A 71,468-nucleotide genomic window follows, 5' to 3' on the forward strand; every position below is an offset into this window, starting at 1 on the left:
CATTTTAAAAGTCGATGTTGGCAGTGCTGCTGATTCGTGCCCTTTCAGAGCGCGGCCACAGTGCGAGCGACATGAGCGATTGGCTTTGTCAGTCCTGACGAACAGCCCGTGTCATTGTGTATGCAGACCGCTCTGAGGTCACAGACCCTGTCCGCTCGCAGCACAATGTGCCCATTTTCAGGCCAGAGGAGGTTTCTGTGGTCATGAACGGCCTCCTCTGCAGTCATTCTGATGACATAAACAACAGTAACGCACGCTTAGCTCAGCTCAGAGGTGGGAGAATATTCAAAACTGGTAGGGTTTTGAATAAGAGGGTGGCACGAATATCCGTCTGATAATATTTCAAACCAATTCAATACCAAACCACAGCTTTAGCACATTACAGTCATTTAAGACGAGCGCCATAAGTTTCAGTAGGGCAGCAGGTGTGAAAAGGACACTGAGAAAAAATGAATATTTTTTAGATTTACAGAAAAAATTCTCCAATATTCTCTGAAGTTCTTATGGAAGAAACCCTGAATAACTTTAAGCTTATGAAGTCAAATAATTAATAGGAAGAAAAACCGTTTGTTTAAGTGAAGACAAAAAGTCTCCCTGTTATTGCTGCAAGCAATCATGAAATGAAAAATGAAAAACTGGGGAAGTTATCAGGTCGATTCCTGCTCTATGCTCAAAAAGGATGAAATTCTCCTTCCAGCTGTTTCCTGTAGGGGTCGCCACTACGTGCCTCTACCTAGTGTCCTCTTCTGCCACAGCAAACCTCTGCATGTCCTCCGCTCTGCATCCATGAATCACCTTTGTGGTTTTCCTGTTTTCCTCCTGACTGGCAGCTCCATCTTCAGTATCCTTCCTTCAGCATGTGCACTCTCCCTCCTCTGCACATTTTAACATCCACGCTGTCTCCAAACCACTCCACAGTGAGCTTTCCCTTCGGATGCACTCATTTTCTTTCTTTCAAAGTCTTTTACACCTCCTGCGTGACCTCCTGTCTTTTGGTTAGTGCCGTCGTTTCCAAACCACAAATCACAGCAGCTCTCACACTGTCTTGTAAAACTTCTCTTTCACTCTTGCTGCTATTCATCTGCCACAAATCAGCCCCGACATTCATTTTCAATTACCAGAAATTAATGTTACCAAAAAAGTAACAACATTAAATCGATGTAACACTTCCTATTTAAAATAAATACACCAGTTCCTTTCTTAGCCAAACTCATCCCTGTGTACACAAGAAGCTAATGGGCTAACCGCTCAGCTTAGCTTAGCAAAAAGGAGCTAACCTTGTTTCACACAAAGCTCCTTGCAGCCTCCTGTAAGCTGTGCTTCAGTTTTTATGCAGATTAAAAGTATTGATTATCCAAAACTGTGTTATTCTGGAGGGTTTGGAGTAAGTAAGGCTAAACTGGACAGCTGCTGGTTTTAGCTCCATGTCATTTTTGACCGATATGCAAATCAGTATTTTAGCTTATACCACGATGAGGCATTCAGCTGTCTATGCACAATTCATAAGAATCTTTAATCTTCTTAGAAGTGCTGTCAGAATTTACCTTTCACATGAGGATCACGTAATGGGGGCTCAGTGCTCAAAGTCAAGGTCACGTGTGTTTTTCCAAGCAGTGAGAACTGTGAGGGATCATTAGTCAAATGAGATACGTCATCGGCATTCTTGTTTCCAAAATGCTGAATTTTCCACCTCTGCAATCAAAAAGATCTTTTTGATAAAATATTAAGTTTCATTTTGATTTTTTATGCAAATCGAGTTTCCCCTTGACAGCGCCCGAAAAGACAAGGCCAGTGTGTTAAGGTTAATTAGTCAAAGTGGTGTTGCTAATGCTGAGAACAAATTTTAGAGCTCAAGAAACACTAACGTGACAAACCGGAGATTTTGAAGTGTGAGGAAATTCCGCTTTCAGAGGAGTTTCACTTATTTTCTAAAAATAAAACAGGGCTTGAAAAAAAGTAGTATGCCAGTATTTTGGGGCTTAATGAGAACCTGAATGACTTACGGTGTATGTTAGGTGGTGAGCACAGAATTTCCCCTTCAGCATAATTGCTGCTTTCTCTGTCCCTCTGGTCATTTTGACAAGCTGGGAAATGATATATGTGGACACCTAAAACTGCAAACTAGCAAACAAGCTAGGAAAGAAAAGCCTGTTGGTGCATGAAGCTCCATTTGGTGGTGGCTTACATATCACAGCGCATCATTACAGTGGTGCCATGATGAGACGGCTCATCTCTAATTCTCAGAAAGTGAAGTGAATTCACTCCACAGCCAGAGCCACACAAGGCATCCTCACACAGCACCCACGCTGGGAGACAGTACCACCCACCGACAGGCTGTGCAGCCCCGTACACAGTCATAGCACACTGATCATTCATTATGCTCATAATTCAACAGAGACAGGGCAGATTTTTAAATTGTTTGTTTCCGATGTGAGTTAGGCTGCAAGATGAATATTTTTGTTAGGAATATTGATGTTGTTGCGAGCCTGAAGGTTGATCCATATCAGCGCTTGTCCAACCTGCTGTAAACAAACTAGCTCCTAGCTCATTTGATCTATTATTTATTTATGTGCTTCTGTATCTCCGTACGCATACATTTCAAATCTCAGTTCAGCCTGGGGACCTTTTTATTTTAGCTGTAAAAGGCTGATGGGGCACTGTGGGCACGGTGGGATGGTTGTGTGGACATCCGATAACTTGAGAAAGAGGTCAGGTTTTCAAACATAGTCGTATCTAGTCCTCGGAATTTGTTGCTGAGGAGTTTCGGTCCACTCTTCCTTATAAAACTGCTTCTGTTCTCTGAGGTTTGTGTACATTTGTCTAAGCACAGCTTTCTCAAGGTCCCACCACAGCATCAGGCTGAGGTCTGAATTTTGTATCACCTTGACTCTTTTCTTTTTCAGCCATTCTGTTGTAGACTCGCTGCTATGCTTGAGATCATTGCATAAGAAATAAGAACCACCGGGGAACATGATATAAAAGTGTGTTATGTTGCATCAGCCATGAACCTCTCTGTTCTTTTTGTCTTTGGAAAGTGTGTCTAATCCAACCAAGCGGGGCACGTTGGCATTTGCTTGCCCTTTTTGTCATTAGCCCCCAATGAAAGGAAACAAAAGGCTTTTCATCTTTAAAAACCTCAAAATCTGATAAGTTTGCAAATATACTTACATTCGGTTTCAAAAACACTCAGCTCAAGGCTACATAATGGGACCTCCCTAATGAGGGGGTGACATCATGGCTAAATCTTTTATTCCATCTGTGGCGATTGTCGAAAAATCGAACCCTCAACCTAAAAGCAGAGTTGCACTAACTTCTCTTAAAAAAGGAAATGTAAATTAAAAATGTAATTCATTATATGTTGTTGTTGTTGTTATACATACACGCATGTGTCTGTGTGTGTTATATGTACATAGTGTATGTAATACTTACAAAGGTGCTGTTACACAAGCACACCAGGACAAATCTCAGGTTTTAAGTTAAATTCCCATCAGTGCAGTTTGCAGTTGCAGCACCAGACTCTGGAATAATCTTCAGAGTCAGTTCAGTCTTTTAAATCACGTCTTAAAACTCACTTTTTTACGCTGACTTAATTCAAGCTCAGTTTGAGTACCATCAGACCTGTTTTTTAATGTTAATTCATTCTGTGTTTGTTTTTCTACTTTTGTTCTTAACTGATTGTGACGCACTTTGGTCAACTCTGTTGCTTCTAAATGTGCTGTAGAAATAAAATTTGAATTGAACTGAATCAAAACATAGTATAAGTTAAAGTAATGGCAATATTTTAAATGACATGTGGACATTATTTACATCTACAGTGTACCCACTCACTACTACATTGCATTTCCTTCCTCTTGTACACCAAAAGTAGAGCAGCATCCAAACCAAACCACTAACTACCTCTTAGATGTTTGTCTTTGAGAATGGCTGGGCTATTTTTGTTTCCTTTACAAATTGAACAATTCCTTATGAGTCCAGCAGAGGGCAGCACTCTCTTTAACAGGAGAGACTAACTGAGGTTAGCGGGGGAGCAGCTAAGCTAAAACAGTGTAGGTGACACTGATCATGAAGTAAGTTTGTGGATGATATTGGGGTTTGTTTTCTTTATTTATTTAGCCTCAAATGCAACAAAAGCAAAACCTCATTAAAACTGCAAACTGAATTTTCCTGATGAAATCTAATCACGATAAGCAGCACTGACTAGCAGCTGGATCAACAGAGAGGAAACCGTCTATCTGAGCTGCTTCCTTCATGGAGATGTGAGACACGTTGCAGTCATCGGGCACTCAGTGATTAAGAGGGAAAATCCAGACTTGAAAATTCACAATGCTTTTCCTTGTGACTTGTGTGTTTACTGGCGTCGGCATGAATGAGCACACGTGCACAAACATCCGCATGCAAATGTGTGTGCATATTCAAAAGGGTCAGTCCCAAACTGCTGCTTAAACATTCATGTGCCAATCTCCTCCTCTCCCTTTCAACACGGCAGACTCTGTTTGTCTGCTGCTCCGAGCATACCTGGCATTTTTTGTGGGTTGTGAGCGGTGGGGGCTGGGAGAGAAGGTGTTTAGTGATCTGGAGGGAGCCATTCAAGCGAGCATTTTGGCTTCTGAATCACTCAGATGTGGTGCGCGATTCTAATCACGGATCCAAAAACAGAAAAGTAATACACCATGCTAGACTGCCATATGTGCTGATACCTCCAGTCTGCGATTAATCAGGGTGCACATGCTGTTTAGTCACTCGCAAATTACTGTTCTTACACAAGGCTTAGGTGCAGTTTGCACTCCAGATGTAAGACAACCTGCTAATCAGTCTGGCACCTGGCTGCCTTGTCCTTGAGATGCTACCATAACTCCTGAGTGTGAAAAAGAGGCATGTATATAAATGGAAACAGAAGAGAGGAGGTAAGGACATCAAGACTGTGAGACATATAGAAAGACAGAGAGAGGGAGGATGATGAGAACAGCAGCAGCCCCTTTGATGTGGGCCTCAGCGGGGCCCTGTATGTCTAAGACGAGGCTGAGGGAAGGGGATTTCCAGCACTGCTCGGGCTTCTGTCTCACCCCCTTAGCCTTTGCTTCCTCCGTGGGCTACAGTTTAAAAACAGAGAGCCTGTCTTCAAAGACGAAGCCCCTGCAGCCAGGACCATCACTTGAGAATGACAGCTATTGTCATCCCAGTGATAACACATGGTTACAGTCCCACGTTCCCAAAGGGGACGGGGGTACACATGATAAAGTTTGGTTATGTTTGCATGCCACACAATGACACTAAGGAATCATTATTGTTCCGTGTATGCGTCGCAGTGCAACATTTGCATGCTTTGTTGCACTTTGTTGATTTTTTTCAGTGATTTTCGTTTTACCTCAAACGCACGCACACAGACCCACACATATGCATGTGTTGATTTTTTGATTCTTTTTCACATGCATCGAAAACACACGATGCACGATTAGGATCTCCGCTTCACTACTGCCAAAGCTCTTTTTCTCACACATGTTGCAGTTCACACCACACTACACTCTCTGGCTGTCTGCACACAGTGCCCTTTGCACACCCAAACACACATGCACACACCCAAATGCAGAAACATGCACTTCACTGTCAAGTACTGTACGCACACACACACACACACACACACTATGTGGTGGAAAGTCCCTGGCACTAGCTGCCTACTATCTCAGCTACAAGTTTGCTAGTACAGGTGGCTGCCACGGTGACAACAAGGCTAACACAGTATGACCTGTGAACCCACAGGGTACTTTACTGACCTGCAGGTGTAATAAACCTTGCAGGGGCTAAAATTAAGTAATAAACATCACATGTGCAATATTTTCATTACCTAGTCTATTAATTCATACTGCAAAAAAATAAAAAATACAAATTGCAGTGGGATAAATGCACAGAAATGTTTCCTAGTCTTTGCTTTGCACTATAGTTTTGGCAAGCAATACCATCGCTATAAAGTGCAAAACTCACTTTTACAATTCAAACATGCATCTGATACAGAAGGAAATGTCTGCAAACTGTATTTTTTTTCTGTAGGTCTTTGATGTTGATGTCTTCATGCTGCTTTATTGATATATATATATATATATATATATATATATATATATATATATATATATATATATATATATATATATATATATATATATATATATATGAGTCAGTAAAAGCACCGGACAGGATATCATTCTTATCAAGCCATGACTCCGGCTCATAAGATAAGATAAGATAAGATAAGATAACCTTTATTAGTCCCACACGTGGGAAATTTGTTTTGTCACAGCAGGAAGTGGACAGTGCAAAAGTTATGAGGCAAAAATTAGAATACAATAAGAATAAATACAGTACACAGCTGTACAGAATAGAATAAAATAATATACTATATACAGTAGAATAAAATAGAATAAAAATATACAATAAGATAAAAATAGAATACGAATGCTATATACAACTGAGTAAAAATACAACGATGCCAGAAAAGATTATTGCACTTAGTGTTATTGCACATGTGTGGATGTGTGTGTTTGTTCAGTTAAAGTCTTTGTTGTGGAGTCTGACAGCAGTGGGGAGGAAAGACCTGCGAAATCTCTCCGTCTCATGACACTAATCAAACCACTGTGTCCTTGATTACAATCTGTAAGTTGTCTTCATCTGGACACAAGTCATGGTAAGTGCTGACGCTTTGTGAAAAGTCCCGGCATGAGGCTGACATCAGTCTCATTTCCCAAAACCATTTTAAGGTTATAATGGTGGTAAAATCCGTTTTATGAACCCAATTTAACGTTTAGGTGTTTTCCAAAAGCAATTGATACATGCTATATCACAAAATAGCTCTCAGAGATTAGAAAGAGGATAAGAGCAGCACAAAAAACTCACAGTTATTTTTTTTTTGGCTCATGCACATTTCCTGATGGAACATATTGCGGTTCTGTGTTCTGTGTTGTTTGCCATATGCTTAAATACCCACTGCAACAAACAAATGAACAAAAAGGGTAGCATAAACTGTTGTTTTAATGCATTCATTTCTCACCCCAAATCACTTTAGATTGGATTATCAAAATTATAGCAGGAAATGCAACAATCTAATAATTGTGCATGAGCAAGGAACTGGTGACTGTGGGGAGAAAGAAACCTCTGCCAGCACTAGAAAGGGCAGCCACCTGTTGCTAACAGTTTCCAAGTGTTGCGTGCGATGAAATAGAAGAGAGAAAAGAAGATGATAATCTTAAATCTGATTGGCTAACCTTCCAGGAGCACAGACCTAATTGATTTTTAACTGTTATTGAAGGCAGTGCAAATGAAGCACTGCAAACATGAATAAACTACAAAGTGATGTAAAAACTACCACAATAGAAAAAAAGCTACAAAAATGTAGGCAGTGTGGCTGCAAAGTGAGAGACAATGTAATCACAAAGCGCTAAAAGACTAAAAGAAAGACACAAATTGACTGAAAAAGAAACCAAAAAACCACCACAGACAGTAGTTCAGGGTTTTTAGGCCCTGGGTTTTTCACTCGGGGTGTTTTGCCTCTATGTAGGAGGGGAAGGGGAACCATTTACGTGTCTGTTAATGAACCTACATTTTACTTTCACTATTCATGTGCTGCTGTAGTCGGGATGTAAAGTGCAAACAGGTTTAGCAAAGGTGTGCAAACTGTTCATCGTTGACATCTGCCCGACAGTTCAAGCGCCGTTGGAAGTTTGAAGGAGCAGCAGTGGGTCATTTTGGGCGTTTTGACTCTGAAAAAAGCTGAATGGTCAGCGAGTGCTGTGTTCTGCAGGGTGGAGGCCTGGTGCTTTTTTTCAGAAAGATTGATGTAACTGCTGGTCATGGCAAAGAGTAGTGAAACATCCTCTGCAGAATAATGTGCCTGCATGGGCGGAGTGTGGCACTACAAAAGGACATTAAGGTCCAAATGTAAACTTTAGGTACTTTCCTCAGTAAAGAGCAACAACCACCCCCCCTCCCCTCCCCTAACCTCCCCCCTCCCACACCTCCAATGGTGTCTGTCACTGCTGTCAGATCTGAGCAGCGTGAACACGGATCTGAAACAAGAAGGCAGTGAATATGTCAGGTGGCTTACAGGTCAGCTCGTGGTGTTTCGTGGGTTGCCGGTGACAAAAATAATGGGGGCTCTATTTGTGTGCACTCTTTGAAACACTCTCGTTTTTACCATTCACAAAACAAAGACAGAAGTTGGAATGATAAATGTCTACAAAACAAAAGAGAGATTCAAGTTCTCTGCTTCTTATCATTCATTTGATAACCATAGTCAATGAGGTTAAGAACAGTGGGCAAAGCAATTGTGGAGCTGTTTGTTTAATTGTTGCATTTTCTGCATCGTGAATATCCCTGCACAACATAGCAGCCCGCTGCAAGAGGGCTTTAGTTTCTGAAATGACCGAGATCCTTTAATATGTGTCGGATGATGTGTTTTGTGTATTCTGTGTTAAGCTGGTGCCATGTTCTGTGCTGTGGTGTGCTGGAGCAGCAGACCGAGGGTAAAACACACCAACAGACTCAACAGACTGAGCTGCAAAGTCAGTAACACTGTGGGTGTGGACCTCGCCTATCTGATTGTGGTGTTTAGACAGTCCTTCCCACCACAACGTGCTGGACAGTCACAGGAGGACGATCAACACAAGACTGTTTCCACGATGATCCGCTGCAGGATATCATTCCTACCCATTTCCATCTTGTTTATGTTCTACAATTTGTTTCATATGGAATACCTTTTATTTACAGGATTTTCATATTTTCTATCTTTAACATTTATAGGTTGATTGAGCATCTGTAACAAAGCAACTTCTCCCCTGGCATTCTGACTTGAATTCCAGGGGAGATTATGTAGCTTGTTTAATCTGTTATGACAACAACAGTAGCATAAAGTTAAACCAAAGTTAGCATAGCCTATCGTTTAATATCATGGCCCTAGCTGACCAAGTTAGCATTAGCCACCCATCTGCATTCTTGTTCAAATATGGTCATATTTGATGGTCATCCAGCTCTGCAAAGAAACAAAATGTAAATTGCTACGATGCAAAAGTCGAGACTGCCCATAAGCTACTGGGTGATATCACTGTGGATGCATCCATCTTTCATATACAGTTTGTGGTTATTTTCATGCTATAGCTCAGTTGTACACAAATGTAATGATACGTGCCATAAATAACATGATAATTGTCAAGGTCCTGAGTCTGGTGACCCAGTGTTTGTGTGTTTGGTTTAAGTTATACTCTGAATTATTCTGTTTGTATGATACTTAGAGTTCCTGGTTTCTAGGTTTCTGTTCTCCGTGTGCTCTATGCTTAGTCTTGGTTGTCTGTCTTTATGTCCTCCCTGTGCACCACGTCCTGTTACTTTTTGTCTCAGCTGTGTCTCCCTCCTGTTGTGCATTTCGCTCGTTACCTTGTGTGTAATTGTGCTTCTCTCTGTCCCTCATTTTCCCCCATGTTGCCTTGGCTTGTCATCCTGTGTGTCTCCTCTGGATACCTCTTCTCTCCTTCCCCTCACATTTCCAGGTTTTCTACATTTTTGTTTCCAGTTTTCAGGCTTCATGTAGTGTTTAGTTTTCCTAGTAACAGTTCCTTTAGCCGCCTGTAGTCGTTCTTTGCTTAAATTTGTAGTTTTGTTCAGTTCAATAAAAACTCGCTTTCTTTTCATCGTCACCCTTTATCTCCGATTGCCTGTGTTTGAGTCCACGCTTCATTCATTTCATTTCGGCTGCCGTGACAATAATAAGAAATTAACAGGTAAAACTTCTCCTCCTATGTTAGATAACTAAAAAGCATATTCAAATAGGACGTTACTTTAAAGAGTATAAAAAGTGGTGGTGTGCAATACTCCAGATTTTGGCATTGATCCCAAGTAAATACAGGGCCGGTACTGACAATAGTTAATAGGAATGTATTTTTTCCTTTACTTTGGGTTTTCTCCTGGGTGCAGCACACCAAGCTGTAAAGAACAATTATATAAGCAACATCCTTCACTGGATTCTTGCTGAAAAGTGACAAATTAAAATAATAGGAATTCAATAAAAACTGGAAGTTTAAAGCAAATGATATAAGAAAAAAAAGCTAAGGGACGCTAAACTGATTCCATAGAGGGAGATCATAATTCTCATTAAGCAGCACACGTCACAGCACAAACTGAGATCTTATAAAAATGAAGTTCAGCTTTAAATGTCATTCATTTCCAGGGTGCAGCAGCACTCCCGTGCTTTCAGTAATGTGGAATTCATAGCACAAAAATAGCATCTGAAACTCTTTTCATTTCATAGTGAGATGTACTGATCTTGAAAGAAGAACGTCAGCTCTGGTATTTATAGCGTAGCTTCCTGTCTGCTAACAGAAACAGATGTGACAAGACATGGTGGACAAAGCGCCACTGTTTTGAACGCCCTTCCACGACGGGATAAAAATATGTCTTTACCGCATCCACTTTACTCAAACCAGGGTGTGCCCAGTCACCTACATGTTCCTGAAGGAATAACAGACAAGAAGGCCAAATAAATAGAGAGCGTGACTCTCAAGGAAGTGGTACGGTTTTATTAAAGGCCACGTGAAAAGGAGAATGGGAGCAAACCAAGCCCAGAGAGACACAACAGACCCTGATTTCTTAAACAAAGTCAGGTTCGTATTACTTGACGCCTTTTGTGCTCCCTGTTCCAAAGGAGTTATGCGAAGAGCTGCAGACTACGTTGACCTGCATCAGCGTTAACGAGAACATCCCGTTCCGAGTCTCAAAATGCTAATACAAGGAAATCTCCCGTCATCCTGGAGGAGAGGAAACTCCCTGCTTTTGTTGTGCTGCGGCCAACCCACGCAGCAGCAAAACAATAGATATTTTTAGCCCCCTTTGTCAAATTTAACCCACTTAGCAGTGCCGTTAAACTAAAATTGCTATTTTCATTTCTTGAGGGTTTTCGGCAAGCAGAGTCCTGTCTCCTGCTCGCTGCTTTAATGAAACACTTATGGCTGAAAAGCGTTTCTTGTTTTGCTTTTTTCCCTTGTCATAGGACGTGCGGTGAGGTGCACTCAGAGCCCACGGTACCAAACAAAGCTTCACAGTTAAGTGCTTGTTATGTCTGTGCTTCAGATGCTGCACCGTATATTTACAGAAAAAGATTTGGCTCTTTTATCCTCCCTTTAAATTTCCTTAACACAAAGGATCCCACACCAGCCTGTTTGTCTGTCTGTGGGGAAGCCGATCATGACACACGGGGGAAACATGAGAAGAAGAACAGAGGGAAGCAGTCGACCAATTCATTGTCCTGACTTGAGGATTCAGGGGGACGAAAACACACGGAGGCATGCAGTGAGAGAGGAATTCCCCTTAGTAGGTTCAAATGATTGCAGATGTGCGCCTGGCGGACCGCTACTGTGCACATCTGGGCCCAGAAAGCTGCCCCGCGCCTCCTCTTCCATCCGCCGAGCCCTCCACGTCTCATCTGTATAACGCTGCCCTGCGCTCTACCCTGGAAAAGTAATTAGGTGGAACACATGGCCGCGGTAAACTGCTGCTTGCCAGGCAGCCAGAGTACCGGCTGCGGTGGATCTGTAGCAGAGCGTGTATCACGGGAGTCCTGAAAAGGCCATTATCTTGGCGGCGGGGAGAATAGATTTTGGCGTGCGGAAAGTTTGGGGGATTTCAGAGAGGAGAGATGCAGCCTGTAAGCTTTGGTGCTGCTGGAGGTCAGCAGTAGTCTACAGCCTCTGCAGAATTTCAATTTTAGCATGTAGTTTTATGAACTCCAACACATGTGGGCATTTTGAAAGGCACAGTCTACTCTTGGTATTAAAAACAGAGGCATTAATGAGTAAGCATGCTTGCCTGGGCAGTTTGTTGCTAGATTTGGAGGACAAGATGTCCTCTTGAACAGAGAATTACTTTTACTCATCGACCTGTAATAACACTCATATAAACCGGAGTCATCGCCTGGCACCTTTTACCTGACACACACCTGTTTTATCTCCTGAAACGGAGCCGTGCACCTGAGTCAGGCTGGCGTGTTTGTGTTCAGTCAGAGACAACAGCCGTTTCACACGAGCTAAAAGTCACACGGCGCGCATGCACACCGCCGCTCGCTCACGCTGCTGGGAAATTCCCAGCAAAAATTCCACTCTAGCAGTCCTCTGTGAACACATTCCTGAGTTTTTCATAACATCTCACAGCTGAAATGAAAGCCAAACTTGCAGTTATGGGGCAGTTTTGAAGATCCAGTTTACCCTCAAGCTAGCAATAAATCTTCCCAGACTGAGGATACTGCATGTAAGCTCATATCCCTGCTAGATTTCCTGGATGCAGCTCACTCTGGGAATGTCAGAGAGCTTGAAGGAACAGGCAGAGGATGAGACGAAAGGAATTCTCTAGGTGCTTGAAAGTATTTTTTTAAATCTGAATGTGTATTAAGGTTAATTAACGAACCAGGGTCTATGCTTCTGCCACGCCAGCACCTTGTATGGTTTGTATAATTTTCAGGAACAGCTTTCTCATTCCAAATTCCCCTTGAATTCCCTTCACTGACTTCACAGCTATTTATTCCGAATCCCGTTTGCCTATCTAACATAACCAAATAAGGTCGATGAGAGCATGATTTCCATTTGCGGACAATGTGGATACACAATTAATGAATACATAAGTGTGCAAAAAGGGGGGATTTTTATAGGGGGGTAACTGGGATCTTTCATTTTCTCCTGGTCTTAGCGCACCGCAATCTATCAAGCAGTGGTCACACTTCAAGGGTGCTTAATATTTGGTAGCACAACAGTATAATTTTCTTGTATGCTGCTGACACCGGTTTGATATTTCTCTTTCATCCTCGTGTATATACTGGTCCAAAGCCCGGTTGGTTTGGCCGCTGCTGCACGGTACAGTTGGCATTGCTGCGATTGCAGCAGGGTGTTTCCTCTCTTCCTAAGCCATCAGGAGATCACTGACTTCAGTCTGTTATTACTGAGGCCACCACCAAATAATGGCCTCCAAAATTACTTGACATGGGCTTTCCAGTTTTTTTTGTATCTACCATCCCTCTTTCTCCTGGTATTGTGCAGTTTTTCCACTTTATTGCATTTCAGAAATGACCCCCTGACTTCGACAGCTGAAATTAGAAATACAGACTGTAGCAGGCAATAGTCTCTTACTGTTGACACAAATTTAAGAGAAAGGCGCATGTTTTGTCTGTTTTTTTTTTTTTAAATAAATACATAAGGGAAATTTTCAGAGAACTTTAATAACGTTTAAAAAAAAGGCCACACACACACAACATTACTGCTTTGTATACTTTGATCAAATCGTTTTAAGAAGTGCAAAAAGTTATGCAATGCTAGCAACTTTATGCTAGTTTATGTAGGTAATTATCATTTAGCTTTGTAGTTGTCATCAAGGCTGCTGGGGCAGTAATTACTCTTTAGCTCAGTTTTCCAGACATGGCTTAAACATGGTCTTAAACTAAACGTTTTATTCAAAGTCTAGGACTAAGCTTAATTCATGTCTATAAAGCTGGCTAATACTGTTAGCTGACCTGAGCTTGTGCTAAGCCAAGCTAGCACTGGGGGCATATTTGAGTTAGCTTAGCAATTAGCTCACTAGATTTTCTTATTTTTATTTTCATTGTTCTTTTCATGCCATTTTTCTTAAAGCAGTTAGAACAGCAAAGTAACATTTGTTGGTGACTGTAGCGGAGCATAGCTGAGGCCTAGCTAGAGAGCTAAAAGCTTTTACAAGGTTTTGTTGTATTTGCAGCTGTCAGTGCCTCAAAGTTACCACAAATTGAGCCTACACTTTAATACATTGACTTCTGGTAATGAAAACGATTTAATTATCAGTCAACTTTGTAAAAAAAAAAAAAAAAAGTAGCATAAACAGGAGCTGATCATCCAGTTAAAGCCTGAGGTGCAATGACTAAAGTAGCACTCACTCAGCTTATGAGTAAGGCGTCTCAGCTGCATCACTGTACATTTGGCACTGGAAGTACACATGATGAGATCACTGCACACAAGACTGCAGAGGATGATACAAGGACAGGACACAAGGCACGGTTGATAAAGCCTACTTGGAAAACCTGTCTGAATACGTCTGCTGGCATGTACTGAGAGAGGCTCTGCAAAAGCAGGCGCGAAAGCCAGAGGGGGCTTTGAAAAAGAAAAACAGGGTTTGGGTTTCATGCAGTCCTGTGACACAGACTGAGACATGTTCACTTCCTCAGCTTAGGAGAAAAGAAGCTCAGGTTGTTCTTGTTGGCTTTTAAGTTTGCCTTCTTCATTTGAATTCTACACATTCAGGCCTAGCTCTAGCGTAGCAACGCCCATAGTCTATAGTAAGCCCAGATACAGGGCCTGTTTGAATATGTCCATCCTACAGGATAACTTGGTGATACATACAGGATAAAGAGGAAGTCTGTGGGAGTGAGATGGCTGTTTAAAACCGCTATTGATCTCACCCACCACTCTCACATCCAGGCATGTGGGTTTCTTTGCATATTTGCGTATTTTTAGATTAGACAGAGAATGCATTGACTTCAAAATAAATAGACTCAGCGCCTGTGAATGTCATTTGTTTTGTGTCTGTCCAGGGGATTTCATGTGCTATTCATGTGTTGTTTAAGGTTTTTTTTTTCCTGAGACTTTTATAATAGGATATGTGGGTTAAAACCACGGATACCTCCCCTCCCCTCAACGCTCGCTCTATTGTTACCACAGACACCTGCTCTTAAACAGATCACTCAGAGAAACCCCTCAGCTCTTGCTCACTCGTCATATTATACCATATTGTACGATTCATAGACCCTGTTTTTACTGGAAAAAGAACAAAGAGCGGAGGTCATGTCAAAAAGCTGAACTTTACCGATCGTTACTGCACACTTACCATCACAAAGTCGTTAAGGCTGGAAACACGTCAAAGAAACCTCTGGGAGGTCACAGCCTTGAAATACCCCCTTACTAACATTTATTTTAAATCAGGAGAGGACTCGAGGGGGAACACAAAGGACTTGCATGTGATAAACTGCACAACTTGTAGTGTGCGGCATGATTGTGTAACCATCGTAATTTCTGCTCTTAGCAGTTAACCTGCCTTTGACTTTGGCTTAAACTGCACTGTCACTGCACCACATCATTATCAAAGTTAAATTCTCAATTTTCCAGCTACAACTCAACAAAATGAAACGTGGATATTTTGGGGGCAACTGTATAAACATGTCCTAACCGCCTGACATAAACACTTGGAAAGTTGTTCATGCTGCATAAGAATTACGATGCTGGCCCCGTCACGTGGACCCACAGCACCAGTTGTTATTGGGTGGTGTGTGTTTATGTTTTCTGGGAGCAGAAAACCTGGATAAATGACAAAGTGCCATAAGTTAAATATATAATATTATAAAGGTGCAATGCGCATATTTTACACATCAATCACACTTTATCAGTGACAGTGAGTACAGATTACCTCATGAAGACACTGGCAAGCTGTCTTTATGATCACCATGCCAGGTTCTTATTGGAAAGGCAGGCATGTAGACATCCCTACAGACCCTTGTGCTAACCTTCTCATGACGAAATGTACTAAATTTTAGCTGGATTTAATAAGGGGGTCACCACCCGCACCAATGTTTTAAAAGCAAATGCAAGATAAACTGTAAATGGCTTCTCTTACAGTGCAAACTAAGAAAACTGTGGGTTTTATTAGCACTAGCCTTCTCACCTGGTGGTCCGTACCTGTTCACTGTAGCGTGCTGAGCAGGATCCGATTTTTGGAGACGGATCGGAAACCAAGTCAAAATAAAATTGTAGAAATTCACTCACCATAACTGGAGCACAGACGTCTGGATCTGGATCATCTGTTACTGCAGATTTTCAGCACAGCAAAAGGTAAAAAGGCACCAGCACCCCAAACACAGTGTGACCCAAAGTCTTACTAAAATAAAGAAAGGATAAGATAAAAGAGAGAAACTTGTTATGAAGAGAAATGTTAGGTATAGCTACCATCCATCCATGCGATTTGTTGCACTTGTCCCTATCGGGGTCGTTGGAGAGGGCTGGAGCCTATCCTAGCTACCACAGGGGCAAGAGGCGGCGGGCACCCTGGACCCTGGACAGGTCACCAGTCAGGGCTAACACAAAGAGACAGACAACGCTCACACTCACATTCACACCTACGAGCCATTTAGAATCATCAGTTAGCCTAACCAAACTAACTGCATGTCTTTGGATGTGGGAGAAAGCAGGAGTACCCGGAAAGAACACCTTTTTTTAACATTGACCCCGTACAGGAACTGGCTTAACTGCAGAGCCAGTCTCACGTGGCAACTTCAGGTTTTGGCATGTTTACGTTCGCTTCATTCTTCACCTCAGAGTTTCCTGTTCGGAGTAAGAAACGGATTCAGAGCCTGCATCGTCTTACCATGCAAATCAGCTGGACATATCAACAAACCTGTCGGGGCAAGCAAAGCTGCAAAGGTTCCGCCTGCTACAGCTACTGTCGTTGCATTCATTATCGTTTACAAAGTAATTATATGGAAAGAACTGGCCTTACTGGTATGCTACGCAATGGCTGCGCGGTGTTTCGCTTTCCGTTGTACAGTCAGTTTAGTGCCCCCGTTTCCAGAAGAGATGAGTAGCAAGTGTTCCAGTTTGATCATCAGAGCAGCGCCGTAGTGAATAGGGTCACATCAAGTGGATAGTCAAAAAAGTGCAATTTTCTTGCTAGTTAAGTAAATACGAGCCAATTCATTAACTGGCAGCCGGCCAGCTCACCAAAGCTGGAGTGCAGACGTTTGATGGAGGGGAAAGTTTGCTCTTGTGTCAACCACCAGATCATCACACCAGACAGGAAACCAAGGTTTATTATAGCTATGATATAAACCAGCTGTGATCTTTATCTCACGCTTATCTTATTTACATCTCAAAACCACACTTAGTGCATACTGTACATGCTGATCCCTGTCCAAAGCACAGCCAAAAACAAACCAAAACAAAATGTTTGCAAACAGACGGGAACGACGGCATTCTCTGTTCTGCTTAATGCATCTCAGCACAACAGGCGAAAGCATTTCCAAGTAACTGTGGCACCACTAATTGCAACACACCTTGAGGCTGCTGTTGCAACCATTTAAGCATTTGCAACATGACAAATCACTCAACAATTTACAAAGAACAACATGCAAATTCTAAAGAATATGCATATAGAAGAAGGAAGTAACACAAAGCATTATCTCTCTCTTTCACACACACACACACACACACACACGTTCAGCAGACTTATATCATCTTTGCATCACTCAGCACTTTAGTGCACTTTAGATAAGCCGTTCCCAGAAGCTGCTCACAGCACTGGGGTTCTTAGAACCTCAGTGCTTTGTTTTGGTTTGTAAAATGATTTTTTTTTTGCCTGCTTTATGTCTTTAGGGTTTCTCGCAATATGAAAAATTGAGGGGAAAAAAAGTGATTTCAGGGAAAGTTTTTCAAATACACATTTAAGAATGTTCATTGTCATGGAAAGAAAACGTTTCATACAAAGTGAGTCAAAAAGTGCTGACATTTCATCTTACACCGTCAAGGTTTTCAGAGAAGGGCTTAATCACGCCGTTCCCCTTGTTGCTTAATATCTAAACTTTTGAGCTTGGAAAACATTAACCAGACTGTGGCTTTCTGAAAAAGTATTTTCATCGACAGCGGAGATCCCCCTGCACTCCAGAAATCAGCCCCACGCCTCTTTGTGCTGGCGAGGGGGTGGGGGTCTTTCTGGTTTCAGATGCAAATGCTGCGAGCGTTGCACCAATGCAGCTCGAGCTAGCCGCGCTTTCACGCACTCAGAACAGAAGCTGGAGGAGACAAAGAGAGAAAGACAGCAGAGATGGGGAAGGAAGGGGACAGGCATTGTGATGGAGGGGGCATCTGCAGGGGACGGTCGAGGTCATGAAATGTCAAAGCAAAAAAAAAAAAAAAAAACGAGAGGTGCACAAGCTCAGTGATTTCATACCATCATCATTGCTACATTTGGCCTTCTTTGATAGAGTCATGTAAAAAGTCCTATTAATAGTCATTTTTCTACAAACTGCACATTTTGGAGTTTTTTTGTGCTGCACACTTAAAAAGGAGTGTTTGTGGTTGTGCATGAGTGGATGCATTTTTGTCTTTTTTGTAATACAAGGTTTTGAGCTCACATGATTAATCGCGTGGTCTTTATTTTTTACCATCGTATGACATCTACTGTGTGCGGGGCTGAGTCACAGGGTTAAATTCAAATGCCCTCCCATGTGTGACATTTATCACTAATTACTTTTCACTAAGTTTTTTGTTTTTTTTCCCCACAAAGATATAATCATAAAATTTTACAAGGAAGCCCAAGATTTGACTTCTGTTAATCATATCGACACGAAATCACACTGAACAGGTTTTGTGAGTCATCACCTGGATGTGGTAGTAACTCATAAAGAGGAAGTGATCATCTTTTGTTCAGCTGCATTAGACAGAGGGGAAAACCCGGCTGACACATGGACATTAGACGCTTCTTCATGAATAAGGAAATGGGAATTGGCCATTGACCAGGATACCCGACAGTGATTTTTGTTCCTTGAAATGATCATGTTGCCTCTGTTCGGGTTTTTTTATTTTATTTTATTGTTACACCGTGGCATCACTTTCACCTTGGCTTGTTATGTGATAGGGAGAAGTTGAAATCTATTTTCATTTTCGTGCAGCAGGATATCATTTTGTTTCTTTTAAATATAGTCTGCGCCATATTTTATTGGTGTCCAGATATAGAAAAGGGGAACTGGTTTCATTTGTGACAAGGCAATATACAGCTACAGTTTTAGCCTTTAATCTCATGCAGTAGTGCACAGTGTAGCGCATGAATTCATGTTGTATGTATTCAAAACACCAATGTTACAGTGTACATCGGGACTGCGCCAGACACATGCTGATTACATTCTGCACACAGAACTTACTCATTACACTGTAAGGATCTGTTGGTGTATCTGGTAGTACTCGTCACAGTTCACAGGAAACATTAGTGATTATGGGAAGAACACATTTTTATAAATGCTCAAAAATCCTGGCATCTCTCCATGCATGCACAATGTTTCAGTCAATCAGCAGCCATTTAAAACTTTTCCAAGTAAAGCCCAGGTGTGAACGATGAAATGAATCACTGGCTCTATGTATTGTAAGTGCTACCTCACTGGCAGCTCACACTGGGACACATAATGCTTTTTCTTCTACAGTAAGACAATAACATGTAGAACTCTAATAACTTTTGCTGAGTTCTAATTCGGCACGACATGTTTTCTGCATGAGTTTCTCAGTCTTTCACAACGCTGGAGGAGTTTTGGGCCTCTGTTCTTTACAGCGTTGCTTCAGTTTTGGGGCCTGCGGGCGTTCATTTACGCACAGCTCTCTTAAGGTCACAGGATTTCAGTCAGGTTCAGGTCTGGACCTTAACGGTGTCACTGCAACACCGTGATTCCTTACTTTAACCAAATCCTCACACCCCTCCACCACTGTCCTTGACAGCTAGTATGAGGTATTTGTACTGATATGCTGTGTTTGGGTTTCACCAAGCATGGCACTTTGGTCTCCTCTGTCCAAAGGACATTGTTCCTGAAGTCTTGTGCCTTGTTAAGATGTAACTTTGTAAACCAAAGTGTTGCCTCCATGTTCTTTTTAGAAAGAAGAGGCTTTCTCCAGGTAGCCCTTCCTAATAATACTGTACTGCCATAAACTTGAACCTGCTAACTGAAGATTGTGAGATTTTATTCCTTTTTTTAGTTTCGCAATGGTAAATTTGCTGGGACGTCCCATCAGGGAGCATTGTGTTAACGCACACCTCCAGACCCGCAAACTGATGACATTTCTGCTTTTTACAGAGGTGCTCACATTTACTGATGGTCAATTAATCAAGTCCATTTGAATAGCAGCACCTGGCAGCTATTCATCTTCTTAATATCCATGGACGCAGTAAGGGTGCACATAGTTTTTCTAATTTTATTTTCCCATTACTGATGCATACTTTTGTTGCAGGTTGCATGTAAGCAGTCAACATGCTGTAAGTGCTCCGTGCCAACGGGAAATTGTAAAAATCAGAATCAGAATACTTTATTGATCCCTGGGGGAAATTATTTTGTACATCACAAAAATACATCACTTCCTCATTGTTTCGGGTAATACAGACTATACTGCTACATATGGAACAGATACAAAGCCAGTTACTGTTACCACTATACATTTCTCTTTCTTTGGCCATTAACTGAACTTAATTAATGGCTAAAGAATTTTAATAAAGTTAAAGTTGGGGTGAAATAGATCCTTACAAGCCTTACAGACTCCTATGTTTTAGATATCAACATAATAGAAGCATATAGGATTAGTGAGATGTGGTTCTGCATCACTGCTGACAGTAAGTCAGTTGGTGATGATGTCGCGTGGTGATGTTTTAATGTTTTGTTTTGGGCTTTTTTAGATACCATACATATTTCATAGATCACTTTGTTTTTGGTAATCAACAATTTTCATTGCAATTAGTAATAATGACGTCAGAGTGTTGTGTTATGTATGAGTATAACACAAACAAGTGACAAGCGAGGTCAAAGAAGGGCTCTTAGGAAACTCTCTTATCTTAAATTATAAGAAAACTGAAATCGTGGTTTTTGATGGTAATTTTCCTCGCAGACAACTTTGTGATGCCTTTGGTTCCCTTGCCAGTTCCCTCTCTGCCACTGTTAGCAATTTGGGCATGTTGCTGGATAGCTCTTTTAAATTTGATAAACATGTGTCCGCTGTAGTTAGATCTAGTTTCTGCATCTCATTTCTAAGGCTAGGCATTATATTCCGCATAAGGACCTGGAAAAGCTCATCCACGCCTTTGTGACCTCTAGGCTGGATTACTGCAACTCCCTTTATTTCAGTCTTCATTCTGCGTTTCTTCATAGACTGCAAACTGTTCAAAATGCGGCGGCACGCCTTCTGACCGGAACTGGGAGGTTTGCCTCTATTACCCCTGTTCCAGCTGACCTGCACTGGCTACCCATTAAATACCGCATCCAATTTAAAATACTGCTGCTTACCTTTAAAATGATCAACAACACAACCCTGAGCTACCTTATCGAACTCCTTAGATCATACATTCCCACTCGAGCACTAAGATCATCTACTCAGTTACTCCTGGTGCAGCCAAGATCTCGTCTGAAGTCTAGAGGCGACCGTGCGTTTGCCTTGGCTGCACCAGATTTATAACCTTCCTCTTGCTATCCACGCGTCTGATTCTCTCCAGTCATTTAAATCACGGTTAAAAACCCATTTATTTAACCTTGCCTTATTTAGAATAGAATAGAATAATCCTTTAATTGTCCCACAAGGGGAAATTTGGTTGTAACAGCAGCCAAAAAGACAAATATACAAACAAACAATACACAGGACACGGAACAGAAACATACACAATTTTTTCTTACATATTTACATTAAGGACAATGGTTACTATAAACAGAGAGTACTGTACAGTTATTAAATTAAATAAAAATAATTACAGGTAAGAGGCAAACCAGGTTGTAGTGCGAATCGGTTAATTAACTAACTTATTGCAGTTACAGCATTGACGTAAACATCTATGTTTGTTGGGAGCAGTTCAGATTGTACAGTCTGACAGCTTAATCTGATCCCTCGACTTACTCTATTTTACCTTTTATACATGTGCTTTTAACATGTTTTACTTGATATGCATTTTATGCTATTCCTGTGTATTAGTGACACTGACCTGTTACCATACCTGGTACTTTGTTATGGTCCTATAATATTTAATCATATTTAATATTTATAATATTTATGTCTTATTTTCTGTCTTTTATGTGAAGCACTTTGGTATACCATTGGTTTTAAATGTGCTCTATAAATAAAGTTGTGTTGTATTGTATTGTATTGGATAAGCAAGTATGCTAGAAGAAGTACTCACACACTGTGTAGGAATAGCTCAAAACATGCGACATGCTACACTGAAATTATTTTCACAAATTTAAATTCAGTGTCTAAACCCATATGGAAAAGATATAAATAAATCTTATAAAGTTTGTATCTGTCTTGTGTGAAACTTGTATGAAAAGCATACAAGAGTGAAAACAGATATAAGATCCCTTGAAAAATTATATAATGAAACTTGTATGTTTTGGATACTTAGTAAAATAATATATGGAAGTAATGAGAAAGTGGCCACTTTCATGAGTAAATCATATACGTTTTTACTATTTCTTTTCCATATGGGAAATTTTGTAACAATAAAAATGTTTAGAGCTACACCAATTGCGCAGCCTCAGTTGTAAATTTGCATTATTCAACATCATGACAGTAAAATATATTTACTAATGCATTTTTGTGTAATGCAAGATCAAATGTAAATAGCATTTTTATGGTGAAGCTGAGGTGTAGCTACTTATAACCACTTCAATTTCTGATGGCAAGTTAAAACTTGTGCTCATAGAGCAGTCTATAAAGACACAATAGGCTTGTAATCTGAAATAATAAAACATTTAAAGAGATGACAATTAAAAGAATGTAGTGGGGAGACAAGACTGATGGATAATACTTGGAGAAATGCTCTCTTCACTGCAAAATAGCTGATAAGTGGACATGATGAGTAAATGTAACAAACTGGAAAACGAGCTTATATTTCTTTGTGAAGGCTTAAAAGATCGTATGTCATAAAAAGTAAGGACAGGTTTGACCACATGTTATTGTGTTATTGTACATTTTTCCTTTACCAGAAACCACAAACATCAGTAGTTGGTTTTATCACCATAGAAACGAAGCAAGCCTTTGTCACCGGATGAAGTTCACGTCCCTTCAGTTCAGTTCCGGGTAGAAATAGTGTGCATCAAGTGAAGTCTGCTTGCAAATTCATTTGGACGAACTTCTCGGCCAACGTATCCTTGTAAAATGTCCCGAGGCTCGAGTGCAGGGTTTGATCGACACATTACCATCTTCTCTCCTGAGGGCAGACTCTATCAAGTCGGTCAGTATGGGGATCTGTTTACATAAAAAGCCGGTTCGCTGGCTCACTTGTTTGCTAGCTAGCTAAATGCTCTGTCATGGTTCGCTTAGCCGAGGTTATAGTTAATTAAAAGCGACCCGCCAAATCGAAAGTAGTATGATATGTGACCACCACAGTCTTACTAATCCTGTGCGAGTTGTTATTATGGGGCTCCTTTTACGACGCTACTATCAAACTAAACACAGGGGATCAAAATAGCTAGCTGGCTGTTAGGCTAGTTAGCATAGTTAGCATTGCAGCCAAGCAAGCTGATTCATTGCTGAATGAATCAACGTGTTATTCAGTTAAATATATTGGCTAAATAAAGTATTTTTTGTGACTGCACTACATTTAGCTTTTTTGCAATTTTTCTTAGTCACAGGAATATTATTTTGTCTGAGAGCTGCTAGTTGGATGGATTGAAAGAGACAAGATAACATTTAATATTGTAAATTAGCGGTTTTTCCTCTAATAAAGCTGAACTGAACATGGCCATGAATTTTGTTGCTGTCTTCTAATCAGCAGTCATTCTACAGATGCCCGAGCACCTGCAGCAACAGTTAAAATCAAGTCAAAGGTTTGCAAATTTACTCAAAGTGAAGGGTTTTAAATGACACTATTTTACTACTACTGCTTTGGATGTAATGTTTGAAGCCAGACTACACAGAATTGGTACATAATTCGCTGTCAGCTGCTCAACCAGATGACATCTGATAATAGTTCTTCACTTGTGGCCCCAATTTTCCAGCTGAACAAAACAGCTCTCTGTGACTGTTAACCACGAATCCTAATGCTCGTAGCCATTGTCAAGCAAACATGTGCTTAAAGACACCCTCTTTGTTTTTCTTTTGCAGAATATGCTTTCAAGGCCATAAACCAAGGTGGGCTCACGTCAGTAGCAGTCAGGGGAAAGGATTGTGCAGTTGTTGTAACACAGAAAAAAGTACCGGTGAGTTGATGTCAGATTGTTTGTTGTTATTTTCTTACAGCCATAACAGTAGCAGTGTTACGAGAAGGGCTATAGATGTTCTGAAATTTGGAGTAGTAGTTAGAAACAAATGAATAAATAATGCAACCGTCCCTCCATCCATACATGCTGCTTCTACTGCTTTCTGTGCTGAGGTTGTGTGGCTTTTCTCCTGTTACTCCAGCTTCCTCCCACAGTTCAGAGACCAGCATGCGTTAGGTTAGTTGGTGATTCTAATTTGGCCTTGGTTGTGAGAGTAAGTGTGAATGCTTGTTTGTCTTTCTGCGGTGACCCCATGACAGACTAACAACCTGTCAACGGTATACCCAGGCTCCCAAAACCGTCTCATATTCATAATTCTGGGATAATGTGGAAAGTGACTCTCTTTGCACGAAAATATGGTCCAAGTAGTTGAACTGTTCCTAAGGCTCTTCGTCGCCCAATCTTTAAACATTTACCCAGCACAAAGTTGATGTCACACAGCAGGTAAACATCAGCATCTACCATGTGTAAATGCCACAGATGTTTGGCTGGTATATCTGTGCATCCTAAGAACTAACCGTTAAAACCTGCACCAATCAGGAGTCGCCACAGCAGATCATCTGCCTCCATTTCACCCTATGCCCAGCATCCTCTGTCACACCGACTCTCTGCATGTCCTCCTTCTCTGTGGTCTTCCCCTTTTCCTCCTGCCTGGCAGCTCCAGCTTCAGCATCCTTTGTCCAGTATATCCACTCTCGTTCATCAGCACATGTCCAAACATTCTCAGCCTCAGCTCTCTATGTTCGTCTCCAACCTGCTAAACCTGAGCTTATGTACTCATTTCTAATCCTAATTCTAATCTAAGACCAATTAACCATTAGAACTAGCAGTGGAATTTGTACTTTACAATTTGCATTTAGCCCGGGTAACAATTGAGAACACAGATGGCCGTAAAACAAACAAACAAACAAACAAAAACAACTTTTTCAGAATTAGTACTGGACCAAAGCGCCCAGAGCTCCTGATTGGCAGTCCAATTAAGCTCAACAAGTAATTTGGGTTGGCTCGTCACAGAGGTTTAAAATAGCTGATTCAAGTCCAACACCAGAACCACAATAGAAACTTCCAGTTTCCCTTATGTTGAGCTGTGAATGATTGCTCACAGCATGTTAGTGTGATGAAAGCTGCAGTGCTTAATGGCAATAAGTGACCTGGAAATAAGAGTTAATTTAGTTCATGATGTAATCATTTCGAAGCGATTAGAGGCCTTCTGCAAGCTGACCTGTAGTTACCAGCACGTCTGCCCAGCTTTCACGGCTCAGCGCGATATCCTGTTCATCCGATGGAAACAGTTTGTGCACTGGCAAAATGTTTCAGGCACAACTGGTGTAGTTGGGGACAAACAAACAAACGGGTTACAGTCCAGCCTGTGAGAGAGAAACCTAAACTCTGAGGGGAATTTAAGAGGCTGTGTTTTACACGGCACATCCCAGTGTAGATTTAAGGAGATTTTTACAGGTTTTAAATAAAATGAAAAATGTCACATTTTTTTGACAGAATGCTTTTTTCCCCAAGTCGAACTGCTAATTTGCTTCGTTTGTCTCTCCAGCAGCTTGCTCCTTGTTGTGTTTATTTTCTCACGTAATTCTAAAAAGTTCAAACCTGATTGTTACTGATTATATTTACACTAAATGTTTGATAAGTTATGTAATACACTGAGTAATTTGTCAGTTTCACAGTTCTGTTCCTTTACATGTTCATGCTTTCCTCCTGTACAGGACAAGCTTCTGGATGCCTCCACAGTGACCCACCTTTTCAGAATAACAGATAATATTGGATGTGTAATGTCTGGGATGACAGGTAAGAAAAAGGCTCAAAATGTGTAAAATTGTATCAAATCTACTATTGTTACATAAAAATTGAACATTAAAACACCCAAATCCATTTTGTCTTTCAAATATACAGAAACAGCTGTTTAGACAAAGGCTGGTTTTTGATACATAAAAGGGGGGAAAGCATCAGGGTACTTTTCTGAGTTAAACTTGGCGAGCCTTTCTTCTCAGTCCGAGCTCTTACGGCAGCTGACACTTCCTCTTTCCAAGTAATCATTTCTTTTGCAGCAAGAACAACTTTCTTACATAAGTGTGATGTTAGAGACTGGAAGTGTCACATTTATTGGCTTCTTTGGGAAAAGAAATTGACCTTTATTTTTTTTTCTGGTCCATCTTACGCATCATTTAATGTGTTACAGCCGATAGCAGGTCCCAAGTCCAGCGAGCTCGATATGAAGCAGCCAACTGGCAGTACAAGTACGGTTATGAGATTCCAGTGGACATGTTGTGTAAGAGGATTGCTGATATCTCACAAGTCTACACGCAGAACGCTGAGATGCGACCACTGGGCTGCTGTGAGTATTGCGCATTCACATTCACATTGCTGATTCTCCACGTAGCACTTCATGTCGTTTGAGCGCCCTTTCTAAATGCATGCTAACACGCAGGTATGATCGTGATCGGCATAGATGAAGAGTACGGCCCTCAGGTGTACAAATGCGACCCAGCAGGCTACTATTGTGGTTTCAAGGCCACGGCCGCCGGCGTGAAGCAGACAGAAGCCACCAGCTTCCTGGAGAAGAAAGTGAAAAAGAAACTGGATTGGACCTTTGAACAAACGATCGAGGTATCATAAAATATTTTCTTTTGCTGGTGTAGCAAAGGTTCATACGGAACAAACACCAATGTGAAAGTAAAGTGTGTGCCTTTGCGGTGGTGGTTTCCAGGCATCCAACATTCTAAGAATGAAAATATCACCAACTTACCTTTTTTCCCCAACCCTCCTTTTTTCCCCTTCAGACGGCAATCTCTTGCCTGTCAACTGTTCTCTCCATTGACTTCAAGCCCTCTGAGCTAGAGGTGGGCGTCATAACAACACAGGATCCCAAGTTCAGGTAAAAGTTCAGCAGCACAACTCTGTTGTATTCCTTTGAGCACTATGAGTCATTAGAGCACACAGTTAGGTTTATTTGAAATAGTATATTTGCACCAACAAGGTGATTCCCAAAGAGGCCTATCTGCAGCAGATGAACAGCATCTTAAAGTTATGTCATTAAAAACTGAGAAGAAATTCAGACCTGCAAGATGTCTCTGGTCCTGTGACAATTTTTGCCCAAATTGTCGTCACTATTTACAGAGCAGGTCAGGAGAGAGTGAGTGTCTGCAGCCACCTGTAAAACACGGTGGAGGCTGTGTCCTGGTTTGGGGCAGTATTGTTGGAGATCTTGTCAAAATTGATGGAATTGTGAACACAGAAGAGCATCATCAGATTGTCCATCATGCAGTACTATCTGGAGAACATCTGATTGACAATGGCTTGTTTCAAAAACACTGCCAGTGCAATTAAAGGATACCTGGACATAAATAGACACAGTGGAGCACCATCAGTCATGCATTGGCCTCGCCAGAGGCGGACCTCAGCATTATTAAAGCAGTGTGGGATCATCCTGACACAGAACAGAACAAAAGGCAGAAACCTCCAAAGAAGAGCTTTGAATGTCCTCCATGAAGCCTGCAGAACTGCTCCTGAAAACAACTTAAAGAAACTGCATGAAAGCTGCCTGAGAGTGTTCAGGCTGTGCTGAAGATCTTCCAAATATTGACTTTTATTTAAATTGTGCAAACCATGTGTTTGCCTTATGCACTTTATTTCCATGAATGTTTGCACATGGTTAAACAAATTGCTGCAGCAATTTCACATTTCCATAGTAAAACACACAGCGACGAGACCTTCGTACAGTATTTGAAATGCTGAAGTACTTAAAAATATTTGAATTTAAGACATCATGTGCTACAGGTGTTTGGCATTAAGTGAAATATGACTTCATAAGGACATATTGTGCTTTTCATCTCATTTACTGTTGCTATGGTGGATGCCTAAATATGGGACGCCACACGAGCAATTGACCCTAATGGGAACATCCCTGTGTGCTCACAGTGCTTTGTTAGAGACCCTTTTTTTCTTAAACTTAGCCCATGTATGGTCATTAAGAGCGCAGAGGCCCCACCCACCTACTGTTCAAACCTTCCACTTACTAGAGTTAGCCAATCAGAAGAAAGTTGTTTAAAGGTAGAGTCAAGATAAACAAAGAGGCTCCACAAGAGCTAACTATATGATAAGTACGGCTTATATTCGACTGTGAATCATGCAAAGCCACCCTGGTAGAGGCCAAGAATAAAGATATGGAGCTGAAAGTGAGCATAAAATGTTCACTTTAAAAACGAGTTAGATTTTGGAGTCTTTATCTTCATCTCATTTTTGTCCTGCAGGATCCTCGCAGAGACTGAAGTGGACACCCACCTAATGTCCCTCGCCGAGCGGGACTGAGCGAGCAGAGCGGCGTCGCCTGTTGGATTTAGTTAGAGCATGATGGGAAATGCAGTTCCCAGATTGGAGGCTCGTGTTATCTTTGTTTGCTGTACATTTACCCCACTGTTTCATTCAACAATAAAAAGAGGTTTTTTGAGTAAAACTATTATAAATGGGCTGTTTGCATTTTTTATCATTTCTTTTTAGGTCCTCTGCTTGTCAACTGAAACCTTTTACCGTCTGTGTTTAGCAGCAGGGGAAACTGTTTGTGGGAACATGCAGAGCTTCTACTTTTGAGCTTCCTGTTGTGGCTCTTGGTGCACAAAAATCACATGACTTACAAAGGTGCTGCGGAGAGGTTATTCTACTACAAACTCGGTGATGCAGACTTGATTTGACCTTGTTTTCTCTACTTTTTTTGGCTTTTTTTTTTTTTCTACGCACATGTCAGAAATAGAATACTTTAACTTTCCGGAAATGTCACACAACACAAATAGTTTCTCTTTGCGAGGGGAAACTTTATAATTCAGAAAAAGGGGGGGACTTGTCTTTCTCAGCTCTCTTTGTCATCCACATGAGCAGAAATGATGGCGATGTGACCTCAGTGTGTCATTGTGAGTGGCTTCTAAAAAAATCCCCCTTCCATATTGGAATTCTTTGCAACACACCAGTTTCTTTTAACCAGAGTATAAGTCTTCACATCTTCTTCTTCTAATCAAAGAGGAATCTTAAGTCAGTTACTCGACCAAATTTCCAGGCTGATATTCTGTCTGAAACTTCCGCTGTCCTTGACAAGTTCTGTAATCACTGGAAACAAAAAATCCCCATCCTACTGTAATAGTTAATGTTTACAAGCCAGAGAGGATACAGCAAACACAATTGTGTAACCGAGTCATTCTGGGGCATTCGAGCGTTGCTTCAAGGATAACTTTACTGGGAAATTCATTTCGGTTGCTTCAGATAATTCCTTTCTGAAAAATTCCTAAGTACCTGCATGTGTCGGCTGACAGGGACAGCCTGGACTTCCTTGTAAAGGAAAGAAAGTCTCCTGGTCCTAATGACACGGCGAAAAAGAAAAAGAAAGGGTCACTGAGCTCTCTGGAACGCTCGCCCATATTTGTAAATCATTTCCTCCTTGGTATTTCTACCCAGTAGCGCCAGTTCCTAGCTGCCACTCACAGCCATTCCAGGGGAGGGTGGAATATTCAAGCACATCATGTTCCTCTTATGGCGCCCAGGGACTTTCAGCGCGGTGACTCAGAGACCCTATGACCTCGCCCAACAAAAGGAAATCCCAGACTGTTCCAAGCGGCTGAGTGTGATCTTTTTGGGGTTTTTTATGTGTGTGTCTCTCTCTTTCACAAGTCTGGTTGGTGACTGTGCTTCATCACTATAAGTGAGAAATGATGCTCGTATTACAGCGTGGAAAGGCCAAGACAAAGTCATCATCGTCATGAGGAAGGAAACGCACAGCAGCCGCTCAAAGCAGTTCATGTTCATAAACTCCTTTTATTTTTCTTTATATAGTGTTTAAAATTCACACACATGTACAAAAATAGTCTCTGTATTTACAAAATATTACACTCGTCTGTTCTGGTATATACACATTATTTTGTACAGTTATTACAGTAACATCAGGACCATACAGAAGTCATGGTCTTGCTTTGGTGTGGGGTCTTTTGGTACGGATCGTTCAGCGATCCCGACCAGACTGGGCGCCACCTTCATACTCATTCGTGATCCCAGGACCAGCACCTCTGGACTTGGACGGTAGAGGGTACGGAGGGTGGAGAGGGAGGGACGTGGGTTGAGCTGTCCCCCCGTTTGGGAGCCGTGGTTTCGACTAACCCAGTAGCAGCTTTACATCACCAGTGGACAGGCTGTTCTTGTTACTTTCCAAACTTTATGTCATCATAGAGCTGTAGAGAAGAAAAAAAATGTTATAGATTCACGCCTTAAAGTGTTTTGACTCCATCGGATCTCAGTGTGATATTCAAAGCTGAGCAGATACTGACCTCGTCTTCTGACAGGTCCAGATCCTCCATGTCGCTGTCGTCCGATTCGCTTTCAGGCAGCTCCCTGAGCTCCTGTGCCGTTCTCTCATACAGCTGGCAGCGGATCTCCTCGTTCTGCCGCCCGTAGGTGAGGTGGTACGGGGCGAAGCCACCGTAGTTCAGGCAGTTGACGTCTGCACCGAGGTCGAGGAGGCGACAGACTAGTGTGGGGTTCTGGAGGTCAACGGCCAGGTGGAGCGCCGTCCGTCCACTGCACTGTTCCTGCAGGAAGCAACAGAAACACCAGGTCAAGTTTCTGCACGTGTGTGAATAAGAATAATAATCATAATAATCATAAAATAATCCAAATGGCTTCCGTGTTAGAGACACCTACCTGTGCATTGATGTCTGCACCAAGCCGAACGAGGCTTTCCACCAGAGAAATGTAGCCATTGATGGATGCCAAGTGGAGACAGTTATGTCCTATGGAGAGGGAAGGAAGTAGAGCAAACTCAGTTACACACACTTCAACAGCTGTGTAAGTGAAACATAAGAGTGTGTTTGTTTCTTAGGGCGCTATTTGAACTCGATGCTTACCACTGTAGTTGGGGAAAGACACAATGGAGGTGAGGTGACGTTGGCAGTTCTGGGTGATGACGCCAAAGCAGGCCAGGGAGCCCTTTTTACAGGCGATGTGGAGGGCTGTGTTTCCGCTGTCGTCGGCCAGCAGCGGGTCAGCGCCGGCCTTCAGGAGTCTGTCCACCAAGTGGGCCTGCTCTGTGATCACTGCCAGGTGGAGGGCAGTCTGTGTGGGACACAACAGAAACATATGTTAACCTGACTGCAAAGTGTGCAGGTTTCGGAAGGGATTCGTGGATCTGGCACAGTGCCGCTTATTACCTGTCTCTGGTGGTTCTGCACATTGAGGAACGGGTGATTATGAGACAGTTTAATCATCTGGACGGCATGTTCGGTGGCTTCGTGAATGACGGCCAAATGGAGCAGCCTGTGTGGGGAGGACAGAAAAAGAGAGGGGAGTTAAAATAGAGCCCTTCAAAGAAAAATTACGCACAGAGGAAGTGGTTCCAGTCAAATATGAGAGAACAAAGCCTGAGCAGTGGAGCGTTTCGCAAGAATGGAGTTTTGTCGGGTTATTTCCACCAGTTGTGGCTTGACACATCTGATGCTTTATCAGTTACTGGCAGCAGGCCAGGGACTTTCCTGAACGCGCAGAGCGGACTTTAGCACCGCCCAGACTGCACGCTCAGCCAACACACGCACACACACACACGACTATGCACTGCGCTGCCAACACATGCGCACAAAGTATTTTTAAGACCTTTAAAAGATGTTGTTTCCATGCAACTTTTCCGATATTTCTGTGCAGCTTTTCAGATCTTTCATGTGCACCGATCCTGCGCTCTGGTGCAAAAGCCGATTTCAATTTACGCACAAAGCGGAATTTTGCAAATGCGCAATTAAAGTTCGACTAATCGACGCACACACACATATACATGTTCATACTAAATAAATACATTGATTTTTTTTAAAATCAATAATAATCCACTTACGTGTCACCGTCTTCGGTCACCACAGTTCTCCAAGGCTCGTATTCCTGCGAGTGATCCTCGCTCGGCAATCTTAGCTCCTCGAAGTCGTTCGCCAGTTCGTCTTCCTTAAGCGAATCCACACCGCTGTCAAAACGGTCCTCTTGGCAAGGCAGCATTTTCCCGTGTTTGGGCTCCATGTTGTCCAAGTTATAATCCATTTGGTTGTGGTTAGAAACTCTGTACATGCTGGCTTTCCTTTCTCCTATAAGCAAAAGCTCCGTCTGTTTCAGAGGGCGAGAGCAAAGTTGTGCTACTGAGGGAGGGCGCGCTGGGTTTTGTGTGCGCGTCTGCCGGGGCGGCGCCTAAGTGGGGATTTCCAATTGACTTATCTTAGCAAGGGAAATCACATCGGGCCTGTGCTTTTGTGAGAAAAATCCCCCCCAAAAGACTCAGACTGAAAACTTGTAGTTTCCTATTAGACACCTTTTTTCACCTGTGATGTAGGTTAGGGGACATAGATTTAATTTCAGTGAATGAGACATGATTGGCATGAATGATAGGGAGACAGCCCCTGACTGGCTCTTGAAGAATTCCCTACTGCACTGGGGAAATTATCTGTTTCAAGTGGCTAACCAAAGTAGCACTGCATACTTTCCTTCCTATGCTTTCAACCAAATCTAAATACTTTTTTAAATAGACAGACATCCAAATTTCCTGTGTTTCAAAAATTACGCATATCACGGGCTCTTCGCAGTTAACCTCAGCGTGAAGCCTATAAATATTCTGTGGTTGTAATTCTCAGTAACAGACAAACCTAATATTGGTGCAAAGTACAAAGAGCCAAATCAATATCACGTGCAGCCTGCTATACGTTCAAATGTACAGCTCAAATATTTATTATTATTACTATTATATTATTAAAGATTTAGGACTTTGGCACGAAATACAAAGACTGTATTAAAAGCTGGACCTTTTTATATATGGTCTTCCATACATTGAATCCATACCTAGACACCTGTCATTTAGTCCCGAGTTGCACGCTCAAAAAATACCAACGTTTCACTGTCCAAAACTAAAACATAAAAATATTAAAGGTTGGATTCGTTTCAGTTACAGTTGTCACGAAGGCAGAAAATAACTGCAGAACTCAAAACTATATTTTATTTACTTGTTTATGTGTCCTGTAAACACGTAAAGTTGAGCACTTTAACATTAGAGTCTATGGAGACTTGGAGCTCGCCTGATGGATATAATCAAACAAAATGATAAGCACCTTAATGTTTTTCTTCCATAATCAAAATAGCACAGTTATGATCACACATCACATTTAGAGACGTGAAAAATCTTCTCATGTTGTTTAACTGGGACAGATTTCGGTTTACGCTACAAAGTGAAGTTATGCAGACAGAGATTCTGGGGGGAAGATTCTAAAGTTCCCTCATGGAGACTCCCTTATGAAAGCAACACTGCATGTTCCACAATAGGATGTTCTGGACTTGCCCATTCAGCATTGCACATGCCTGACACCATGAGCTCCTGGAAAACACTGTGTTAACTCATGCAGAAAACTCTGCTGAGATTTTTGGGAGGAATTTTAGGAAGTTTTCTTGGTTTGATCTTGCTTGGGATCTTTTTTTTTTTTAAAGGAAATTCCTTTCTGTTACACAACAAGGTAGAAAGGTGCGTGACAGAGCTACCTGTATGTGCTCTCCTGACATTTCACATGAAAAAAATCCCAGGATCACTTCTGTTTGCATTGTAAAAGGTAGGCTTGGTGAAAACATAGCAACAGTATCCAAGCGCAGCGAAGCTTTCACGCCTCTGTGGGGCGATTCTCAGTAGAGATTGCAAAGAAAGCACACACAGGAGGGTCTGTGATGTCACTAGCTAGAAGCCTGCTGTATCCCTGTGTGTGTGAGAGTGCGTCACATCAGAAAAACGTCACCGCTGCAAGCATGCACGGCTTTTTCTGTGTCCTTTAGAAATTCCAGACATACTTTAACCGCTGCCAAGTATCAGAATGAGGAATCTGTGGACAAACTGTTCTTGCAGACCTCTATGTTTTCTTCCTGTTGCCGTGATTGTGTGCTTTTGTGTATATATGGTCACACATTCACCGTGTGTGAGAAATGCCGGGACTTCCACTTTACGTTTATGAAAGCTGCCTTTTTTTTTTTTTTTTGGTGAAGCTATGCAAGCGCTCTCGTCTCCACGGGCCCTGTGTTTACCGCTGGTTTCCATGGACACCAACCACTGACGCTGTACATTGCCCTCTGTCTGCGTGTGGGTAAATTACCACTTATCTGAGTCAGTAAAATGCCTCAAGGGGCTTCACACCTCGAAAGTCATGAAACTTTCCCACTTTCGTAACTGACCAACTCCAACCTCACCGGTGCCGGTTTATTAAGTCCAAGCTGAAACCGATGTGGTCTTACATAACAGCTCTGCAATAAATACTGCAGCCATGGAGGTGATAATGGTTTTTTTTGCTTCCATCAAAAACTGCTAAATGCAACAAAAAACATCCAGGGTAACTTTGGAATGGCCACAAAGGGAACAAAAAAAAGCACACAGTGTGTTTTGAATTTTCTGAACTTGTTTTACAGTAATACCAAAAGCCTGGTATACAGATGACGTGCATGGCTACTTTTTTTTCCAGTAAAAAGATGACAATGAGGAAGTTTTGGTGTGCAGTGCATGTTTTATGTAAAAATCCTGGAGTTGCAGGACTATATTTAGAAGTCGAAACAAGGCAAATTCTGGAAAGTATCTATTTTTGTGGCTTTAGCTTTCAATTTGGGGAAATGCACGCATTTCCTTTCCCACTGATTAATGAAAAGCATCGAGTTCTCTGTACACAAAGTGTGAGTCTGAAGCCAGTCGATGGCCAACTCGTCTGGAGCAGGGTTACAGTTGGCCTGCATTCAAAGACACACCTCTCTGCACCTTTCAGACACGAGAGCTATTATGCATAATCTGTACGCAAACCTGTTCAAGATCAGCCCTGATTCCTTCATTAGCATAAAGACACACCCTTATATTTGTTAGAATGGTTTCAGGGCATTTCAGCCTGTTGCCAGGGTGTGTTTGCAGCCTCAGTTTTCCTTTCTATTTTTTTTGTCTCGCTGTTGTTTTGCCCGTATTTCTGGTTGCAAAGCATTATTCACATCACCTGCACTGTGTGACTACTTTCATTTAAAAATTTTACTAACTTGAAGACATTCTTTGTAGGCAAATGGAGTCTGGAGGTCGGTGGATTAGCCTCTGACTCCCGACAGTGTTAGTTACCATTTCAGTCTGTTCTTGTTTTTAATTTTTTTGGGCAATTCAGTTTCTTTTAAGTTGGAAATACCAATTTACCAGTCCTACCACTTATCAGTTTCTCATTCCATAATTAGCCTGCATACAGTATATTCTTTCACTTGGACCAGATATTATAGACGAGATAAAACATGATGCTCCAGCCACCAGATGGCGATAGCTGTGGCTGCAAAACCCTTCTGATCCTATAGAAATCGATGGGGAAACAGCTCTCCGTCCTGACGTCTGTAAACACTTAAATGATGCATTAAAGGTCTCAGTTCCTCATTTTGGGTCATACTGAACAAAAAATTAAGTGTGTTTTGTAAATCTACCATGCATCAAAAAATGGAGGATAATTCGGGGGGGGGGGGTGCCCATTAGCCAGTGAGCTTGCAGCTTCACAGTAAGACCCACCACTCTTTACAACACGCAGTTTTTCATTTCAAGGCTGCAGAAACTAAGGAATGATGTCACCTTCCATCTTTTATTATATATTATTTTTATTTTTATTATTCGCATTTAGCTGATGCCACGTTAGTCTAAGGCAGTGGCTCTGTTGGAGAGAGTGGTGACTTTTTATGACTAAAATGTCATAAAAAGCATATTGATCATTTTCCCATCCATTTAGCGGGTTAGTTTATCCCCAGTATATCTTTGTTGCTTTCTTCTGACCACTGCTCATGCTCGGGCTTCATCTGGGTCCGAAGCTTCTCCAGGACTCAGGTCAGACTGACCACTTTGTCTTTTCAAATATTTATCTATTGCTATTATGCGCTGCGTCTCACAGCATGACTATTATGTAATTTCGTCTTCTTCTGTTTTACTGGAAGTTGGACCCGTTTAATTAGAGCAGGTAGTTGTACTGCTCTCTACTGGAAGAGAATGTAATTGTTCAGCCCGTTACTCACGCTGGTGGCTTAGAGTACTAATCAGGTGGAACCAGATAATCTTCCACGGCACACCTGATCGTTTCTCACGGTACACCTGATCGTTTCTCACGGTACACCTGTGTGCCGCGGCACAGTGGTTGGGAAACACTGCTCTAAGGAGCTCATAGAGGAGGTGTCACATTAGTTTTTGAAGCCAGAAGTTATCGTTTATTTGGATAGCACAGTAGAGTGCCCTGGTTGGGGTTTGAACCAGGAACTTTCTTGCTGTGAGCTAGCATTGCTGACCACTGTGCAGTGGTACAAAAATAAGATAAATGCTCTCTTTAGCCTAAATACAAGGATGTGCCAGTGGCAAGCCCCAAAATGAAAGTAAACAAGAAACAAAAAATCCATACATGCATCTAGCCTCATTTATTTATTATTTTAATTTTCCATGTTTCCAGCTGATTTCTCAGCCATTTCTGACTGAGTGTCAGTTCAGGGAGTCAGCGTTCAACATCACAACTAAGAGTGTAACTGTTCAAAGGTGGATGTTTCCAGATTATTTATAGTTTGTAACCTGAAGGCTACATGTTTCCTCCTGCCTGCTACCTTAAGGCTTCTAATCTTACTTGTGGCAGGAAATGAGATGTTTTTTTCTCTCCCCAAATGTGTCAGAGTGCAAGTCTCTGAAGTGCAAGATAAAGGTAAACTGAATATAAGATAAGCAGAAAGGTTTTTTGTTTTTTTTACGTCGCTTGCATTAGTTGGTTGTATTCAGTTTAGCGTCTAAAAATAGCCTCAGCTTCCCAGATGTGGACCTGTCATTCATGACGACTTCCCTCCTGTTTCAGGAGGGAGCTATTACTTCATTTTTACAGTAATCACTCAGTGGACAACCTAAACAAGATCCTTTTTTGTGTGGGCATACTGACACAGCAGTTCTACACCCAAAGTTGACACAAACTACACCCACCTTATGTTTTCATAATGTGTGGCTTGATGTAAAAAAGGAGTATTTTACTATGACAAGTTCACACATTGCTGTTTTCCATGGGTGATATTTGATAATGGGTAGGTAGGGTTCAATGATATGAGTCAGGATGTTTCTCTGTCAAAGGGACTTCACCGCACTGATGCAACATAATTAGTTGTTAGTGCATAACCGTGTAGATAACGTATCAGATATTATATATAATGCGCTTTAATAAAATCATTAGGATTAGATTAGTTAATGTGAGTGACGTTTGTACTTTTCCAGTGATCTCACTGCGTCTGCATGGCCGAGGAAATGCACTGACCCTGTGTGTTTCCCATAACAAATTGAGAAATGGTTCAAACAGGTTTCCATACCTGTTTCAGTGGTGTGTGCGGTCATAAGATTTTGCGTTTCCTTCTCTTTCTTCTGCTATAACTTCTGAAAAAGTTGACAGAAGACATCTGAGACTCAGTGTATTGACTGAAACTTTCAAAGTGAGGTGAAAATCTATGAGATCCTCCCCTTTCTTGACTTAGTTTCGTGCTGAATGCGCAAATGCATATTTACTTCGGGGAAGTGTAGGCGTTATTCGGAGAAGGGGTAATACCTTTGTTACCCTTCCCAGGCATTCCCACGGTGTTATATGTACATGCATATTGTAGCTGTAGGCTATATATATATATACAGAGCAGGAATAAGGATCCATTAGATATCCTTTCCTCCTGCCCCACTGCCCTACTGCCACAGGCATCTCTCACAGTCAAACTACCAGGTTAAAAACACTTAGCGCAGCACGCAAACACATGAGAGGCTCTAACATCAGCTCTATGACAATATGACAGTTGGGGACAATTTTCTGTCCATTTCAGGACTTTTTTTGTTTTGTTTGTTTTTTTGGTCTTTTAGATGTTTGAGTTTCAGAGATTTATTGAAATTGTTCGGCATGTTGGGAGAATCTCATGCTTGTATGTATGTAGGCTACAGCCAGTAGCTCATTAGCTTATTGTAGTCTAAGAAACAGGAGCAGGGGAAACAGCTAGCCTGGCCAAATTGTACACAAAGTGTACAAACAGCAACTAGTACTTTTGCTGTTGTCATAGTCACAAGGTTGCCAGGCAAATTAGTGGGGTTTCCAGGAAGTCTTTGTCGTCAGCTGAGGAAAAGTTCCAGCATGTGACTCCCAGTAAATAAAAAAGGGGGAAAAAGAAAATAAAAAGAACTTCTCTGCATTAATCAAGCCACACCAGAAATTAATTTAAAGGTGCTTGTAGATCTGTTTTAACCATTCAGCTAAGCTAGCTGTTTCGTCATATTTACAATCGAAGCTATGCTAAGCTAAGTTTATTACTGCTGGAAAGGAATCAGAGGTCACAGATGAAGTGGGACAATGGTCTTCTATTCAATGAGTCATCATTTTAATCCCTCCTGGCTATTAAAAACAGTGTAAGTTTAGCATAAGTCGCTTCCACGTTAGCGTAAGCGATGTCTGTCTGTGCTCTTAATGCATAATTAAAATCACTTCCTGCAGTCTGGTTTGTTACAAATGTTGGAACTGTATTGGCGATGTGGGATACATACTAAAAGTTTCTATAAATATGCTGATCTTGCGCTAAAGGTAACTGGCATGTATGTAACGTTAAAAATTAATGTGCCTATTCTTCAAAGTTTCACTCGAAATGGGAGCTGCTACCAGTCGTTTGAACAAAGGTTTAGGTTCCCCTTCACCACCTCGACATGTTGCAAAACAGCTTCTTACCTGGGAAACATTAGTCCTTCTTCTTCATTCTTGGCAATTCATTCACTGGAATGACTTCAATTGAAATGAAAACATGAATTGAAATTCAAGGTTTTACATACTGGGACATTTAAAAAAACCAAACAAATAAAAGGTCCACATTTTACAGCAATAACTTAAAGCAATTTGCTTTCTCATTATGACTTTATCAGTCTCTCACATCATTATAGAGGAATTGTTATCTGGGCGTATTTTTGATTCTTTTCTTTTTCAGCCATTCTGTTGTAGATTTGTTGCTATGCTTGGGTTTGTTGTCCTGTTGCATGATTCAGTTTGAGCCAAGCTTTAGCTGTCAGACAGATGCCTTCACAGAGGAGGTCATGGTTGACTTAATGACTGCAAGGTTGGGTCTGCAAAACAAGCCCGAATCCTTCCCCTCCACCACTGTGCTTGACAGTTGTTATGAGCTTCTTGTGCTGATGTGCTGTGTTTGCTTTTGACCGAGTGTGTTGCTGCATTTGGTCCAAACATTTCCGCTTTGGTCTTGTCTGTTCCAGGAGTCTTTTGCTTTGTCCAGATGCAACTTTGCATATCTACGCTGCCATGTTCCTTTTTTTGAGGCCCGAGGCGCGCTCCCAGCAACCCTTCCTAACAACCTGTATTTGTTCAGTCTTTATCTTATTGTACTGTCACGAACTTTGACATTTAACATGCTAACTGAAGCTCATAGAGTCTGAGACGTACTTCTTGTTGTTGTTTTTTTTACCTTGGGTTGGATTTGCTGCGACATCCACTCCTTTGAAAATGGGCAACTCTCTTGAATATTTTCCACTCATGATAATCCCACATAGTTTGTAAATGGCCTTATAACTCTACCTACATTGATGGGCAGCAATAACTGCACGTTTGTCCTCTGTACTATGTTAGCACACACCTGAATGCTCCACACCAGCAAAGTACCAAAACCTCTGCTTTATAAAGGTGCTCCCGTTTACTGATGATCACTTTATCATGTGCATTTGATTAGCAGAGCCTGGCTCTAACTTACCCTCTTAATTGTCACAGAAGATGTAAGGGTGTACTTTTCACACACTACTCCTACATTCAATAGCTCAATAGGTCACTTAAATAATTTTAGAACCTGCTAAGGCCAGAATAGAATAGAATAGAATAGAATAGAATAGAATAGAATAGGCATCATTTTATCTGTACAATGAAATTATGGGTGCTCCACACCAGCTGTGCCAGAATAAAATATAAATAATGGACGGCAGGAGCAAAAAGCAAACAAGAGAAATATATACGAACGTGATGGATAACCATGCATATTTGTGTGAGTGTATAGTGTTTGTTAACAGTCCGAATGGCCCAGAGGAAGAAGCTGTTTGAGAGTCTGGAGGGGTGGAACCTGATTGACCTGAGGCGCTGACCAGAGGGCAGCAGGTCAAACAGGTGGTGGGCGGGGTGCAAGGGTCACCTGTGATGGCCTGGCTTTCCTGAGACAGGAGGAGCTGGCGATTGTCTCCAGGCATGGCAGAGGACACGGAGGAAGTGCAGCCGCTGCTGGGCCTTGGATGAATTATTTTGTGTACTAATACATAAAAACCTAGTGTACTTTCACACAACATGTAGAATCCTAGTCTACTGGTTATGCCAACATGCAGTTCAGCTTAAGACAGCTGTGGGGCTGTTGGAGCTCTGCCTTTACACGTGTAGTGAGTGAAACAGGCTAACGGCAGTTAACATTGTAATAAAAATTTCAAAGTGTTAAGCAGAGGAGGAATGCTAATGGAGGGGATTTACACCATTTCAAAGCTTCCTACAGCACAATGAGCCCAAGAACTCAAACTGTCTTTAGAGTGAGACGATTAGCTCCAGTGGTTCAAAGGAGACAGAAGAGAAAACGCTTCAAGTGAAGAATAGATCATAATTACAACTACAGGTGATTTCAGCCACATTTTAATGATGTCAGAAAATAGGCAGGGCAGTGACCTGTGCACACAAGTATGATCTGAGCTCATGTATTTACTTTGCTTTACACATTATTATCACAGTGCTGACAGCCATGTGACTGGACATGCAAAGCAGTTAAAGCAGGTGACAGTGAGCTATGATTCTTCCAGCAAAGCTTTAAGTAATACAGTTGGAAGGAAATTAGGAAACATGCAGCCCGACCACAAACTGTGATTCTCTGTTTAGTTTTCTTTCTCTTCTCTCGAGTTTCTCGTTGATTGTCTGTTGTGCCAACCCAGCATTGTATAAGACTATGAGAAACAAAAAAAAACATTACAAGTGTTCTGAAATAAACCACAAAGACAGCTCAGACTTTCTGCCTGAGTACTATACTGCGCTAAATACAAATTAAACAAGCCAAGTTTCCTGACACACTTAGAGCCGTGTGAAGCGCTACGCACTACGGAAATAGTGAGTCTACAAGATAAGCCACGAATCAACTGAGCAAAATCTTTTACCGTCTAACACTCTCCCGTATATTTCTGCATCTGCCGAACATCAGGCAGGCCTCCTGTCAGCTTTGGTGTCGTGCACTAGCTCGTGCTGCTAGAATGACCCGTACTGTTAAAGGAGTTCAGAGAATCAGCAGTCGCTGGTAAGACGACTGGAACATTCTGTGTGTTTTTGGAGAGAGGAAAAACAAATGCAGCCAGCAGACACATAATGGATTCATTACTGCGTGTCAGACCACCTGAAAAGCCACAGCGTATTTTTGGCCTCCACCTAAAAAGTACCTTTGTGATCTGCTACAGCCTCCCCCTTCAGTCTAGCTGCAGTAACGCAGTAACAGGAGACGCAGTTAGAAAGCATGGAATGGATCAGATTGCATCCGAGATGTGGAAATCATGAACAACTGGCTTAAAAAATAAAGGAGAAACTAAGATGATTTATAAAGGATAAACTCAAGAGATAAGGGGGGAAAGGAAGGGGGGAAATCTTGTTTATCTACAGTTATTTAAATGTTTTGATTAATCATTTATTATCACTATCAAAGCAACTATAGCACCAAGACCAATATGGCAATGTGGCCAGTAGAGGATGCTGTGGATGTGGATAAGGACTGGAAGTTCCAAAGAAAGACTTAATAGACACAGAGGGCCAGGAACAACTGAAATCACAGCTGCTTATAGATTATGAACACAAATGCACTGATTCAAGACGAGGCCCAGATTAAATTAGAAAAATCTTTGCTTACTTTTCTTTCTTCTTTTTTCCACAGATAAAGAGTGAACTGAGCCAAAGGGATCAACACTCTCTTAATGTGCTTATTGTACTGTTACATGGGCAGCAGCCTGTCTCTGGGGCTTTACCCTCTGCAGGTCGTATCAGAGGGTTCTTATTGCGCTCTTGACATTTATACCTCGTGGAGGCCAGGCTTGAGTTTCTGGGCCTGAATGTGACGGTACAAAAATTACCTTTAAAAAAATGCAGCAGTATGTATTATTTGACATTACTAGTAGATCTGCATGTGCAGCCACCACACCGAGAATAAAAGCTCATTAAATGACTTTAATGTAACTTTAAAAGAACATTAAAAATTAAAAGGTTTTTCTTGTCTGTTTCCTGATAGTGCAGAAATGTTACAAATGTCTACACGGGGAACTTAACACACCTCTTTAGCCCCCTAAAAATAGCCATGTGCCGTCACCTTGAGGCCTAATAGTCAGCTGATTGTGAAAACATTCCCTGAAAGCTCACCCACTGCCTTCCTTCTTATCCCCCCCGAGCATATGATACACTGGGTCAACCTTTATGAAAGGAAAGCCAATAATGCCATCCCACAATGGGACACACTATCCACTTGTTTACAACGCAAAAATGGATGTGAGACATTGTTATTCAGGTGACCCTCTTTATTCATGATGGCTAAACATAAAAATGCGGTGTGAGTGCAGTCGGATCGTGTGTTACCGAGTCCTCTCTGAGATCTCATCCTTCGCCACTGTGGACAAAAAAAATCTGAGGAAAGACACAGAATGTAATTTTTAGCTCAACCGGCCTAAAGACAGACGAGCCCACGCCGTGACACATCCGTCATCCCACCGGTTCATCTGTAGTTCACAAAAATTGCTACTCCTACAAACACAACGAGCACCTAATGGGGTTTTTTACTCCTAACGTACAGAACAAGATGCAATAGTTAGCACGGTTGCCTCACAGAAAGAAGGTCCTGGGTTCAAATCCCCCATATGGCCGGGGCCTTTCTCTCTGGAGTTGTTCTTCCTGTGTCTGCGTTGGTTCTCCACCTTCACACAGGCCAAAGACATGCAGTTAGTGGGGTTGATTTAATTGGTGATTCTAAATCATAGGTTGACTGTAACGGTTGTCTCTCTGTGTTAGCCCTGCGACAGAGTGGCGACCTGTCTAGGGTGTAGTCTGCCTCCCAACATATGGCAGCTGAATAAGAGCCAACAACAGAATGTATGTATGGAAAATGATAAAGAAGGAAAGTCATCAAATGCCAAATACTGATCATGGAGGGAGTGGTCCAGCGCAGCGACATGCCGTTCACATATTTCCATGTATTTTATGGTTACTACTGATAATACTCTTGAACTTTGATTAATTCGGTGAATTAGATTGAACTGTTCAGGGTATGAGCTTACTGGATTTCTTTGTATCCTAATTCTCATTGGTTTGTGCAACACAGCCAAACAAGTATCACCGTCGTTCTTTTTTTTTTTTTTTTTTTTTGGCCTGTCCCGTTTGGCTCTTTTGCCATCAGAATTGTTGTCTAAAGGCAAAGAAAGATGCCCAACGGATTTACTTTACCAAACTGACCATCCCAGCCTTGCCGTAATGGTCCATTTGATTCACCTTTTATTGTTTATTTTATTTTCACTTACTGAATACGGGACAGACTTGACTGGGGGAAAGAAGGGGAGAAAGAAAGAGGGAAAGAGAAACAGCTGAGAAGAGGGACGGGGGAGAAGGGCAAAAGACAAATCACCGTCTTTCTGTGGAGTTGTTACACCTCTGCTTTTGACTGTACTCTCAGGTAAAATCCTGCCTAATCCTGAGACTTTTGTTAAAGGGTTAAGAAATTCACAATCCCTGTCTTGGGTAAAGCTTTGCTGTTTCATATTTTTGTACCATTTGTGCAGCCAACAGCAAGCATATTAAGTTTATTTGTCTATTGTGTAATGCAATCAGCTATTCGTAGTTAAATTGTGTACTATTTTATTTGTTTGAGTTTATCATTATTCTTAATTGTTTCTCTTTCACTTGAGTGATTTCAAGAACAGAGGAGCTTTGGAGAACCACCGTCAAAGGCCTCTATCGCCCTCGTGTGGTTGAAAGGTGAAGATTGTGGGCTCTGAGTGGATAATGTGTACAGCACTATACTAAGTCGAATATTGTACATTTCATGAAAGCAAATGTTTAAAAAACGTAAACTACCTCATTACAGGACACCAAAATCCATTTTATCAGACATCAAAAAGCTGCGTTTACATTTCCAACAAATGGATCACTGTATAGTCAAAGAGAGCTGTGCACAGATCTCTCCTGGCAACAAGTAAATTAATAACCGAAGGAGCTCAAAATAAAGACAAGACTATCACAAGTGAGGGATCATTAAACTACGTTAAAAAGCAACTTCTTGTCAGGTAATCACATTTTCTGGCTTAGTTTCTGTCTTCTAAAGGTTGCAATTTCATGGTGCTTATTCTGTAAATACCTAAGTTTAATATCTGTATGAAAGCCTGTATGGGGTTTGTCTCTTATCCCTGCATATGCAAATATTAAACAGTGAAATTGAACACCATTCGGCATGTACTGATTTTATTTTACCGAAGTGCTGCAATCTTCTCCAGTGAAAGAAAATGCACTACTTTCATTCTTCCGACTGTCCATCACCGCACAACACAACATCACGACTGCAGCCTCCTCTCGCTCCTCAAGTCATCCATCACTGCCACCCAGGTGAGTGAGAATAGAGTCAAGCGTCGAGCCGTGACAGCTTGAACCCCGAGGTGCTTGAATCATCTGCCACTCAGCTTGCAGAGGCTCTCTAACACCTCTGCAATGTGTTCCTGCAGCTGCACCGGGTGCTTGGAACCTGTCTGGTTCCAGAGCCAAATAAAGGGTCCAGACCTGCAGGACTAACACGCTGTCATTCATGAGTCAGCTCTGATGAGACTTTCTCTGTGCTTCCAGTCTCCATGTTCATTAGAGCTCCACACCTGCAGCTCTCATATTCCCTGCAGATGTGAGTTACTTTTAACTCCTGTGAAAACACTTCACAGAGCCATAACTCAGGTGGTATTTACTATTTAAGTGCAAGTAACAACACAAAGAAACATGAATAGTATCCATTTCTGTTGAGATGGGTTTTTTTACAGCTTTAAGGTGGAAATAACAGCCTTAAAGGTTAATCGTGATCTAACCAAAATGTCATCTTGCCTTTTGAGTGAGTTCAAGTTATTGAATATATTATATTACATGCTTTTTATATTATATAATAATAATAATAATAATACATTTATTTGAGGGCGCCTTTCAGAAACCCAAGGTCACCTTACAAAAAAACACAATTAATAAAAGGAACAATAGTCATAAAATACATAAAATAAGTTAAAATTACAAAACAGAGCGTGACAACAGATAAAATCAGCATTAACAACACTTCCCACAATACTTTTCCAACAGCTCGTAGGATGTTTGAGAAGTTTCTTTTAGATGATTTGCATTATGAAGTAAAGAAAAGGGGCAACACAATAACCATTTGGAGGAACTTATAAACCCCTACAGTTGACTTACACACTGATGAGGTATAACATTATGACCACCTGACTAATATTGGTCCCTCTTTAGATGTCACAACAACCCTGACCCACTAAACCTGAAGGTGTGCTGTTGTATCTGGCACCAAGATTTTACCAGCAAATCCTTTAAGCTGTGAGGTGAGGCCTTCATGGATCAGACTTGTTTGTCCATCGCATCCAAACGATGGTCGACTGGATTGAGGTCTGGAGAATTTGAAGGCCAAGTCAACACCTCAAAGTCATTGTTGTGCTCCAGAAACCTTTCCTAGACCATTGTTGCTCTGTGGCAGTGCGCTGTTCCTGCTGAAAGAAGCCACAGCCATCAGGGAATACAGTTTCCATGAAACCATGTTAATGGTCTGCAACAATGCTTAGGTAGGTGGTACGTGTCAGAGTAACATCAACAAGGATGGCAGGACCCAACAAACTGATGCACGGTGTATTCTGACACTTGCATTAACTGTTTTGGTCATTTGAGTTAGCTCATCTGTTAGATTACAGTCATGAGCGAGCCTTGGCCGCCCATGTGCCTGCTGGTTAACCACTCTCCCTTCCTTGGGCTACTTTAGCCAACTTTCTTCTGGTTGGCTGCCCATCATAAACTGTCTGTATTGGTGCATTCACAGAAGCCTGAAGTCTGGGATTACACAAATACGTCCAGATACACTAAACTTATTATCTGAAAATGTGGCTGTGTAACTATCAGACAGAAAATAGGAAAGAAAAACTAATACAGTAACAGTATAGCTTAGATACTACAAGTAGCATCTAGTTATAGTAAATTGATGGGTTAAAAAAATGACCTCCAAAGATAGAAAATGAAAAGGATACAATTTTTTTAAAGGTATGGATTTTGATCAGCACCAGAGACTGCAGTGCCAGCCTGTCTAAATCAATTAAATATTTGTAATATTAACAAAAGGTGCTTGTCATGAAATATAAATATAGACGCATTTGTGAGAGTCTCTAAATTGCTGTCAGGAGTTAATGTTTAAGTTAAGTGTACAAGAATTAATCTATGGACAAAATAAAGAATTAATCCTCACAACAGACTTGATATAAAGAGACGTTTTGAAAAAAGTTTTTTTTAAAGACTACAAATCCCTGCAAGCTTCCGGTCGCAAGCTCGTTCACAGAAGCATTTGATTGGACAAACTCAGTAAAGCGCCTTATGATTGGTTGACGGTGGCCATGTTTGTATTTCCAGCTGGTAGACGCGGGCTAGCTAGCCGGTTAGCTACCGCTGCATTTGGCTCTTTCTTCGGGGTGAAACATTGAAGAAAGGCCGTGCCACCCCGTTAACACCGGCTTATCTGACAGTCGCAATGCCGGTCCACTCGCGGGAGAAGAAAGAAAGCAACCACGAAGAAATGGAGGTGGACTTTCCCGAGCAAGACGGCAGCACCACAGACGAGGAGGATACCGTTAGCTCGTCCGTGTCTGAAGATGGAGACAGCTCGGGTGGGAAAAATAGGCCTTGAACATCAACCGACAGTTAAACTCGTGTTACATACTCGAGTGTAATTTATATGTTTAACAGTGCGCGTGATTTCTCTTAAAAATGGGCTGACAGGTTGCTTGGGTGTGAAGTGCAGTGTGGGGTTGTCATGTGGATGAGGATAAAAAGCAGTTGTGGTGTGGAGGGGTTGTCAAAGCTGTCATGTCTGTATGTGAACAGAGATGGACGATGAAGACTGTGAGAGGAGGAGGATGGAGTGCCTGGATGAGATGACCACACTGGAGAAGCAGTTCACTGACCTGAAGGAACAGTAAGCTCTCTGACATGTTTCACACTGAAAGCAGCTCTGACATCTGGGACTCACACTCTGAGGTGTTTGTCAGATTCACTGGGATATTCCCAGTGACATGGACCGTGGGTCTTGGTCCATTTTAGCCAGTATTACTGGTCAATATCATGGATTTGTCTTGTTGCCTTCAGGCAGTTTGTATAAAGTACTGGTTCTGAAATGGTGTTCCAGTATGCTGTGAGGCTGTGAGTCTAGAGGCCTATACTACAAAATAAGTTCAACATACCCACGCAGCCATCTACCAGTTTGCCCCAACATAGAGGTTTGTGGAGCGAGATCTGGAAACTATCCCAGCTGTTACAGGGAGGGGGAGACATGAGCGTAGTGATGCTCAAACACAGCTATAAACACTGCAGACTCGCTCACTATCTGCACACTGAAATCCACACACGATAGTTTGACATAACCTGCTCTGGAGGAGGTTGTAGATTACCATGGCAATGTACCCCGCCATGACCTGACTGGGACTTCTGTGCATGATCTTTGCTGAACCTACGACGTAACCTATACAAGTGGCCGATGTCATTGAAACATGCTTGTGCTAGTGCATTACATGCTATTTACCATGTCCTTTCTCCCCTCCGTCGTCCCCCGCTCTTTGTTGTGGTCGGTTTTTCCAGGGTTAACATATTTGTCCCTCTAGTTTTCCCACTGCTTTTGTCCCACAGCCCTTCTGATAGTAACAGCAATCAGTGCTGAAGGCCAGTTGCAATAGTTGTGGGCTGCCTCAACTGGTCGTGTAGCTCCATTTCTAGAGAGGTGCTACATTTCACACCAGGTTGTGCCATAGATTTCCTGCTGAAGCATAATTCCCCAGTAAGAAGTGAGTCATAACACACCCTCGTAACACTGAAAACCCAAAGGGTGAACCTGGATTTGCATCAATAAGCCCCAAATCTTGCTTCACAGTACAGACCTCCAGTGTGCCTTTGGATTCTGTGTCATTCCTGGGTTATTACTGTCCAGTCCAGGTACTTACTTATGTCATATTTGGAGAGATTTCTACCTGTCATTCACCGGGCCGGGCCATGCCAGTCACATTTATACATCAGTTCTAAAATGGGTTTGACAACAGACATTACAACACAGTTTTAAAATGCAACTATCTGCCGTTCAGGTTGTATAAGGAGCGTTTGAGCCAGGTGGACATCAAGCTCCAGGAGGTCATGGCCGGTTGTGCCCAAGAGTATCTGGAACCTTTAGCCAACCTGCAGGAGAACATGCAGATCAGGACCAAAGTGGCCGGTGAGTCTATAGTTGTCATGGAGACGTATAGGTCTGACTGTGACCTTGACATACAAAGTTTACATTGTAGTTTGTGAACCCAGTTGGATTAACAGTATTTCTGCAAATATTACTTACAAAATAAGGTCTGACCTCCATCTAAGTCACAAGTCCAAGCAAAGATGGTCTGACTGAACAATACTGAATCATGCAGGCTGGAGAAATTAGGTGCATCCCTGAAGTGAACTTGTTTAACAGCAGTAATCTCCATCGGAGCGTTTCTGTAGCTTCTTCTCAGATTTCCACAGATTTCATCTGTGCTTCAAGCACGTGTGTATCGATCTTGATTTATGTGTAGAGATCCTGATCATTTAAAGGGTTCACTATATTTTCTTGGCATTTTAAATGGGAATATAAACTTTGAAATACTATCACCTCCTTTATGTACAACTCTCAGCTACAGAAAAGGATCTTGTCCTTCCTGCAGATTAGATTTGTATGATTTTTTTCCAGGGATCTACAGGGAGCTGTGCTTGGAGTCAGTAAAGAACAAATACGAGTGTGAGATCCAAGCAGCGTGCCAGCACTGGGAGGTGAGAGGCCAAGTTAAAATACATCTTGTTCAAAAACACAGAATTCTTTATCTTTTTTCTTTCTTGTGAAGTTTCAAATACGTCTGTAATTTTAGATTTTTGAGATGTTTTGCTTAATTGTGGAGTAAATTCAACTCAATCCTACTAGTTTAAGCTATTTGACCATTTTTGCTCAGTATTGTTGTGTGTGTGTGTGTGTGTGTGCGTGTGTGCGTGTGTGCGTGTGTGCGTGTGTGCGTGTGTGTGTGTTTTCTGCCTTCTAGAGTGAGAAGTTGCTGCTGTTTGATACTGTGCAGAGTGAGTTGGAGGAAAAGATCAGAAGACTGGAGGAAGACAGGCACAGTATCGACATTACCTCAGGTAGCAACAAGAACATCCTTTTTTATTATTCTGTATTTTTATCAGGTATTTATCCAGAGTTTAGTCAGGAATTACCAAACATTTGTCAGAAGTTGGGTCTATGGTGACCAGAGATGGGCAGTAACGCGTTACCTGTAATCCGATTACTTTTTTCAAGTAATGAGTAAAGTAAGGGATTACTATTGCAAAAACAGTAATTAGATTACCGTTACTGCGTTACTAAAACCGTGATTTTATTGCGAGAATGTCTCATGACAGTGACGTAAGCGAGTGCGATGTTAGTGACAGCAGCTGTGTGCAGATCAACAATGGATAATATATCGAGTGCAGGAGAGAGTATGAGCGTGCAGCGTTTAAAGCGTGGAAGTACTGACCTTACTTTGAGTTTGATTCCATAAAAAGTGACAAAAACACTAGTGTCCGCTGTGGGTGGGAAGAAAACGTCTAAACTTCCGAGCAAGCACCGAGTAGCTACGACGTAATGGGAAACTCACAGAGAAACTCGCGGATTCTTCCACTGACCGCTGCACACCTGCACCAGGGTAAACCTCCGCCTACCCCACTCCTGCTTTACAGGTGAAAATAGAGCAACAGGACCGCTGAGTCTTTGACTTTATTTATTTTCTGCTGTGTTTTACTTGCATCTATTTGAAAGACTGAGTGTAAACACAAAAAAAACATTTATTTTATGTGCTGGAATGTGCAGAAAATAGGTTTAAATGTTAAACAAATTTCTTCCAGTCAGAGAATGTTGCATATAATTAAATTTTTGCTTGATGCATAAAGTTAAAAGATTAAAACTGATAAAACAAGGCAGAAAAAGTAGAATTGGGCTGAAAGATCTATCGCTTTATCACCTATTCAGGTTGTAAATCGTGTTTTTACAAAGTAACTAAGTAATTAATTACTTTTGAAAATAAGTAATCAGTAAAGTAACAGGATTACTTTTTGGGGGACGTAATCAGTAATTAGTTACTCATTATTTTTCAAGTAACTTGACCAACACTGATGGTGACTCACATTTAGGTTGCCTAGCTGTACTATACTGTAAATAAAAGATGGACGGGTACAGCTTTAATTCTGCAATCCTCGTGATGACCTGCGGGGACCCACAGCTGCACTGCTCATCTGATTTATAATCCAAGTAATGACATCGGATGAGTTTATTGTCAGTTAAATCTACACTGTTTCAAAACAGACAACCCCAAAACAGGACTGTTGTTTCACTAGTTTTGCATTCGACCAGGGTCAGTGTCACTGCTCGTAGGTGATCCTACACAGGTGGCCTGAGGGATGGACATTGTCTGGTGGAGCCTTCCTGTTCTTATGAGTATAGATATCCAGCATGATTTTGATCCTTGTTGAAATCTGATGTGTTGTTTTGAGCAGTGTAGAAGGAAGTGGTCAAACGCACAGCTGTTTTCCGCTCTCTCTCCGTTCTGCAGAGTTGTGGAATGATGGATTGCACTCACGGAAGAACAAGAAAAAGGACCCGTTCTGCCCGGTCAAGAAGAAGAAGCCCGTTGTTGTTTCTGATATCCTTCGCTGCTGTTCTGTCCTTGTCTCATTCATCTCCACACACAGACGTGCTGTTAAAACCAATGTTTTGTTTGTTTTTCCTGTTTTTTTCCTCAACTTCTATCACGGCCTTATATTGTTTACATGCTGCAAGACCTGGATATCCTTGAAGACTGGACTGCAATAAGAAAGGTATTCTTCTGAAAGCAGAGTTTGTCACCTGCTGAATGTGTCCAAGCTGTGATTTAACCTTTCAAGTTGTGTCTGTGTCCTCCCCTCACAGGCAATGGCATCACTGGGGCCCCACAGGGTGAAGGTGGATGGTAAGGTTCAAGGTTCTTCAAGGTTCTTTATTATTTGTCACATGCATAGTTATACAAGTATAACACACAGTGAAATGTAGCCTGACACGCTAAGAGTTTCTCCTCGTCCTTGGTTACAGTCGATACCTGGCTGAGTGTGGCGATCGACCCGCACTTACACACGAGGGGTTTTGACTCAGTACTTTGTGCTCAGAGGAGACTCCCTCCTTTTTTAGAAGACTTTTTATTTCTTTTAACCTTACTCTGTCCCCGTCGCTTGTCTTGAAACCTCTCCGTCTCTTCCTCTCTTTCCTGCTCCTTCTCCAGTGCCTGCAGTAAAGCCTGACAGACATCACCACGTGGCACGCTCCGAGGACGGTCGACTTTTCTATGACAACCAGTGGTACTCCAGGGGACAGGCCATCTGTATCAACAGGAAGGACGAGTACCCAACTAGGTGTGTGGGAAGGGGGTTTATTGGAATCAGCTTCTAGTATGAATTCTGAATGTGTGTGCGTCTGCTCGTGACACACTGTGCAAGGCTACGTGACTGAATGGCTCTCTAGTCACATGCTGGGGAGACAATGTGCCTACGAGGCTGAATGTGGCTGCACATTCTGCGTCGCGCCCTGTGTGCCGTCTGGAAAGGATGCGCTGTCAGTTGAAGGCACGCAATGATGCCACATCACCTCCCCCTCGCTTTTACCGCCACCACTGAGTGGCGAAACAAGCAGGTGGCTGTTATGAGCAGTTAGAGCTGTGATATGGCAGCCATGCACACCAGACAATATACCCCAGGGCAGCTGTGGCTACGACTGTAGCTGCCTCCACCAGTGTGTGAATGTGAGAGTGAATGAATAGTGAAATTGTAAAGTGCTTTGGGTGCCTTGAAACGCGCTATATAAATGCAATCCATTATTATAATTATTACAGGTAATGTACTTAAACTTATACAAATACACAGGGGCCAAGTTAAGTATTAAGAACTGTAACAACAAATGCAGCTGTTTTCTGCAGATGTGTTCCAGCACTGTGCTCTTGAACTACCATCTTCAGCAGGCTGAGGACGACAGTGTAGTTGGAGTAGCTCTGACCATGTGATGAGATCCTTCCTGTGGAAGCAGCTCAGTAATGAACCTGAACATCACTTCCTTGTCTGTAGTAGAAACTCATTTGTTTTATGCAGGTGTGAACAAATTCTTCCTGTGTCTGCCTTTCACAGAAAAGGTGCTCAACATATCTGCTGTACTGCAGTCGTAGAGGAAGCTCTTCTAATAAAGGACTGAATGAAACGTTTTACAGAAGGATGATGAAGCAATTTACAAGCAGTTAAACATCTGGTCCTTTTTTAAACCCTTTACCAGGGTTAGAAATGACTAATCTACAGTATATTCCACTTCCAGATCTCATGTAACAGTAGTACAGTAAAAGGATACTGCAACAGTGACAGAAGTACAAGCAGTTTCATCCATGTGTAGAATGAATCGTGTTTCCAGTAATGCTGCAACAAGGAGCCAGTCAGAGCAGCAAATGAGCTGCTGAAATAAAAGCCAGGAGAAGTGCTCACATGACCAACACTGCTAACAACAGACACCTGATATACTTGGACAGCTATTAATTAACTGGTCAAAACATCAGAAGGATAAAATGTTCATGTTGTTATTTAGGTTTTAGTCCTCCTGTGCAGCTCTGGACTCGCAATGATCCAGTTATTTTTGTTCTCCTGCATCAGGGATGACCTGTAGACACCTGAGGCTGGGTGTATGAAATGCTCGTATGTTTGCAGCTCAGATCTGTGAGATCCAAAGTGTGGACACACGGTCTCAGATTTATAAATCTGTGTACACTCTTTGTTATTTTAGATTTAGAACTCATTATTAAACTTATTAAACCACAAATTAGGCCACTACTTATTAAATTGTTCTGCCAGTTTTATGGTCAGTTTTCTTCATTCTTCACTATTATTTGCCAATGATTGGAACACAGAAGTAACCCAATGACAACAAAATAAAAATATGTGTTTTTATAACTGTCTTTAGGAAACTTTGGCCATTCAGTGGAATATATGAAATGGTTTGTTGCTGTTTTTCAATTAAGCTCATCTACTCGCTCCTGCTCATCCTAGTTTCAACCCGTCTGTCCACTTGATTGTATAATGTCTGTATTAGAGCAGTGTTTTTTGGTGTTAGTGTTTTTTCTCTGCTTATAGAAAGTGTGCAAGCTAACGGCTCAGGGAGAGTAAGTGAGGTCACTTCTGCACTATAGACTGTATTTAAAAGATGGAGCGCTACCACGATGCCTCCAACAGTTTAGATACTTTCACTGTGCAGCAGGGTTTAGGTGTGCGAAGACGTCTGGAGCAATTTCCTTTGGACAGATGAGACCAAAGTGGAGATGTTTGACCGTAATGCACAGGTCCAACATATCAGCACAAATGCCTCATACCAAACGCACAGTGGTGGAGGTGTGATGGAAGGAATCAGTTTGCCCAGTCACAAGTCCAGAGATTATATCAAAGTGATTGATATGCTGTGGCGGGATATTTAGGACAGCTGTGCATAAACGAATGGCCACGAGGCTCTGTTGTAAAGACGAGGGCCAAAAACCCTGAACGACAATGTGAAACACTGATAAACTAATCAAGAACATGTTTAGGACGCATCTATTAAATCTTTATTGTTTTCTAACCAGAAGCCTGCTGAGCATTACAGAGCAGGTTTGACTTTGGCTTCCTGCTTAGTAGCTGCGTCCTCCTGTGTGTTTGCACACAGTCATCACACACGTCTTTGGCATCTGAGAGGACTGGGGGGGCGATTGTTCACTGACGTTGTTGTTGTTGTTGTTTTTTGTGTGTCATGCAGTGCCATCATCACCACCATCAACAATGATGAGGTGTGGTTCAAACGACTGGATGGTACCAAGTCAAAGCTGTACATCTCCCAGCTGCAGAAAGGCAAATACACAATGAAACACTCGTAAATGAAAAACACGGCCACATACAAAAACCATCATCTCTGCTGCGTTTGTCTTTCTCAGTGTCCTTTTCCATGTGGTATTTTTGTACATTTTACTACTACTGCAACACACATACACATCTCATTTCACTCCCTCTGTGCACAAGTTGCAAATACATAAACTGACCCTTCTGCTATAAGGAGACGATCTTCTCTGTAAATATGTATATGTATCTTATCGACAAGGTCACAAAGTGTCATTTTCTCTGGAACGGAGATCAATGCAAAGTGCTGCTAAACAGAAAGGTGAAGAACCAGAGCATTAGCAAACTGTGAACCACAGAGCTCAGTCGCGTGCCTTTCTGAGACTAGACAATGCCTCGGCTGATGGAGGGGTTTTGGGGGGGGGGGGACAGAAAGTCCTGAACAATATCAACGCAGTGAAGCCATACTCTGTACTGGGTTAGCACCAGGAGCGGGAGAAAAGAAGCGGGTCAGCGAATGTGTGAGTGAGAAACACTAACGCCATCAGCAGTGTGTTTGATTTGCCTCTCCAGACGCACCAGTTACACTTGAATTTCATGCTCGTACAGAGCCTGATAGATCTGTATTGGGATCCCCAGGGACCCCAGACCAACTTTAATTTAGTTTAAAAAGTGTAACAGAATCAATATTATGTGAGTAGTTATATTATGAACACCATGAGATTAAAGCACCCCAGAGGATTTATTGAAGGGCACTGTACTAAACAAACTCTTGGTCTTTTAGGATTATCTTTTTTTCCAGCACTACATTTTATTTAACTCCAAAGTAGGGCTGCCACAAACGATTATTTTGATAGTCGACTAGTCACCGATTATTTTTGCGATTAGTCACTAATCAGATCATCATCCATTGGATGTAAAACGTACAGCTTATTGCACCAGCAGCATCTGCTCTTATATAACTATCATTAGCTTACAGCTTTAAGTGTTTCAGGTCTGTGCTAACTAAAAATAAAGACAAGATGATACTTTATTAAATTTTAATGACATTTGCAGATTGTTTCGGTGAAGTTTAATAAACTCCTTGCTATCTAAAATATAACAGGACACCGGAGTAAATTCTGAGCATCTCACACTTCTGATAATCAGCTGTCTGCTTGATGTTTATTCAGCTGTGTAAAAACTATAACTTTAATCTCAGCCAAACCGATTTACTCAGGAACAAATAAAATATTTAAAAAAAGCCAAACAATAACATTTTAAGTTATCTAAGTGACTCATATATCATGTTTAACCTGAGTAGTGAAAGACAGCGGTGGGTTTGAAAACGATTTGCCGGGAGTCCGGTGTTCTCACGGCTCTAGTTAGCCTAGCCCCCGGCTAGCTATCGAGCTAGTGGGTAACAGACGTCTCCGAAAACGTCGGAGCGCTTTTGAAAATATGTGGTGTCTTGATAAACTGAGCAGATATTTGAGGTTTACACAGCTACATTCCCGCCTGAAAATATGTTAAACGTTTATTTTGTGATCCAGAAAGAATAATAAGAGTAATATTAAAACTAACTAGCTGCCGCCATTGTTGGAAACTGAGCTGGGCTGCGCTATGAATTCTGGGACAGAGCTACTTCTTCTTCTTCTGGGTTTAATGGCAGCTGGCATCCTTGTACATGCAGTGCTGCCATCTTCTGTTTCAGTCCGTTATTACACTCTTAAATCCTGCTATTATTCCTGCGTCTTTTGGGATCTTACAAAGCTTCAAACGACGCGTCGACTATTAAATCAGTCGTCGACGATTTTGATAGTCGACGTAATCGTGACTAGTCGACGTAATCGTGGCAGCCCTACTCCAAACCGATCAGCAAGGCAAACACGACAGTTTAAATTTACGACAAAGAGAGCTGCCCTGTACATACAGACGTCTGTGTGGTTTGTGATTCTTCTGTCTGCCTCCTGTCATGTTGCCATTTCTCTGACAGTGCCTCAAACTTCCAGACTTTAGGTTTAAAAAAGAAAAGAAAGAAACCTCCACCTCCCAGGTTCGAGCTGCTTTTTTATGTGCTGGTGGAGTCACAAAAGACTCAAATCTGTAAATCGTTCCATTTCATGCAGTTTTTATGTTGTGTTCCCCGTCCTCCCTTCTTGTCCTTCATGTCACCCCTCTGTCCTTATTCCACTGTCTTCTTCTTTGCTGTAAGTAAAAAACAAAAAACAGTTTGTCAGCATTGATGTATTTGATGTGATTTTGGTTTTCTTTTTTATGCGTGTGTACGATCCATCCAATCAGACGTCCCTTCATACGTGTAAATTAGGTTCGATTAACTGAAGGAGATCCTGCTTTGCATTGCGTTTACCGTGCTCTTTGTTTTTTATCTTTGCAAACATGTTTTTAAATGATGACTTGCCAACAGTATTGTAAAGAGAGGTGCTTGCAACATTCATAAAAGATGAAAAAAAAGTATGCGTAGTCCTGGCGCATCAGCGTACATGTTTTTCATTTGTTTTTTTTAACCTTTTTATGCATCACGGTTCTTTTTTTCACATCACAGCTAAAAAGAAAAATAAATAAAAATGTGATATTGTGCCAATGCATGTACAACTGATTAAAGACTTTGTGTCATTTGATTTGAAGAGTCTAATCTGCACATTCACATCACCGTGGCCTGACCTTCATATGCTAGTGTTAGCTTCACTGTTCTTTCTATACTTTTAAAGAAGAAGGAAAAGGAAAGCGTCTGTGCTTTGAAGTGATTACAGTATCACTGTGCACTGCTCAGCTTGAGTCAAGCTAACTTCTTTTGATTTTGCAGCTTTAGATGAAAAAAGAAAAATTTGAGCTTTGCATAGAACTGTTATATCCTATTAGATTTGGCCTAGCATGCACAAAAAGCCCAGATACAATCTTACATAATACGCCACTGAACAAAGAGAGAAAGTCCCTGACGGTGCTCAACCCAAAGTGACCTCTGAGGTGCGGCAAGCCAGGCTACGCTCCTCTGTGATGGAGGGAAAAAAGTAACGTAATTTGAAGGTATTTGCTGATCTAGTGTTGTTGGATAATGGCTCTTTGCTCTGCTGTGCTGTTCAAACTCTCAGTCATGTGTTTCTGCCAGAGGGCCAATCACTAGATTAACACCACATTCTGATATTGATTGAGAATTGGCGCTGATGTACCACTTACCACATACAAGAAACCACTGCAGCCTCTGATTGATCTATCGGGAGTATTGATCAGATGCAGCAGTGCAGCCTGGAATTCAAAGGTACCATTGTAAATCAATATTTACCATATTTTCTATGGCATATATGCACCAATCGGGTATAACATTATGACCACTGGCACATCTGAATAAGACTGGGATATATTTGGAAGCAAGTGAACATTTTATTTCAAAGTTCATGTGCTTAGAAGCAGGAAAAATGGACAAGCATAAGGATTTGAGTGAGTTCAGATAGATGACTGGGTCAGAGCATCTCCGAAGCTGCTGGAAAAATAAATGCTGGCTTTGATCGAAGGGTGTCAGAATCATCACAGTTTGTATGCTGCAGACCAGTCAGGGTGCCCATGCTGACTCATGCTGGTCTGGTCTGATGAATCACGTTTTCTTTTATATCATGCAGATAGCCGGGTGCATGTGCGTCACTAACCTGAGGAACACCTGGCAGCACTATGGGAAGAAAACAAGCCAGCAGAGGCAGTGTGATGTTTGGGGCAATGTTCTGCTGGAAACCTTGGGTCCTGCCATCCATGTGGATGTTACTTTGACACGTACCACCTACCTAAGCATTGTTGTAGACCATGTGTACTCTTTCATGGAAACCCTGCCAGCACAACAAGTTTGAGGTGTTGACTTTGCTTCCAAATTGCCTTGATCTAAATCCAATCCAATCAATCATTTGTAGGATATGCTGGACAAACAAGTCTGGTCCACAGTCCCACCTTACAGCTCACAGGACTTAAGGATCTGTTGCTAACATCTTGGTGCAGATATCACAGCACACCTTCAGGGATGGTGGAGTCCATGCCCCAAAGGGTCTGTTTTTGCAGCAAAAGGGGACGAAGAGAATATTAAGAGGGTTGTCATAATGTTGTGCGTGATTGGTGTATATGCTCTTACAATCCTGAATACTCACATTAAACATGCCCTAAGATTCAAATAAGATCAGAGTAAACACTCAGTTTCAGGGTTTTTTTTCCTCATGGCTCTGTGTGGTGTCACTGAAACAAGCCCCACCCATCTATTGGACAAGAAGAAGAAGAAGTAGCGTTGAAGAGACGGCAAACAGAGCGGTAACGGCTTGTTTCAGATGAAGCTGCACTGGAGCTGCACGAAGGCCCAGTCCAAGATGAATAAGGCACGATGTTGAACTCCGACTTATACACAGCTGTTCTTCAGTCTGATGGTAAAAATGTGGAAATGGCGAATAAGAGGTTGTAAGAAAATGACTGCTATGGTCATACCAGGTCAACATCATGAAGTTTAGAAAATCCCACAGTTCGAACTGCCACACGTTGTGTCCTTTGTCTGACCAGAAGGTGTCAGTAGTGTTCCACAATAGAGGAAGCATCATCTGCACTAGATGGGAGGAGGGAGGTGGCCTGTTAATCTGGGGCACCCTGCTGCTGAAGCCTTCCAGCTGATGAGAGGGAGAGGAGGGATGAAGGCACAGTTTGATCACAGCTCGCTGGCCACGTCTGCTACCGCAACAGAGAGAAAGGGAGAGGAAAATCCCCATCACCGCGTCAAAGGCAGAAACAGCAGCAAGCACGGTGCTGTCTGTCTCTGCACAAGCCGTGCAGCACTCTCTCTAGAGCTTTCTTTGAATCTGCTTTACGTCTTCTTGTCAATGTGCACATGAAAGCATGCATGAATGTGGTCAGGGAAGGATGGATGCTGTTAGCTTCACACACGACTGGAAGAAGAAAAACGAGGGGTTTCTAGTGTCTTGATTGTGTTTGTATAAGTGCTTGTTGAATCCTGCGGTCGGTCCTGAGGTTCTGGATGGTTCTGGGGAGCCGCCTCCATGACGAGTCAGGTCCCGACAGACGAGAGAGGTTGGGCCATCTTCAGCTCCATCTATACTTAATGAGTAACCAGAACTGCGGGGTCATTGGGACGTGTTTACTGCAACACTGGGGCTAATTAGACCGTGAAAGTGTCACAGTGTGCTAAATTACTTATATCCCTGCCCCTTTGTGTGATGTATGTGCTCCATGTGTTTTCAGGAGAGCAACGCTGTGCATTGTGCATCTCTGCGCATGCATGCATGTGCTGTGTGCCGAGCCTGTGTGTGGGCGCGCGGCTTTGTTAGCGATTGTGTAAGAGAATGTTAAATGCACGCGTCCATAAGTTACCATCAAAGGCATAAAGCATCACCTGCATAGATGTGGAGGGAGACAGAGAGTGAGGTGGATTCAAACGGACAGGGCTGCAGCACGCATCCTGCGCTCCACACGAGCCTGGCTAATGCTGGCAGTGGGCAAGGATTCACCATCAGCGCCCAGTTTATCTCTGTTTCTCTATCTTGTCGTTCAGTCGTGGAAGCAAATCTGAATGACCTTATGTGCTGTTACAGACTTTTTTTCCCTTGATGCCGTACTAACTAAAAGATCAATCTCTGTAAATGTTTGATGGTGACCGCCACATGCTCAAAACAGTGGGATGACAACAGGAAGTAATCAAGCGTCTTTACCCTCAGTACAACTACTACTACTGTAGGGAGCTCAGGAAGTAGAGGAGGTCATCTACTAATTGGAAAGTTGATGGTTCGGCCTCTGACTGCTCCAGTCTACATTGGCGAGATATTGAACCCCATTCAGTAGAAAAGCATTATGTAAGAAGGAATCCATTACAAGTCTCTCTATTTTCTACATTTTTGCTTTTTGAAAAGTGAACTATAAAAAACACTCGAGGATGAGGCTGGTGGATGAAAAATGTCAGACTCATGCTGTCTAAAACACAGCAGCACATCGTGAAGGACAAAAAGAGCATTAGTCAACTTTAATTGGCCCAGGGTTGGCTGGAAGAGGAAAATAATGTCAAGTCCCCTCGAGATTACCCAAAGGTCTATTTTATGAGGCAGTTGTGCTTCACGTGATGTTTGCTAGCTTTGCTTGTAGGCTTACTTCCTACCCATGGGAACAATCTGTGATGGCTCTGAAGTCTCAACCAGCACTTATATCAGCTGCCATCAAGCCCTACAAAGCACAAACATGGTTTTTACACGATTTACCTGCTCATTTAATGAACCAGTGTTTGTAATGAGGAACACGGAGCTCCACGCTCCAAGACTTAACGTGAACAAACAAGCCTAACTGGATCTTATCCAGTATCCTGGCATCTTCAGCCTGTCCCTAACATGGTGTGTAAACACTATTTGCTGGATGAAGCAGCGAGGATGAGAAGATGGGTTACCATTTAAGCAATATTTGAGATCAAATGAGTTGTAGCATGAAAGGTTTCCAGAACTTCTTCCTAGATGACAGGCTGTGGTGAAGGTCGGAGCCGTCACTGAGTCCCAAGCTTCTCTTGCTGATCTCAAATCAGCTAGACATGATCCATGACAGCAGTGATATAGCCAGGTCTTCATCGGTGTCCTGCTCTGACAGATTCACTGTCACCTCGGGGTCATCTAACCTTAGGAATAGACATGTTTGCTGAGCTGTGGACACCTCCATACTAGGTTGAGGCACACAGATGGGGGCCTCACAGATGAAGGGCAAGAGTGCCCTTCATCTGAGACTCCGACATAAACAGGATGCATCGTGACCCCAGCAGTGGAGGGAAAGAAATAGTGTTTGCCTCTTTAACAGGCAAAACAGCCAGGCTTTCAGAGGCAGTGTGAACAGAGGGAGCTGGCCCAATCTGCTCTGTTCTCCCTTTCCTGTCTGTCACAGGAAAGGGAGAACTTAATCTACTATTAAGGTGTATGCATCACTGATCTGTTCTTGTCATGAGGGGTTTGGGGAGAGTTTATTTTTAGCCACCCTCTACTGAATTTGACTAAAGCATACTACATCCTGTGGTTCACTCCTCTGCCCCTCAGTAGAAATTGCCAGTTTTTACCCATTGGGAGGGTACCTCTGAAGCCGTTATCCATCAAACTTTGACAATAGCTAATAGGGTGAATAATTCATGCGTCGTTTTGTGCTACCCAAACTGCATCCTTGTTGAGATGTCTTGGGGAGGTGCTGCCAGAATCTGCTCTCTTGGCCGAGAAATAGTAAAAGGTTGTTTAGGTGCACAGCGGCTCAGTTTCAGTGCTTTTCCTCTGCAGTTCTACGGGGGACAGAGAAATGGAAAAATAGTAGCAGACCTTTCTCCATGTTGCAGAGTTACTAGTAGAAACCTCAGGTGCTACCAGTGGCTGTCCAATGGGAACCTCGGGCTGCAGTGTTTGCTGTGTAGGTTTAACAAAGGAGTGCGGCGGCAACAGGTTCTCTCAGTGAAACATCTGTTCAGGACATCTGTAAGTTTGTGATTAAGGAGACTTAGCACAAATTTCCTCTAACCAGGCCGCCTACAGCAGTTACAAAAAAACAGTATCATGCACTGGTGCACCATTTTCATTTAAACTGCATCCTGTTGGATTATGCCCAAAGGTGAATGTACTTGGAAAAATTTCCTCTATGCAAATCTTAAACGTACAGATGCATGAGAACAAGTGACAAAGCTTTTGGAGTTCACAGAGTTCACAGCTGTAAATGGTCAGTTTAGCTGGCTAACACTGGTGTATTTCCAGTGCTCGATGAGTGTACGCAACCTGTTTGTGGATTTTGGTGGCATTCCTCATTGACCCTTTTCTACCTAAAAATAAGTACCTCAGCCTCCTTTGAGACTCTGCTCTTGTTCTGTGAGAGCGCAGAGATAATTCATTTCCAAAGTTATACCTCCTTCCGACTCGACAGCTCAAAACTGAGGAGCTCCAACAAGCTCCCGGGCTCGTAAGTGTCAGGTTTATTTAGCTGACCAGACGAGGTGGCAGTATCACCTTTCAAATCCACACCCGCTGTCTGTCCTCAGACACCATACAGTATCTCCTCATTATGTCAGGTCTGATATGCAAAGTAGCCTCGGGAACTACTGTAGCATGGCAGTGGCAGACAGGGATAGGGTGTTTGTCTGTGTGTGTGTGCGCACATTAGAGAGGATGTGTGTGTTTGTCCTTCTATGTTTGTATTTTTGTGTTTTGAAGGTTTCCCAGCTGGTGGCAGGACTGTAGCAAAGATTTTACATGGAGAGGCTATCGGGTTGTCGTCATTGGCTCAGACAGATAAAACACACACGTCTTATCCTCCTCTCGGAGACTCGGCCTTAATATGAAAATGTAGTCAAATGGCCAACTGGCATCAGCAGCTGGAGGCTACATAGACTTGGAACAGGCAGCTTTGCTGCATACAGCCTTCCTTTCTTTCACATACGTTTCCTGTAAGGCACACTTGTGCAAATGTAAAGTGGTGTGAAAAAGTGTTTGCCCCCTTCCTGATTTCCTAGCGTTTCGCGTATTTGTCATGCTTACATGTTTTAGATCATCAAACAGAGCCATTATACACAAATGGAGAAAACTTTTGTGTATAACTGGTGAAGCTTCCCAGGAGAGACCGGCCTACCAAAATTACTCCAAGAGCACATCGTCAACACATCCAGGACGTCACAGAAGAATCCAGAACGAGATTAAAGAACCACAGGCTTCACATGTCTCAGTTAAGGTCAGAGTTCATGATTCAACAATGAGAAAGAAACTGGGCAAAAATCGCCTCCATGGGAGAGTTTGAGGAGAAAGCCCCTGCTGACCAAAAAGAACACAGAGGCTCATCTCACATTTGCCAAACAACGTATCGATAATCCCCAAGACTTTTGGGAAAATACTCTGTGGACTGACGAGACAAAAGCTGAACTTTTTGGACAGTTTGAGTCCTGTTACGTCTGGAAAAAAACTAACACAGCATTTCAGAAAAGGAACATCATACCGACAATAAAATATGGTGGTGTTAGTGTGTTGGGCTGGGGCTACTTGTTGCCTCAGTACCTGGAAGACATGCTGTGGTAAATGGAACCATGAATTCTGCCGTCTACCAAAACATCCTGAAGGAGAGTGTCCGACCATCTCAAGCTGAGGCGCACTTGCGTTCTGCAGAAGGATAATGATCCACAACACACATAAAGACTTTGGAGTGGCCTAGCCAAAATCCTGATCTGAATCTGATTGAGATGCTGTGGCATGACCTCACAAAGGCAGTTCCTGCTTAAAAACCCTCCAAAGTGGCTGAATTACAACAACTCTGCAAAGATGAGCGGGGCAAAATTCTTTCAGGGCAACATTGACTCATTGCCAGTTATCGCATACCCGTGACTGCAGTTTGTGTGTGTGTGTGTGTGTATATATATATATCTATGTATATATATGTATATATAGATATATGTATACATATGTGTACATTTGGCCTAAAAGTGCACATGAACTTCTTTACCGCCTGCATGTTTGTGCATGTATAGTTTTAATGTTTTATTTGGGAACAGAATGGTGTGTATGTGTAAGTTTGGTGATGGACAGGTACTCTTTTTCCTCTCTGTTTCATCTTTTGTGTTTTTGTAAAGATCTCCTCAGAGGACTTTCCTGCTTTACTCATTTTAAGCTTAAAAACACTGAAGTGGTGCCCTTTGACAAGTCACAAAGCTCGTTTTTCCTTTGTTTCTGTTGTTCTGATAGAGAAAATGGGAATGTGGAACCTGGAGTTAGTCCAGCCTTAATGAGACTATTCTGTGCTGCTTGTCGGGCCTTGTGGTTTACTGTTTGGTGACCTGGTTGGCCTTTGAGTGTCTGCATATATGTATGTGTATATACAGGGATTCCTTTTTATGTTTAGCATGAGCAGGCAAAGGTATACATGCATATCGATGCCGGTGCAAATGGCTAATCGACTTTGCACTTTAAAATATAGGAAAACATTTTCCCATCCCAACATCCTGAGCTCACATATGAGTACCACTCATCATAATGGCATACTTGACTCTAAAGAACACACATGCCCACAAGAGAGCTTTTGATAGACGGCAAAGACCACAGTGAGAACGGAAGAAAGGGAGGGGATATAAGCAACATCTTAAATGAAGCATGTCAAAAGACGGGACAGCCCGCCGCCTCGGGATGCTTTTACCCAACACTTTATTTTGATGGGTCACAATGCTCGCATATAAGGCACTTCTTTCTCACTCTGCCTGTCATTCATGAATACCTTTACTGAGTCTGAGACCCCTTAAGGTTTCTGTGCACGCTGTGTACATTTTGCGTAAGGTTATGTCACGCACTGTATTCACTTCAGAGGTGTAACAGTGCATTCAGTCAGGTATGTTCAGAAAGAATAACTCGGCATCATCGTATCTGTCAGTCAAGACTCAAGAATAAAGGAGATGTGCTTTTTGCCGTCAGGGCGTCGTAGTTCTGAAACATCAGCTACGTCAGGATCACCCTGTATTATTTTTCCTAGCTATTTCCTGCTCTTACATTTTTTGCAGTGTTGGGATTTTTTGTTGTTTTGGGGGTGTTTTGTGCACAAAGTGATAGTTCACCATTTTTGTGGTAAAACAGGCTCAAGTCCTTTCAGACCTCCTTTCCACTAACCTGAAAGTCAAAAATTAAAAAAAAGTCAGCAGATAGGCCTGCACAAGAATTTGCACTCTCACTCTCAGACATTTCTAAAAGCACATTTTTCCCATGTTCGCTACGCTGCACACCTGCACATCCCTTTTAAAATCTCTGTAAAATACAATGAAGGCAATCTGTGACCAGTGTTGCCAACTTAGCGACTTTGTCGCTATATTTAGCGAGTTTTCAGACCCCTTAGCGACTTTTTCTCTAAAGAAAGTCGCTAAAAGAAGACGTGAAAGCGCGTATCGCTTTTACTCTCAACAAGCAGCGGGTGCTGTAACGCAGTCAGTTCTTCTTTTACTCTTATGCTGTTTTGTGGATCACAAGGTTTAAAACTACTTATAAACACACACTCTCACACACAAAGTAACTCCACCAGAGTGCCTATTTCGGGTCACTTGCCGGTCCAAGCCCAGGTAAAGGAGCAGGGTTGGAATTGTGACATTAAAAAAAACAATAATTGCTAAAAGAAATTTAATTTGTAGTTCTAAATAAACTCTAAATGCATTTAGGACATTTTTTACTCACTTTATGTCTCTTCCACGATGTTATTTCTCTCTCCAACAACATAGGTTACAATTAGATTAGCATGACCAATTATGCAATTTAGGCGATGATGTCATTTAGCGACTTCTAGCGACTTTTAGGACAACCAATAGCGATTTTCCTTACTGAGGAGTTGGCAACACTGTCTGTGACATTTCAACTCAATGACCACTAATGAAGGTAATCTTTGCTTAACAAGGGCTAAAGTTTGCTTGCTGCTTCCAGCTGTTTCCAGAAGTCTTTCCTTGAAGTTTCCTGCAGCATCAGGCAGCAGCTTAAACACTTCCAGTATACAAAGGTGCAGTTTATCTCAACAATGCCGAGCATTCTGCCAAGAGCAGAGTGCAGGTTTTCTGGAAACAGTGTTGGAGTTCGGCTCTGTGAGAATCAGCCGAAAGGTGAAGTGTCAGGAACTGTGTGTAGATCAATATGTGTGGTCAGGTGGAGTTTGCCTGTGTGGATTTTCTCCACAGAGAAACACAAAACATCATTATTACCGTAGAGCTTATGCTTTTGGTAGCGTTTGCGTGTATGCGTGTCGTCGTTCTGTCTATAAACACGGAGGGGGGGGGGGGGGGGGGGGGGGGGGGGGGGGGGTGTCGAGTGGGGTCATTTTAACAATCCATTAAACTTTGGCTTACATCCACCAAGGCCTTCAAAGTCAACTTTCAAATATATTGGTTGAAAATTGACAAAAAGCCTTATAACTTAGAAACTCACTAACTTAGCACCCTATATAGATTTTAAATATCGTGTCACATGTGACCTCTTCTTCAAGGTCAAATAAGATCAAACTTTTATAAAATGGTTTTTACTGTGCCACATGCAGAAATGTGCCGGGGTTTTTTTGTTTTTGTCATATTGTTTTTTTCCTGCATATTTTACAGATGTTTCACGTGGTTTGTAGCAGGTTTGATGCCAAAGACAAGGAAATACAGCAGCTATAGTAAATCTATGCTCAGTCAAGAAGACGACTGGCGTATAATGAAAAAAGGACTTTCACTGCTTTTAAATAACGTTTTGTCATGATCATAATCAACATTGTGGCGTATGGCCTCAGAATTATTGTTAATTGCGTACTTCTTTCAGGGAATGCTCTAGAAAAAGCCGGAGACTAATGTGTAAGGCCCGTGGGAGCGTCTGCTTTGAGAGGAGCTGAAGCGTTCTTAATTCCCTTAAACTGGAGGGAGAGTTTAAAAGGTGAAACTGCTGTTTGGCTGAGTGCAGGAAGGAAGGCAGACAAATTTCAGAGCCATCAGGGGATGACCCCGCATTTTAAAGCACAGTCTCTTCTGTGTGTTACGCCCTTTGACTACGATGACCTGGATGACTGAGAACCTTCACAGACATTTTTCTGTTCCTAACCATTTACTGACTCAGCAAACAGCAGTAATAACAGAGCAGCTCACAGATTGAGAGGTTTAATTTTTGAGTCTTTATTTTTCCTGCTTCAGATGAGTCACTGACTGACAGGATGACTTGGAGACAAAATGGCTTAGAGGACACAGGATGGTCCAAAGTTCAGTACACTCAGAGTGCTGAGAGCACACCTCCTGTTACTAAATATAGCTTTTTAAAATATTCAGAGGATGTTCCAATTTTAATAAAGCTCTGTCACCAGAACTGTTCAAACCAAGTGAGCTAATAACATGTGACATCTGTGATCCCTTGTGTTTTTCCCCATTTGAGAGCAGCGTTTTTGTGATTTTCAAATACATTTGTACCCGTCCTCAGTGTGCCATCTTCCCATATTACTACAATATATATTGTAGTAAGCTAATGACGTTAAATATGTGAGTTTATAATGTCTTCCTTACACTGGAATTCTGGGAAGACATTTGGGGTTTACCACAAGTGCATTAACAAAGGCTGGTGCCAAAGAGGGTATTACTGTGTTTTTCTCCCCTAAGGGAAATTATTATCATTCTACAAAAACATGTGGCCTACATGTGACTACAGATATGCAGTGGAGGACAGCAATGGCTTGTGATCACACTGCTTATGTTAGAATCTGCCATTTTTGCATATTTCCTAGAGGCTGTGGCCTCAGTTGCCCTTACTCTGGTCACTGTTTGTGGCTGGGCTTTTATATAAGACCATACTTGTGATTTTATTATCTGACATTAACAGATAGATTGTCCGCTGAGAAACCCCACATATTGAAATTTGAGTCCCAATAACAAGAGGAGGAACTGTAATATTTTACACGGTGGCTCAGAAATCAAACAGTGGGTGATGGAGTGATGAAGTCAGTCAGAGAGATCCACAACTTTAGTCCAACACGAAATATCGTGAGTTTAGTTTCCAGCGTATTACTTTGTTAATACGTTGTGTCCAGAATTCGCTACTTTCAATACTCTTGTATTTTCCCTGTTTGCACAGTGCTGTGCATAAATGTGTGTTCTGCTAGGAACATTGGAAATAGGTGCAGTGATTTGTTGAAACTTGCACTTATGTGGAAATACAGAATATAATGCAAAAATATTTTGCATATATGTGATAAGTTTGAACGTCGATGTATGGGATGACCGCCTTTATTATCCAGGTAGATTTGCATGACATTAGCAGTGTGTTTGGGATGATTGTCAAGCCGCACAATGAAGCTGTTACCAATCAGACATTTTCCAGATGGTATTGCATGGTGGATCAAATCTGACTATAATTTTCCGTGTTTATATTTCCATCAATTTTAGCTAAATCCCCAACACGACCGACTGAAATGCAGCCCCAAACAATGACATAGCCTCCACCTTTACCTCGACCACAACCTTCTCCCCAGTTTCTTTCCTTAACTATGGTTTCTTCACAGCCATCCTTCCACTGAGACCATTTCTGATGATAGAGTAGATGGATCAAATGAAGGACCAGATGCTTCTCTCGGGTCTTCTGTTAGGTCTTTCCTGAATTTTTCCTGTTTCTTAAGAAAGTAACTTTTTACTGTTTGTCAGCTCTTGATAGCTTTTTCTTCTTTTGTCCAGTTTCCTCAACTTTTTTTAAGGATATACTGCACGCCATTCCAAAATATGCTAGCTGTTCCACTAAAGGTTCTGTGGGAGTCACCTCGCTGATGCAAAAATACACTTTTATGCCTGTCAAACTGTGTTGTTTATGGCATTTTCCATCAATTTAAAGTAACATTTGGGAACAAATGTGTGCACTTGTCAAAGCTGTCTGTATTGTGTGCTTAAATGATCAATAGGTCAATACTAGATGGCTTAACAAATAAAAAATATTCTTCTCAAAATGGTCAAGTATAAATACACTGAAAATGAGTGAAGAAGCAGCCAATGTCCAAAGAAAAACATTGGAAGTCCTCCAAAAACGCCTGGAGAACTAGTGCTCAATATTGCTCAAGACCACTTTAAAATGACACGAAAGTCTGTCTTCATGGAAGCAAAATATAAGAGAAATGAGTCGAGCATGTTCATGATCCTCACAGACAAGAATCCTAGTTTGACGGTAGGGTGTTGAGGTGTTATTGGAAGACCAAGCAAACAGTTTTGTGGGACTTTGTGATCTTCAACTTTGTCATCATTTATCCAGTTCACCTGAGATGTTAGTAGAGACATGATCAGCCTCAGCTGTACTTGTAGCCCTTAGCATATTAACATATTAAGCTCGAATGATTGTGACAATGTAATTGTGACATTACATCTTCTAAACAGCATGCATATTTATCATCACTGTGATCACGATGACAATTCACAGCAGTGCCTTAACATGGCCTCAGAAATCTGCTAGCGTGGATGTAGACTCTTAGCTTTATTGACAGTAACAGCTACTGATTAACCTTTAACCTTTCTTTGTTTACGTAGAATGATATTAACAGCTGTTGAAAATATATCAAATCTGACAGATTTCCTGTACCAGGATCTAGTAAGCTAACTGTTTAGAATAGCAGGTGTAAAAGATTGCACTTTTATTTACTGTCGTATCCAGTCATCCAGTTGAACGTGTTCCCTGAGCCACATTCTCAGAAACGTCTTTCAGTACAAAAGAAATATGCACACAGTGCATGGGTTTACAAAATCACTAAATCAAAATCACTTTCCTCTGTCACTCATATGAAATGTGCAGCTGTGAGCTGAGCAGCACTGTCAGGGGATCACAGAGTACAGCGCTATTATGAGGTTACTTGTCAATGTTTTGGGCCTTCGGCTTAGCCCTGTCATAAATCTCCAAAGATGACATCCGATTGTCTGTCATCTCCATTCATGATCAAGAGTCTGCCTGTGCTCTGTCTAAGGTAGGGCTGCCACAAACGATTATTTTGATAGTCGACTAGTCACCGATTATTTTTGCGATTAGTCGACTAATCAGATCATCATCCATTGGACATAAAACGTACAGCTTATTGCACCAGCAGCATCTGCTCTTATATAACTATCATTAGCTTACAGCTTTAAGTGTTTAAGGTCTGTGCTAACTAAAAATAAAGACAAGATGATAGTTTATTAAATTTTAATGAAGTTTGCAGATTGTTTCGGTGAAGTTTAATAAACTCCTTGCTATCTAAAATATAACAGGACACCGGAGTAAATTCTCCAGCATCTCACACTTCTGATAATCAGCTGTCTGCTTGAGTTTATTCAGCTGTGTAAAAACTATAACTTTAATCTCAGACAAACCGATTTACTCAGGAACAAATAAAATACTAAAAAAAAGCCAAACAATAACATTTTAAGTTATCTAAGTGACTCATATATCATGTTTAACCTGAGTAGTGAAAGACAGCGGTGGGTTTGAAAACGATTTGTCGGGAGTCCGGTGTTCTCACGGCTCTAGTGAGCCTAGCCCCCGGCTAGCTATCGAGCTAGTGGGTAACAGACGTCTCCGAAAACGTCGGAGCGCTTTTGAAAATATGCGGTGTCTTGATAAACTGAGCAGATATTTGAGGTTTACACAGCTACATTCTGGCCTGAAAATATGTTAAGAAAGAATAATAAGAGTAATATTAAAACTTACTAGCTGCCGCCATTGTTGGAAACTGAGCTGGGCCGCGCTATGAATTCTGGGATACAGCTTCTTCTTCTTCGGGGTTTAACGGCAGCTGGCATCCTTGTACATGCAGTGCTGCCATCTTCTGTTTCAGTCCGTTATTACACTCTTAAATCCTGCTACTTATTCCTGCGTCTTTTGGGATCTTACAAAGCTTCAAACGACGCGTCGACTATTAAATCAGTCGTCGACGATTTTGATAGTCGACGTAATCGTGGCAGCCCTAGTCTAAGGTACTGTAAGCTCCTCTCAACTGAGACGTTGAAAGACAGGTGTTGAGCACGCGGTGCAGAGCCATCGGAGGACGTGATAAAGCACTGACTCGTGAACACGACAGAGGGACCACAGTGAGAAACTGTCCCAATGCTGCGATTCTCAGCACAAATCTGTGTGTGTTTGTATGGCTAGTAATGTGAAAGAGAAGCAACTGTCAACATGTGGATTGCAGATAATCTAAACTCTGGGACTATCTGGGACTCTCCACTATTTGACCTTAGAACTGAAGAAGCTTCTCGGATGAGAGGTGAAACGTCTTCAAGCAACTTAAAGAAGTCCAGACGCTTTTCTTTGCAAGCTCCTTTGACTACGATGACCTGGATGACTGAGAACCTTCACAGACATAATCTAAACTCATTTCCACAGATGCTTGCTTTATGCAACTGATTTGGTTTGGTTACTTTTTTCTGTTTGTTAGCAAGTTTTACCTGAAAATTTGTAGCCAACTGGTGGGAGGGGCTCAGTCTCAGAAGTGATTGACCTGGATGTGGATTTGGGAACTTTTAGAAGGATTATTTTCCTTTGCCAAATAAGGGATTTTACAACATATCTTTACAAATGCATATGCAGATATAAGAAAAACTCAGATATCACTCACTAGTATGGCTCCAGGTATTCTGACTCATTTTCAAAAGACTGTTAAAAGCTGAATATGACTTCAAGCAAAACTCAAGACAAGACAAAAGCCTTTTTGGGGACCACTAACAACAGAAACCAAAA

General features: G+C 41.9%; 3 protein-coding genes across 6 annotated transcripts; 2 read left to right on the forward strand and 1 right to left on the reverse strand.

Moving 5' to 3' along the window:
* Window positions 1-22,807: 22,807 nt before the first annotated feature.
* psma6b (proteasome 20S subunit alpha 6b) lies at window positions 22,808-28,506 on the forward strand. The gene is made up of 7 exons (XM_004542251.3): window positions 22,808-23,001; window positions 23,874-23,968; window positions 25,747-25,828; window positions 26,220-26,375; window positions 26,469-26,647; window positions 26,821-26,915; window positions 28,291-28,506. Exons 1-7 carry the CDS (start codon window positions 22,926-22,928, stop codon window positions 28,346-28,348), a joined length of 741 nt encoding a protein of 246 aa, XP_004542308.1. The 5' UTR covers window positions 22,808-22,925; the 3' UTR covers window positions 28,349-28,506.
* Window positions 28,507-29,819: 1,313 nt separating this feature from the next.
* Window positions 29,820-32,190, reverse strand: LOC101464752 (NF-kappa-B inhibitor alpha). The gene is made up of 6 exons (XM_004542250.4): window positions 31,896-32,190; window positions 31,225-31,330; window positions 30,922-31,129; window positions 30,719-30,807; window positions 30,346-30,606; window positions 29,820-30,249 (listed from the first exon to the last, which is right to left on the reverse strand). Exons 1-6 carry the CDS (start codon window positions 32,117-32,119, stop codon window positions 30,220-30,222), a joined length of 918 nt encoding a protein of 305 aa, XP_004542307.1. The 5' UTR covers window positions 32,120-32,190; the 3' UTR covers window positions 29,820-30,219.
* Window positions 32,191-46,724: 14,534 nt separating this feature from the next.
* Window positions 46,725-58,420, forward strand: brms1lb (BRMS1 like transcriptional repressor b). Of its 4 annotated transcripts, none has more exons than XR_001342358.2 (11): window positions 46,725-47,000; window positions 47,218-47,308; window positions 48,465-48,592; window positions 49,085-49,164; window positions 49,428-49,524; window positions 50,970-51,059; window positions 51,170-51,234; window positions 51,326-51,365; window positions 51,672-51,801; window positions 52,362-52,472; window positions 52,567-54,194. XR_001342358.2 is itself a non-coding variant. In XM_076873654.1 (11 exons), exons 1-11 carry the CDS (start codon window positions 46,865-46,867, stop codon window positions 57,923-57,925), a joined length of 975 nt encoding a protein of 324 aa, XP_076729769.1. In that variant the 5' UTR covers window positions 46,725-46,864; the 3' UTR covers window positions 57,926-58,420. The 4 variants fall into 4 exon arrangements, 3 of the variants coding, with proteins under 3 accessions (XP_076729769.1, XP_014268912.1, XP_014268913.1); XM_076873654.1 differs by lacking the exons at window positions 52,362-52,472; window positions 52,567-54,194 and adding exons at window positions 54,206-54,297; window positions 57,900-58,420; XM_014413426.2 differs by lacking the exons at window positions 52,362-52,472; window positions 52,567-54,194 and adding an exon at window positions 54,206-56,903.
* The last annotated feature ends 13,048 nt before the right edge of the window (window positions 58,421-71,468 follow it).

Source organism: Maylandia zebra, linkage group LG15 (assembly GCF_041146795.1).
Source record: "Maylandia zebra isolate NMK-2024a linkage group LG15, Mzebra_GT3a, whole genome shotgun sequence".
Classification (NCBI taxonomy): domain Eukaryota; kingdom Metazoa; phylum Chordata; class Actinopteri; order Cichliformes; family Cichlidae; genus Maylandia; species Maylandia zebra.

What these genes read in the sequence shown, in the direction of transcription:
- psma6b (XM_004542251.3), top strand. Translation starts at nt 22,926, where the DNA reads ATGTCCCGAGGCTCGAGTGCAGGGTTTGATCGACACATTACCATCTTC. An exon ending in GGGCAGACTCTATCAAGTCG is followed by an intron (nt 23,002 to 23,873) that starts GTCAGTATGGGG and finishes TTTCTTTTGCAG; the next exon opens with AATATGCTTTCAAGGCCATA. An exon ending in CCTTTGAACAAACGATCGAG is followed by an intron (nt 26,648 to 26,820) that starts GTATCATAAAAT and finishes TTTCCCCTTCAG; the next exon opens with ACGGCAATCTCTTGCCTGTC.
- brms1lb (XM_076873654.1), top strand. Translation starts at nt 46,865, where the DNA reads ATGCCGGTCCACTCGCGGGAGAAGAAAGAAAGCAACCACGAAGAAATG. An exon ending in ACTGGACTGCAATAAGAAAG is followed by an intron (nt 51,235 to 51,325) that starts GTATTCTTCTGA and finishes CTCCCCTCACAG; the next exon opens with GCAATGGCATCACTGGGGCC. An exon ending in CATCTCCCAGCTGCAGAAAG is followed by an intron (nt 54,298 to 57,899) that starts GCAAATACACAA and finishes TATATCATGCAG; the next exon opens with ATAGCCGGGTGCATGTGCGT.
- LOC101464752 (XM_004542250.4), bottom strand. Translation starts at nt 32,119, where the DNA reads ATGTACAGAGTTTCTAACCACAACCAAATGGATTATAACTTGGACAAC. An exon ending in GTCTTTCCCCAACTACAGTG is followed by an intron (nt 30,808 to 30,921) that starts GTAAGCATCGAG and finishes CCCTCTCCATAG; the next exon opens with GACATAACTGTCTCCACTTG. An exon ending in GTGCAGACATCAATGCACAG is followed by an intron (nt 30,607 to 30,718) that starts GTAGGTGTCTCT and finishes TGCTTCCTGCAG; the next exon opens with GAACAGTGCAGTGGACGGAC.